We start from the raw sequence: 72,089 nt of genomic DNA on the forward strand, positions 1-72,089 counted from the left end.
TTCTTATAAACATAGGTTTTCATTGGAATTCATTCAATCAGTTAATTATGGAACAAGAGAGCTGTTTCATCTTTGTTTTAAAGAAATATAAAAATGAATTATGAATAGAAAGTAAAATGATTCCACTTTTTTTTTATTTTTATAAATATCTTTATTTAGTTAATAAAATAACTTCTTTACCTAGTTATTTTATTAACTTTTTAATTTAACCAACTAAACCCATTCTTAATTTTTAATTATTTCAATGAGATAAATTTTGGAAAAATTAAGAATTTCAGTATTTTTTCTTATTCTTTTTATTTATTCTTTCAGAAAGAGAGAAGAATTGGTTTGGTGAATCAGAAACAATTTTATAGAAAAATTGAAGTAAAAATTGCAATTTCTTTTCTTATGGAACATACATATCAATATGCATGGGTAATCCCTCTTCTCCCACTTCCAGTTATTATGTCAATGGGATTTGGCCTTATTCTTATTCCGACAGCAACAAAAAATCTTCGTCGCATATGGGCTTTTCCTAGTGTTTTACTCTTAAGTATAGCTATGGTATTCTCAGTTCAATTGTCTATTCAACAAATAAATGGAATTTCGATCTATCAATATCTATGGTCTTGGACCGTTAATAATAATTTTTCTTTAGAATTTGGATACTTGATTGACCCACTTACTTCTATTATGTTAATACTAATTACTGCTGTAGGAATCCTGGTTCTTATTTATAGTGATGGTTATATGTCTCATGATGAAGGATATTTGAGATTTTTTGTTTATATAAGTTTTTTCAATACTTCCATGTTGGGATTGGTTACTAGCTCCAATTTGATACAAATTTTTTTTGGGAACTCGTGGGAATGTGTTCTTATTTATTGATAGGCTTTTGGTTTACACGACCAATCGCAGCGAGTGCTTGTCAAAAAGCTTTTGTAACTAATCGTGTAGGGGATTTTGGTCTATTATTAGGAATTTTAGGTTTTTTTGGATAACATGTAGTTTAGAGTTTAGGGATTTGTTCAAAATAGTTAATAACTGGATTCCTAACAATGGAATTAACTCTTTACTTACTACTTTGTGTGCTTTTTTATTATTCCTTGGTGCAGTTGCGAAATCCGCACAATTCCCTCTTCACGCATGGTTACCCGATGCTATGGAAGGGCCCACTCCTATTTCGGCTCTTATACACACAACAACTATGGTTGCTGCGTGAATTTTTCTTCTAGCTCAACTTCTTCCTCTTTTCATATCTTTACCTTTGATAATGAGTTTTATTTCTTTAGTAGGTACAATAACACTATTCTTAGGAGCTACTTTAGCTCTTGCTTAGAGAGATATTAAAAGAAGATTAGCCTATTCTACAATGTCTTAATTGGGTTATATGATGTTAGCTCTAGGTATAGGTTCTTATCAAGCTGCTTTATTCCATTTGATCACTCATGCTTATTCAAAAGCTTTATTGTTCTTGGGATCCGGATCCATTATTCATTCAATGGAACCTCTTGTTGGATATTCACCAGATAAAAGTCAAAATATGGTTCTTATGGGCAGTTTAAGAAAATACATTCCAATCACAAGAACTACTTTTTTATGGGGTACACTTTCTCTTTGTGGTATTCCACCTCTTGCTTGCTTCTGGTTCGAAGATGAAATCCTTAGTAATAGTTGGTTGTATTCACCCTTTTTTTGGAATAATAGCTTCCTTTACTGCAGGATTAACTGCCTTTTATATGTTTCGGATATATTTACTTACATTTGATGGGTATTTGCGTGTTCATTTTCAAAATTACAGTAGCACTAAAGAGAGTTCCTTGTATTCAATATCCTTATGGGGAAAAAGGATACCCAAAGGAGTGAATAGGGATTTCGTTTTATCAACAACGAAGAGTGGAGTTTCTTTTTTTTCACAAAATATACCAAAAATTCAAGGTAATACAAGAAATAGGATAGGATCCTTTACTACGTCTTTTGGGGCTAAAAAAACTTTTGCCTATCCGCATGAAACGGGAAATACTATGTTATTTCCTCTTCTTATATTACTACTTTTCACTTTGTTCATTGGATTCATAGGAATCTCTTTTGATAATGGAGGAATTGGTAATGGAATAGCAGAGTTAATTAACCATATTATCAAAGTGGTTAACTCCCTCAATAAACTTTACCCAGGAAAGTTCTAATTCTTTTGTAAATTCATATGAATTTATTACTAATGCAATTTCTTCTGTAAGTCTAGCTATCTTTGGTTTATTCATAGCATATATCTTCTATGGATTCTCTTATTCTTTTTTCAGAATTTGGATTTAATAAACTCTTTTTACAAAGGAAATCCTAAAAAAGAATTTTTAGATCAAGTAAAAAAATATATACAGTTGGTCATATAATCATGGTTATATAGATATTTTCTATACTAGGGTCTTTACCCTCGGTATAAGAGGGTTAACCGAACTCACAGAGTTTTTTGATAAGGGTGTTATTGATGGAATTACCAATGGAGTGGGTCTTGCTAGTTTTTGTATAGGAGAGGAAATTAAATATGTAGGGGGAGGTCAAATCTCGTCTTATTTATTCTTTTTATGTTATGTATCTGTGTTTTTATTCTTTTTTCTTTCTTAAGTTAAGGAATTTACAACAAGTCTCTTGCAAAAATAACTATCCTATCCCCTTTCTACAATCTCTCTATATCCTTGTTACATAAGGTAAGTATTGTATAATAGTTTGGTTTTCCGCTATTTTTTCCATTCCTCTGTGTAAATAGCCTAATATGGGTTCACAATCAATAACATCCTCACCATCGGGAGTAACGATCAGTCAAAGAACACCGTGCATTGATGGGTGTTGAGGGCCCATATTGACTATCATGAGATCTTTTCTTGTAAGCGGTAGACTCATATCCTTTCTTCCTTAATTCATTATTCCATGAAAATGGATTATTCCATGAATTCCTCAAAGCGAGGCTCATCAAAATGAAAAATCTAAGACTACTATAAGACTACTAAAAAAATAATAAAACAAGAAAAAAATTTGAACGATTAAATTACTGCTCCCGAATATTCAACTGACCGATTAATTTCTTATAATGTACTCTATTTTTCTTTGCCAAATAAGCCAGCAAACGTCGATGTTTTCCCAAAAGTCTTCGTAGACCTCTTTCCGATGAAAAATCTTTTTTGTGTAATTCCAAATGTGAAGCAAGTCTCCGTATCTTATTGGTGAAACTGAATACTTGAAATTCAACAGAACCCCTGTTTTCTTCTTTTTCTTCTTTAACCATAAATCCAAAAAAATTTCTACCTCCTTTCTTTTTCATGTATTTTTCTGATCAAGAAAAATACAAAATTATGTCAGTTATTTTGAAGTTATTCTAATCTCGTACACACAAATTTGCAATTATTCATCTACTACTGGAATTTGGATTTATTTTATCGATGCAAATTGGATTTGGATAGAAGGGTACATTCTTTCTAATATTTTAGATAGAAGAAATGTTTCTTCTATCTAAAATATTAGAAAGAATTTTGCTGATTTAGTTATTGCTATATGCAATTTATGGAATTGATACACCATTTAATTGATATCATTTAGCAAAATGAAACACAGCATATGCATCCATCTTTTGGCTCGAGAATTTCACGGGATAGAGATATGGTATAAGAAATAGAATATTAAGTAACTCTAAATGAATTTGGATACATCTGTATCCTTAACATACTGAAACGATTGTCATTATTCGTATCAAACCAATAGCGATTCATACAAGCTAAATCTTCTAATCAATGGTGGGCCAATAATGATTTTTTTGCATATGTATTAAGACGCTTGGCCTGGTTTCGAAATTGTCCAGAGTTTTATATGTTGTTTTCATTGAAAAATGATGGGTCTCCTTCCATAAATTTCCAATTACGAGTACGAGAATTGAAAGACATGAAAATTCTCAATTCTCCACGGCGTTTAGTAGATAGAAACAAGAAAATCAGAAGAATCTTTCTCTCTATTCACTATCATTCCGCGTCTTCGACTTCTATTGGTTTCTTTTCTTCCTTAATGCAATAGCTATAGTTTGATATAAGAATCCATTTCTCAAAGTAATGGAAACCATTATCTTATAGGAAATGGTTCGAAAATCGCTATTCCACCTTTTAGGTATCGTGAACAGTGATACCTGTGAAGATCGTGCATTTCAGTCAAATTCAGATCCTCTTTTCGAGTCCATGATATAATATAACCAAATTGGATAGATCTTCCACCTGTTTAGCTAAGAAAGAATAGATACAGATGTGGATAATAGATCGATATGAAGATCATGAGCTGCCCCATAATGAAATCGCCAGTAGTCGCGAATATCTCCTTCTTCCCTAATCCAAGATTGGAGAAAGAAGATCTAAGAGGGACCTATGGAGAATGTAGTCAGAAATCCATAATAGAGTCCGACCACAACGACCGAATTAATTATCCTCATCGAGAAACTTAGACTACTAAATAGAAAAGATTTGATAATCATGGCATGGGTCTCCTTTTTTTTTCTTTCTTTAGAGTTTTCTATATGCACAATTTCTCGATGTTTCGATGAGAATTTCTTGACTTTCCATATATAGAAAGAGATAGACTATAAATGACATCTCTTATGTCAATAAGACCAAAGGGATGGATATTAAATGATAGGAAGTGCTAGGAAGTGAAATAGAATGAAATAGAGCCACTTTGGGCTTCCCTATGAAATGAGGCATGGAACGGAGCCACTACGAAGAAATTATGGGAGTTACGAAAGAAGCTTCAGACTCATATTGTTCATGGGTTGAGAGCGAGAGTTGAACTCTAGGAGGTCGAATCCCCCCTTGTTCCTCAGTAGCTCAGTGGTAGAGCGGTCGGCTGTTAACTGACTGGTCGTAGGTTCAAATCCTACTTGGGGAGATTTTATTCATTCTTTAATGTAAGAATTTTAATGTAAGAATAAAGAATTGAATTAAAGGGCTTGCTTTGACCCTTAGGAGTAGGCAACCCGTTTGCTATCCTTGTTTCTATTTCTATTGCATTCTATCTCATCGTATCACATTCTGTTCTACGATTCCACTTCGACAAAAGGAAAGAGCATACCTAAGTTCAATAGCTTTACGTCCGCTATCCGATCATGATTTTCCTACCCTTAGGGGGAAAGTAAAGGCCCTTCCCCCTTTGGAAGGCTGTGGGCGAGGAGGGATTCGAACCCCCGACACCGTGGTTCGTAGCCACGTGCTCTAATCCTCTGAGCTACAGGCCCGGCTGTCTCCACTGGATCTCTTCCCGGGGGTACCCCTTCATTTCAGGTTAAGAAGATGGGAAAGCACCTTTCTCTCTATAAGAACAGTGCGTTCCGAGGTGTGAAGTGGGAGAGAGGGGATGTGATGATTGAGGTTTTGAATAAGACGACCTTTGCATTTTAGATTTGGATCTTTTTCTTATTTCAAAATAGTGAAAAAGTCAAATAAGAGGTGTTAAGCTTTTTATCATTCTGGCATCGAGCTATTTTGCCGCAGGACCTCCCCTACAGTATCGTCACCGCAGTAGAGTTTAACCACCAAATTCGGGATGGATTGGTGTGGTTCCTCTACGCCTAGGACACCAGAATATCGAACCATGAACGAGGAAAGGCATGAGATAAATATTGGCTAGTAATTGTGAAGCCCCAATTCTTGACTGAAAGGGACACCAAAGGCCTCTTCCCTCCCTCTCTATCTATCCAAGAGATGGAAGGGCAGAGCTTTTTTTGGTTTTTTCATATTTTCATCAAAGAGTTGAACAATGAAGATAGATGGCAAGTGCCTGATCGATTTGATCAGGCCGTGTAGGAACAAGGTTCAAATCATCCGTTCGTTAAGATGCCTCAGCTGCATACATCACTGCACTTCCACTTGACACCTATTTAAACAGCTCGTCTCGCCGCTACCTTATCCTATTTCCATACTTCTGTCGCTCCATCCCCGTATGGGTGGAGAACCCGTCGCTGTCTCGGTTGTGATACCGGAGGCTCTAGGGAAGTCGGAGGAGAGAGCACTCATCTTGGGGTGGGCTTACTACTTATATGCTTTCAGCAGTTATCCTCTCCGCACTTGGCTACCCAGCGTTGTAATATCCCAAATTTTCAATTTGGAATGTTATACATTAGATCATCGTGCATATCATATTTTATTTTGCTTTTGGTTTTGATCCTAGAAAATCCTAAGCAACTCAAGGACCCACGGAGAGAGTTGGGGATTTCGTTATTTACGTATTTGAGTTTTCTCAAATTATGTAAACAGGATCATTTGATTTTATTTATTTTATCATCAATTATTTCTATTACAAAAATATGAGAGAGGGAATAAAATGACTTTCCCAAAATATGGAAATATTGAGGATTTAATAAAAAAATCAAATAAGTTTTATTTCAGAGTTTTTCGGTATTTTATTTGAATTTAGGAAAAATGCGTGTTTTTCAAAGTTGTAGTTTGGGCCCAGATAAATGTTCACTTTATCGGGCTTGATTTTAGGAACCCGACAAAATTTATTTCGCGATTTTTGGAGTCCGTTTAGTATTTCTTTTTATTTTTTCTTCCGAGCGGAATTATATAAAAAAACGGAACCGACTCTGGGCCGTACCCGAGCGGGACTCCGCCCGCGGCGCCTTTATAAGCCGCCACCCCAGAGGCCCGAGAAGCCGCCAGCCCACCCCACCGAAACCCTAACCCCGCCGCCGCCGCCGTCGCCGGAGCGCGCCACCCGAGGTTCACCGCCGCCGCCTCGTATTCCGTGCAGTTTTTTTAGGAAAAAAAAGAGAGAGGAAATTTTTTTCTTTTCTGTTCATCGTCTGTCTTTTTCGTCGGATTTTCCGCGGTTATTTTCTGATCGCGATTTCTGATCCGATTTTCGTTTTAGTATAACTTTTCGGTCGTTTATCGGAATCAGGCGATTCAAGCGCCTGGAGTTTCGTCTCGAAACCCTCTTTCCGAGTAATCAACTTAAACAAGTTTTTGCTACTGTAAAATTTGACTTAGATCCAGATTACTAGACCGAAGTTGATTTCTTTCGCCGTTTGATTTCTTTTGCTTCGTTCGATTTGATTCTTTTTTTGCAAACCAGGGTTCTTAAGTTGAACTTTCTGGTTAGATCTTCTATTTGAGTTTTACCTGTGCATTAGATGAGTACTTATTGTATGCTTGTTTGTTTGTCTGCGATAGAATACCCAAAGTGCGCCGCCTGTTACTTCGAATCTCTAGGTTTCGCGGATCATCAGCAAGGCAAGTAACACTTCGATCATACCTTTTCTACAACCCAGTTTTATTGCATTGGATCAATCCTCACACATTGCATGATTAGGATCTAAGCACCTCCGGTAGCTTCTACAAAGCAGATTGTATGGAAAACACCGGATAAACTGCAAGAACGCAATTCATGTAAGGTGCAAGTAAGATGGAAAGGTGATTCGGTTCAATTACAACTTCAAGTACAGTTTAGTTTTTGCATGTACCATGGACTGTCACCTAGAGGTCGATGTCCAAGCACCTCCGGTACTCTGTCCTGGTGTGTGTGTGTGCTCATGCAGGACCTCCACGTCACCACGTCGACAGTGATCCCCCTCCCTTCCGGCGACACAAACATCGCCTTCATGCTCTCCAAGTACCCCGCTTGGCCCTACATGTTCATAGTTCCACAGCTCTCGGCGGTCCATGGCAGCGAGGGCTGCCGATCTCGTCGAGGCAGTCGAAGCGCCGTAGGCGTTTGAAAGAACATGCGGTGCCCCCATGTTTGGTTTTGGTAATTGATGACAATCTCTATGGACTAATGGTTTCCTTGAGTTATATTTGAAGGTTTTGTCCATAGGCTTTTCTTGGAGTACATGTGTTGGTTTCAAGGAGAGTTTGTGTCGACCAAGGTGCTATTCAAGGAATTATCCAAAGATTGGTCATTTGAGAGTTGAGCTTATTGCAAGCATGTCTTGAAGAAGTAGATTGTGTGATCATTCATGTTTACCTTCAAGACATCATCGAAACGAAGAGAGTTGGAAAGATTCAAGGTTGATCAAGACTAAGTCAAGAGTGAATCAAGTTGATCAACTCACAAAGAGTAGAAGATGTACCGAGAGGGATCAAGTGATCCCATGGTATGGTAAGCATTGTCCATTGCACTTTCTGTACTAACCCATGGTCTATGTGAGAGTCTATGTGGGGTTAGGTATGTGTCCATGGGCTTGCGTCAAGAGGATGATATCATACAACCCATGGGAAGGATGACATCAAGTGGTGATCGTCATCAAGATTGCCGTGGGCAATTTCAAGTGGAGAATCACGAAGAGATCAAGTGCTTGAAGCTTGCCATCCATTGTGGTGTCAATGGACTTGTGAAGATGTGCCGAAGAGTGGCTCACCCATAGTGGAGTATGGGGGAGCAATCATCTAGTCTTCATCGACCCAACGCAATCAAGAAAGGTGGTCCATCTTGAGGAGGACAAGATCATCATCATCTAACTCAAGTGGATCATGTGCAAGGCAAAGGTTTGCCCTTGATAGGTTGTCTATTTTACCGGTCTCATGGTGGTAGTTGGGAGACCGGTTATAGGATCGATAGCCGTACTATCAAGGGGGGCTCTCAAGTGAGTAGCTTGATCGTATCGTTCGTCGAGAGCTCAAACCATTGCATCCTTGCATCATGTTTCTTGGTTCTTGTTTGGTTCTCTTTGTAAGTCTTAGAGCTTATGGTCATCTTGATGACAAGCTTGAGTTCATCGAAAACGGAGTTCGCATGCGTCTTCTATGATGTTTTCTATGTTGTAGGTTTTACCGGTCTTATCCGAGGAAGGGTCCTCACCATTTTCTTATGGGCCTTTTCTAATTTGCTTCTTATTGATATTTCTTTCAATATTGTGTTAGCCCTTGTCGCTAGCTTTCCAACAAACTTGGTTTCATCAAATTCGGAGTCCGGTTGCAAAAGTTATGGCAGTTTTGGTGTTCTGAAAAGGCTGTAGCGGTACTACCGCGAATTGGAGCGGATGTAATTTTTTACTACCGCTCCAGAGCAGTACTACCGCGGCTCGTACAGCGGTAGTACCGCTCTGGACCAAAAACTCATCCCAAGTCTTGCGGTGGTAGGCCCGGATGTATTTTTTTAGTACCGCTCGCAAGCAGTACTACCGCTACCATTTGCGGTAGTACCGTGAGGTCGAGCGGTAGTACCGTGAGGACGAGTGGTAGTACCGCTCCGGCGGTTCTTCTGGCCTTTTGCCTCCTCGCTGTTGTTTTTCAAAGGGGTACTTCCGCCCTAGTGGTAGTACCGCTCCTTGGAGCGGTAGTACCGCTCTGTGCGGGCTGTGAGCATAACGGTTGGATTTTTCCCCACCTATAAAAGGGGGTCTTCTTCCCCAATGAACCTAATCCTTTTAGCTCGTGTTCTTCCCCCATTGTTGACCTTCTTCGAGCTTGCTAACTCTCAGTCCCTCCAATGATTCTTGCTAGTTCTTGAGGGAAAAGAGAGAGGAGATCTAGACCCACGTTTCCACCAATCACTTTCTCCTCTAAGTGAGGGGAACCCCTTGGATCTGGATCTTGGAGTTCTTCGTGTTCTTCTTTCATTCTTCCTCTCATTTTATTCCCTAGCATTAGTTGCTTTGGTGGGATTGGGAGAGAAGGACTTGGGCACTCCGTGTGCCCTTGCCATTGCATTTGGTGCATCGGTTTGAGTTCTCCATGGTGATACGTGGAAGTGAAGTTTGAGAAGCTTATTACTCTTGGGTGTTTGGGCACCCTAGAGCTTGTTCCTCTTGGGTGCCTTGGTGCCCTAGACGGTTGGTGGTGTTCGGAGCTCAATCATTGTGGTGTAAAGCTCCGGGCAAGCGTCGGGGTCTCCAATTAGGTTGTGGAGATTGCCCCGAGCAATTTGACGGGTACCGGTGACCGCCCCCAAGGGTTGCCAAAGTGTACGGGTTCGGTGACCGCCCCAAGGGTTGCCATTTGTACGGGTTCGGTGACGGACCTCAAGGGTCCCTTAGTGGAATCACGGCATCTTGCATTGTGCAAGGGCGTGAGGAGATTACGGTGGCCCTAGTGGCTTCTTGGGGAGCATTGTGCCTCCACACCGCTCCAAACGGAGATTAGCATCCGCAAGGGTGTGAACTTCGGGATACATCATCATCTCCGCGTGCCTCGGTTATCTCTTACCCGAGCTCTTTACTTATGCGCTTTACCTTGTGATAGCCATACTGTTTCTTGTCATATATCTTGCTATCACCTAGTAGTTTATCTTGCTTAGCATAAGTTGTTGGTGCACATAGGTGAGCCTAGTTCTTGTAGGTTTTGTGCCTGACAAATTAACCGCTAGGTTTATTCCGCATTTGTTCAAGCCTAAACCGTAATTATTTTAAAAGCGCCTATTCACCCCCCCTCTAGGCGACATCCACGATCTTTCAATTGGTATCAGAGCCTTGTCTCTTTTTGTTAGGCTTAACCGCCTAGAGAGTAAAGATGTCGACTAGGGGATTAGGATTCTCTCACACTCTTAGTTTCGATGGCACAAATTTTGATGTTTGGGTAATTCGCATGCTTAATCTCTTTAGGGTCATGGACCCAAATTTAGAGCGAATTGTAGATATGGGTTTTTCTCCTCCAAAGGATCCTCAAAGATTATCTTTAGAGGATGAGAAAAACTCTTATCTCAATGCTCAAGCTTCTAATGTGCTTTTCGATGCTTTGAGCAATGTAGTTATATTTCAACTCATGCCGTTCCGGGATGCTCATGAGTTGTGGACAAAGCTTCAAGATAAATATGGCATGTCCAAGTTTTGTGGGGATGATTGTTCTCCCTCCACATCCGGTCGTATAGTCTTCTCAACTTCTTCTACTTCACCTACATGTGGCTTGCCACAAGGTAATGATATGGCGAGTAGTGTTGGTCATTGCAATGATGATAGTATGTTTATTGTGGATGATCCTTCATCACTATCTTATTGCAATGCTCCTTCTTTGGGCTTTAACACTTCGAGCACTCCAAATGTTTCACATGCTTGTGTTGATAGTCCTTGCATATCATGTAGAAATTGCTTGACTAAATCCCATGATGATATATTTACTATGTCTTGTTGCCATGATAAAAATGCATATATGTCCTCGAATTGTTGTGCTAACAATGTAGAGGAAACCCAACACCCCATGGAACAAGATGTGGTCTTGAATGGTGCTTCAATGGATCCTTCATCATCATCTATTGCATTTTTCCTTATGGCCAAGGCTTCAAAGGTATCTCCCACTTTGAATCCCAATATATCTTGTGATGATGGCAAGAGTGATGATGATGTTGATTATGATGAAGAGAATGATAATGTTGCCTCCTTAAAAACTAAGGGGGAAATGATTTTTAAAGCTCTTCACAAAAATAAACTTGCTCGTTCCAACTTCATGGAAATCATGTCTCTTTCCATTGAAGCCAAGAAATACATTGAGGAGTTGGAATCTCATCTAGAGGAGCATGAGGTCACCATTGATAAAATGAAAGCTCATGATCGTGATTACGCAAATGAGATCGCGGAGCTATCTCAAGCTCTTGAACATGAACAAACCACATCCGAATCTCTTGAGGAGACCTTTGCTCTAGAATTATCTAGAATAAAGGAATCTCATGATAGAGCACTCGAGGTGGCCAATGATTTCAAAACTAAAGATGCTAAGCTTGAAGTTGCTCATGCTAGACTCCTTGAGGATTTTGAGCACCTCGTAAATGGCTCAGGGGTCATCAGGGTGATATCATCAAACTCACCGAGTCTCATGCTCAACTTAAAGCTTCATATTCAAAAGAGCTTGCCAAGTTGTATTCTCCTCTTGTTGCTAATGATGATGCTTGTGCTACTAACTCTATCTCTTGTGAAGCATCCATATTAAAGGAGAATGTTGAGCTAAGGGCTCAACTTGAGTTGCTATCTAGCAATTATGGGATGTTGGAAGAAAATCATGTAAACCTCACAAGCTCTCATGATGATCTTCTAATATCCCATAATGTGCTAAAGATAGCTCATGAGGCCATGCTTGCTAAGGTAACATCTAGTGAGCCTTATGTGGATACTAGCACTACTTTTGGTCAAAATGCTATATTGCCTTGTGCTAGTCCTCGCGATTCATCCATGCATAACATTGGTACATCTTGTGATGAATTGCTTTCCTTGCCTTGTTGCTCTAACGATGAAGCTTATACTTCCTCTAGTACTTGTGTTGAGACTAACCATGCAGAGAAAATCAAAGAGCTCAAGGCCCAAGTCACTTCTTTGAAGAAAGACTTGGAAAAAAGTCATGAAGGAAAATTCACACTCAACAATATCTTGAGTGTGCAAAAATCCCCAAATGACAAAGGTGGACTTGGATTCAACTCCAACAAGAAGAAGAAGTCCAGAGTGAACAAAAAGAAGGGCCAAGAACAAGTCAAGAATTCGGCCAAGATTGTTTGCTTCAAGTGCAAAGTAGAAGGGCATCATGTTAGATCTTGCCCATTGAAGAAGAAGGCCATTAGTGACAAGCAACAAGGGAAGCGTCCACAAGTTCGATCTCATGCTCAACCACAAGTTGAAGAAAGTCCTCTTCCCAAGAATCCTCAAGCTAATGCTTCTCAAGTTGAGAAATCAAGTGAGAAGAAAGTGAAGAGTAGATGTTGCTACTTATGTCGTGAGAAAGGTCACCTCGCCTCTTCATGCACTAGTGGTAACTTATCCAACCCAATTATTATTGATGATATCTATTCTCTTGGGAAGGATAAGGTTGGCAATGTGTTTGCCAAAGTTGTTGGTACTCAAAGTGGTGTCAAGAAGAGAACCATTTGGGTAGCCAAGCCTATTGTGACTAACCTCTTAGGACCCAACTTGGTTGGGGACCAACAAGCTCAAACTTGATCAATAGGTGTTGTTGGAGGGCACTGGAGACTTGGCTACTTTATGAAGAATTAAGGGGACTTCATCATTCTAATTGTCTCAAGCCAAGTTATTCAAATTATCAAGTTTCTATCTTATATCCAATGTTTCTCCATGCGGTAACTCGTGCTTAAAGTGTTTACATTGATAGTTACTTACCCCTTTGCATGTTTGGTTTTGTTCCTTGCATGTGTTTGTATATGTTGTGCTTCCAACTTGATTATCTTGTGCAATCAAGTATGTGTGTGTTGGTTTGCACATCATGTACGTGTGTGTCATGCATTGAGCCCTTTGCATCTTGTTCATTTCTTAGTTGGCTCTTGTGAGAGATTAATGGAATATCCCATTATGGGGGAGTGATGTGCTTTGTGCACCTCACGATCCTATATGTGTGTGTGTACATGAGTAATACCATCTAGTATTGATATTTCAAGATTATCTAGTCGCTATGTGGTATGTCTTCTCATGAGAAATTCAAATTCTAAATTGTCCATTAATTATCTCTTGTTGGATCGTTATTTTGCCTCTTGTTTATCTTTAATTGGTATCACATTATGGGGGAGTAATATGCTATGTGTATATTACTAGCCTAGAAAATGTGTACATTTGAGATATTGTCACCTAGAATTGATATTGTAAATTATCTTGTTCCTAGGTGGCATGTTAGCTCTACAAGTTGCAATTTGCTTTTTGTTTGGTGTGAAGATGATGTCGGATATCCTTGTTATCTACCACCGGGAATTATTTCCAAATACTTCTTGTTTTTTGACAATTGGTACTCACTTATGTGTGGTAGAAATTATTGATCATCTTTACATTGGCCTTTGCTTTTATTTGCTTTATCTCTTGCCTAGGATTGTGTCAACTCCCATTGTATTCCATACCACTTGTGGATCTTGTTAATTTCTTGACCTTGTCTAGTGTTTTCTAGATATAGTGAAAGTGGTGATCCCACCTCATGCATTTTGTATTCAAATGCAAATTCTCTATAATGCACTAGTCTTGGGGGAGCTGTCCTATTCTCTATAAAACACTCATCTTGTGATCCTTATCAAGTGTGTGTTTGTGGAAGGCAAGCCGTTTCTTTTTGGTGCTTTGTGCCATCATGAAACTTTGTAGAGGGCTTGGTTTGTTTGGAACCATTCTCTCTTTTGGGAGTTTGACATCTTTCTTTTTGAGTGTATCAATGGATATCTCATTCCTTGATGTATCTTTTATGGATATCCTCCAAGTGATGATTTATTCATTTGGTATCTTTTCTTCGCTTGGTATTTCTTTGTCTTTTGGTCTCGGTTCTTGAAAGTCTTGAGCATGCATATTTACTTCTTGTAGTTTCTTTGGCATGTTTTCTTTCTTTGACCCAATATATAGGGGGAACTCCACCAAGTCTCAAATTGGATGAGATGTGCATGAAATTCATTTTCATATCTATATGCACATATTTATGTGGAGTTTGTCCTATGTGTTGTTGGTTCTCTAACTCTTTGGTCCCAATGAGTTTGGGTACCATTTTGTCTGTGTTATTGTTCTAGGAACAAGTGGAGATGCATTGGATGCTCGGCTCACTCACAAGGAAGGTGTTGTCACCAAGTGCTTATTCGGGTCAAGCTAGGATGATCAACGAACTACTTTGTACCTTCAATTGGTGTCTACTACATCCTTCCAATGTTATCTCGGTAACAAGTATCTTCATATACTTCATGCACACATTTCTTGCATCAACCTTGTGTAGGTGTATCATGGCATGTTATCCATTCTTTCTTGTGATACTTGTTTCCTTTCTCAAAGCATCCCAACAATGATGTCTTGTTGCTAGTTGTGATGTCTTTGATGGGTGTGTGGTAGGAATTCATTTATATACTATAAGTGTTGGGGAACGTAGTAATTTCAAAATTTTCCTACGCACACGCAAGATCATGGTGATGCATAGCAACGAGAGGGGAGAGTGTGATCTACGTACCCTTGTAGATCGACAACGGAAGCGTTTGGTTGATGTAGTCGTACGTCTCCACGGCCCGACCGATCAAGCACCGAAACTACGGCACCTCCGAGTTCTAGCACACGTTCAGCTCGATGACGATCCCCGGACTCCGATCCAGCAAAGTGTCGGGGAAGAGTTCCGTCAGCACGACGGCGTGGTGACGATCTTGATGTACTACTGTCGCAGGGCTTCGCCTAAGCACCGCTACAATATTATCGAGGACTATGGTGGCAGGGGGCGCCGCACACGGCTAAGAATATGATCACGTGGATCAACTTGTGTGTCTATGGGGTGCCCCCTGCCCCCGTATATAAAGAAGTGGAGGAGGGGAGGGCCGGCCCTCTCTATGGCGCGCCTAGGGGAGTCCTACTCCCACCGGGAGTAGGATTCCCCTTTCCTAGTCCAACTAGGAGTCCTTCCATGTAGTAGGAGTAGGAAACAAGGAAGGGGCGCAGCCCCTCCCCCTAGTCCAATTCGGACTAGGCCTTGGGGGGGGGGGGCGCGGCCTGCCCTAGGCAGCCCCTCTCTCTTTCCCGTATGGCCCAATAAGGCCCAATACTTCTCCCGGCGAATTCCCGTAACTCTCCGGTACTCCGAAAAATACTCGAATCACTCGGAACCTTTCCGATGTCCGAATATAGTCGTCCAATATATCGATTTTTACATCTCGACCATTTCGAGACTCCTCGTCATGTCCCTGATCTCATCCGGGACTCCGAACTCCTTCGGTACATCAAAACTCATAAACTCATAATATAACTGTCATCGAAACCTTAAGCGTGCGGACCCTACAGGTTCGAGAACAATGTAGACATGACCGAGACACCTCTCCGGTCAATAACCAGTAGCGGGACCTGGATGCCCATATTGGCTCCTACATATTCTACGAAGATCTTTATCGGTTAGAGCGCATAACAACATACGTTGTTCCCTTTGTCATCGGTATGTTACTTGCCCGAGATTCGATCGTGGGTATCTCAATACCTAGTTCAATCTCGTTACCGGCAAGTCTCTTTACTCGTTCCGTAATACATCATCTCACAACTAACTCATTAGTTGCAATGCTTGCAAGGCTTATGTGATGTGCATTACCGAGAGGGCCCAGAGATACCTCTCCGACAATCGGAGTGACAAATCCTAATCTCGAAATACGCCAACCCAACAAGTACCTTTGGAGACACCTGTAGAGCACCTTTATAATCACCCAGTTACGTTGTGACATTTGGTAGCACACAAAGTGTTCCTTCGGTAACCGGGAGTTGCATAATCTCATAGTCATAGGAACATGTATAAGTCATGAAGAAAGCAATAGCAACATACTAAACGATCGGGTGCTAAGCTAATGGAATGGGTCATGTCAATCAGATCATTCACCTAATGATGTGATCCCGTTAATCAAATAACAACTCTTTGTCCATGGTTAGGAAACATAACCATCTTTGATTAACGAGCTAGTCAAGTAGAGGCATACTAGTGACACTCTGTTTGTCTATGTATTCACACATGTATTATGTTTCCGGTTAATACAATTCTAGCATGAATAATAAACATTTATCATGATATAAGGAAATAAATAATAACTTTATTATTGCCTCTAGGGCATATTTCCTTCAGTCTCCCACTTGCACTAGAGTCAATAATCTAGATCACATCGCCATGTGATTTAACATCAATAGTTCACATCTTTATGTGATTGGTTCACATCTCCATGTGACTAACACCCAAAGGGTTTACTAGATTCAATAATCTAGTTCACATCGCTATGTGATTAAGACCCAAAAAGTGATCATGTTTTGCTTGTGAGAGAAGTTTAGTCAACGGGTCTGCCACATTCAGATCCGCATGTATTTTGCAAATTTCTATGTCAACAATGCTCTGCATGGAGCTAGTCTAGCTAATTGCTCCCACTTTCAATATGTATCCAGATTGAGACTTAGAGTCATCTGGATCAGTGTCAAAACTTGCATCGACGTAACCCTTTACGACGAACCTTTTGTCATCTTCGTAATCGAGAAACATATCCTTATTCTAGTAAGGATAATTTTGACCGCTGTCCATTGATCTACTCCTAGATCACTATTGTACTCCCTCTCTTAACACAGTGTATGGTATACAATAGATCTGGTACACAGCATGGCATACTTTATAGAACCTATGACTGAGGCATAGGGAATGACTTTCATTCTCTTTCTATCTTCTGCCGTGGTCGGGCTTTGAGTCTTACTCAACTTCACACCTTGTAACACAGGCAAGAAACTTTTTCTTTGACTGTTCCATTTTGAACTACTTCAAAATCTTGTCAAGGTATGTACTCATTGAAAAAACTTATCAAGCGTCTTGATCTATCTCTATAGATCTTGATACTCAATATGTAAGCAGCTTCACCGAGGTCTTTCTTTGAAAAACTCCTTTCAAACATTCCTTTATGCTTTGCAGAATAATTCTACATTATCTCCGATCAACAATATGTCTTTCACATATACTTTATCAGAAATGTTGTAGTGCTCCCACTCACTTTCTTGTAAATACAGGCTTCACCGCAAGTCTGTATAAAACTATATGCTTTGATCAACTTATCAAAGCGTATATTCCAACTCCGAGATGTTTGCACCAGTCCATAGATGGATCGCTGGAGCTTGCACATTTTGTTAGCACCTTTAAGATTGACAAAACCTTTTGGTTGTATCATATACAACTCTTCTTTAATAAATCATTAAGGAATGCAGTTTTGTTTATCCATTTGCCGGATTTCATAAAATGCGGCAATTGCTAACATGATTCGGACAGACTTAAGCATAGATACGAGTGAGAAACTCTCATCGTAGTCAACACCTTGAACTTGTCGAAAACCTTTTTGCGACAATTCTAGCTTTGCAGATAGTAACACTACTATCAGCGTCCGTCTTTATCTTGAAGATCCATTTATTTTCTATGGCTTGCCGATCATCGGGCAAATCCATCAAAGTCCATACTTTGTTCTCATACATGGATCATATCTCAGATTTCATGGCCTCAAACCATTTCGCGGAATCTGGGCTCATCATCGCTTCCTCATAGTTCGCAAGTTCGTCATGGTCAAGTAACATGACCTCCAGAATAGGATTACCGTACCACTCTGGTGCGGATCTCACTCTGGTTTACCTACAAGATTCGATAGTAACTTGATCTGAAGTTACATGATCATCATCATTAGCTTCCTCACTAATTGGTGTAGTAGTCACAGGAACAGATTTCTGTGATGAACTACTTTCCAATAAGGGAGCAGGTACAGTTACCTCATCAAGTTCTCTACTTTCCTCCCACTCACTTCTTTCGAGAGAAACTCCTTCTCTAGAAAGGATCCATTCTTAGCAACGAATGTCTTGCCTTCGGATCTGTGATAGAAGGTGTACCCAACTGTCTCCTTTGGGTATCCTATGAAGACATATTTCTCCGATTTGAGTATGAGCTTATCGAGATGAAACTTTTGTTGGGAAACGTAGTAATTTCAAAATTTTCCTACGCACACGCAAGATCATGGTGATGCACAGCAACGAGAGGGGAGAGTGTTGTCTACGTACCAACGCAGACCGACTGCGGAAGCGATCACACAACGTAGAGGAAGTAGTCGTACGTTTTCCCGATCCGACCGATCCAAGCACCGTTACTCCGGCACCTCCGAGTTCTTAGCACACGTACAGCTCAATGACGATCCCCGGGCTCCAATCCAGCAAAGCGTCGGGGAAGAGTTCCGTCAGCACAACGGCGTGGTGACGATCTTGATGTTCTACCGACGCAGGGCTTCGCCTAAGACTGCAACGATATGATCGAGGGGGAATATGGTGGCAGGGGGCACCGCACACGGCTAAGGAACGATCACGGGGATCAATTGTGTCTAGAGGTGCCCCCTGCCCCTGTATATAAAGGAGCAAGGGGGGAGAGGTGCGGCCAGCCTTGGGGCGCGCCAGGAGGAGTCCTACTCCCTCTGGGAGTAGGATTCCCCCCCAATCCTAGTTGGAATAGGAATCCTCAAGGGGGGGAAAGAGAGAGGGGGGGCCGGCCACCTCTCCTAGTCCTAATAGGACTAGGGGAGGGGGGAGGCGTGCGGCCACCTTGGGCTGCCCCTTTCTCCTTTCCACTAAAGCCCACTAAGGCCCATTTAGCTCCCGAGGGGTTCCGGTAACCTCCCGGTACTCCGGTAAAATCCCGATTTCACCCGGAACACTTCCGATATCCAAATATAGGCTTCCAATATATAAATCTTTATGTCTCGACCATTTCGAGACTCCTCGTCATGTCCGTGATCACATCCGGGACTCCGAACGACCTTCGGTACATCAAAATGCATAAATTCATAATAACTGTCATCGTAACGTTAAGCGTGCGGACCCTACGGTTCGAGAACAATGTAGACATGACCGAGACACGTCTCCGGTCAATAACCAATAGCGGGACCTGGATGCCCATATTGGCTCCTACATATTCTACGAAGATCTTTATCGGTCAGACCGCATAACAACATACGTTGTTCCCTTTGTCATCGGTATGTTACTTGCCCGAGATTCGATCGTCGGTATCCAATACCTAGTTCAATCTTGTTACCGGCAAGTCTCTTTACTCGTTCTGTAATACATCATCCCACAACTAACTCAATAGTTGCAATGCTTGCAAGGCTTATGTGATGTGCATTACCGAGAGGGCCCAGAGATACCTCTCCGACAATCGGAGTGACAAATCCTAATCTCGACATACGCCAACCCAACATCTGCCTTTGGAGACACCTGTAATGCTCCTTTATAATCACCCAGTTACGTTGTGATGTTTGGTAGCACCCAAAGTGTTCCTCCGGCAAACGGGAGTTGCATAATCTCATAGTCATAGGAACATGTATAAGTCATGAAGAAAGCAATAGCAACATACTAAACGATCGGGTGCTAAGCTAATGGAATGGGTCATGTCAATCAGATCATTCAACTAATGATGTGATCCCGTTAATCAAATAACAACTCCTTTGTCTATGGTTAGGAAACATAACCATCTTTGATTAACGAGCTAGTCAAGTAGAGGCATACTAGTGACACTCTGTTTGTCTATGTATTCACACATGTATTATGTTTCCGGTTTATACAATTCTAGCATGAATAGTAAACATTTATCATGATATAAGGAAATAAATAATAACTTTATTATTGCCTCTAGGGCATATTTCCTTCAATCTCCCACTTGCACTAGAGTCAATAATCTAGATCACATCACCATGTGATTAACATCGATAGTTCACATCATCATGTGATTAACACCCATAGTTCACATCGCCATGTGACCAACACCCAAAGGGTTTACTAGATTCAGTAATCTAGTTCACATCGCTATGTGATTAACACCCAAAGAGTACTAAGGTGTGATCATGTTTTGCTTGTGAGAGAATATTAGTCAACGGGTCTGTCACATACAGATCCGTAAGTATTTTGCGAATTCTATGTCTACAATGCTCTGCATGGAGCTACTCTAGCTAATTGCTCCCACTTTCAATATGTATCTAGATCGAGACTTAGAGTCATCCAGATCTATGTCAAAACTTGCATCGACGTAACCTTTTACGACGAACCTTTTTGTCATGTCCATAATCGAGAAACATATCCTTATTTCACTAAGGATAATTCTGACCGCTGTCTAGTGATCTACTCCTAGATCACTATCGTACTCCCTTGCTTAATCAGTGCAGGGTATACAATAGATCTGGTATACAGCATGACATACTTTATAGAACCTATGGCCAAGGCATAGGGAATGACTTTCATTCTCTTTCTATCTTCTGCCGAGGTCGGGCTTTGAGTCTTACTCAACTTTACACCTTGTAATACAGGCAAGAACTCTTTCTTTGACTGCTCCATTTTAAACTACTTCAAAATCTTGTCAAGGTATGTACTTATTGAAAAACCTTATCAAGCGTTTTGATCTATCTCTATAGATCTTGGAGCTCAATATGTAAGCAGCTTCACCGAAGTCTTTCTTTGAAAAACTCCTTTCAAACACTCCTTTATGCTTTACAGAATAATTCTACATTATTTCCGATCAACAATATGTCATTCACATATACTTATCAGAAATGCTGTATTGCTCCCACTCACTTTCTTGTAAATACAGGCTTCACCGCAAGTCTGTATAAAACTATATGCTTTGATCAACTCACCAAAGCGTATATTCCAACTCCGAGATGCTTGCACCAGTCCACAGATGGATCGCTGGAGCTTGCACATTTTGTTAGCACCTTTCGGATTGACAAAACCTTCTGGTTGCATCATATACAACTCTTCTTTAATAAATCCATTAAGGAATGCAGTTTTGTTTATCCATTTGCCAGATTTCATAAAATGCGGCAATTACTAACATGATCCGAACAGACTCTAGCATAGATACGAGTGAGAAACTCTCATCGTAGTCAACACTTTGAACTTGTCGAAAACCTTTTGCGACAATTCTAGCTTTGTAGATAGTAACACTACTATCAGCGTCCGTCTTCCTCTTGAAGATCCATTTATTCTCAATTGCTTGCCGATCATCGGGCAAGTCAACCAAAGTCCATACTTTGTTCTCATACATGGATCCCATCTCAGATTTCATGGCTTCAAGCCATTTTGCGGAATCTGGGCTCATCATCGCTTCCTCATAGTTCGTAGGTTCGTCATGTTCAAGTAACATGACCTCCAGAACAGGATTACCGTACCACTCTGGTGCGGATCTCACTCTGGTTTACCTACGAGATTCGGTAGTAACTTGATCTGAAGTTTACATGATCATCATCATTAGCTTCCTCACTAATTGGTGTAGTAGTCACAAGAACAGATTTTTGTGATGAACTACTTTCCAATAAGGGAGAAGGTACAATTACCTTATCAAGTTTTCTACTTTCCTCCTACTCACTTCTTTCAAGAGAAACTCCTTCTCTGGAAAGGATCCATTCTCAGCAACGAATATTTTGCCTTCGGATCTGTGATAAAAGGTGTACCCAACATTTTCTTTAGGGTATCCTATGAAGACGCACTTTTCCGATTTGGGTTTGAGCTTATCAGGATGAAACTTTTTCACATAAGCATCACAACCCCAAACTTTAAGAAACGACAACTTTGGTTTCTTGCCAAACCACAGTTCATAAGGCGTCGTCTCAACGGATTTTGATGGTGCCCTATTTAACGTGAATGCAGTTGTCTCTAATGCATAACCCCAAAACGATAGTGGTAGATCGGTAATATACATCATAGATTGCACTATATCCAATAAAGTATGGTTATGACATTCGGACATACCATTATGCTGTGGTGTTCCAGGTGGCGTGAGTAGTGAAACTATTTCACATTGTTTTTAACTGAAGGCTAAACTCGTAACTCAAATACTCTTCTCTACGATCAGATCGTAGAAACTTTATTTTCTTGTTACGATGATTTTTCACTTCACTCTGAAATTCTTTGAACTTTTCAAATGTTTCAGACTTATGTTTCATCAAATAGATATACTCATATCTGCTCAAATCATCTATGAAGATCAGAAAATAATGATATCTGTCGCGAGCCTCAATATTCATCGGACCACATACATCAGTATGTATGATTTCCAACAAATCTGTTGCTCGCTCCATTGCTCCAAAGAACAGAGTCTTAGTCATCTTGCCCATGAGGCATGGTTCGCAAGCATCAACTGATTCATAATCAAGTGATTCCAAAAAGCCCATCAGCATGGAGTTTCTTCATGCGCTTTACACCAATATGACCTAAACGGCAGTGCTACAAATAAGTTGCACTATCATTATTAACTTTGCATCTTTTGGTTTCAATATTATGATTATGTGTATCACTACGATCGAGATCCAATGAACTATTTTCATTGGGTGTGTAACCATAAAAGGTTTTATTCATGTAAACAGAACAACAATTTATTCTCTTACTTAAATGAATAACCGTATTACAATAAACATGATCAAATCATATTCATGCTCAACGCAAACACCAAATAACACTTATTTAGGTTCAACACTAATCCCGAAATTATAGGGAGTGTGCGATGATGATCATATCAATCTTGGAACCATTTCCAACACACATCGTCACTTCACCCTTAACTAGTCTCTGTTTATTCTGCAACTCCCGTTTCGAGTTACTAATCTTTAGCAACTGAACTAGTATCAAATACTGAGGGTTTGCTATAAACACTAGTAAAGTACACATCAATAACATGTATATCAAATATACTTATGTTCACTTTGCCATCCTTTTTATCCGCCAATCACTTGGGGTAGTTCCGCTTCCAGTGACCAATCCCTTTGCAGTAGAAGCACTTAGTCTCAGGCTTAGGATCAGATTTGGGCTTCTTCACTTGAGCAGCAACTTGCTTGCTGTTCTTCTTGAAGTTCTCCTTCTTCCCTCTGCCCTTTTCTTGAAACTAGTGATCTTGTCAACCATCAACACTTGATGTTTTCTTTGATTTCTACCTTCGTTTGATTTCAGCATCACGAAGAGCTTGGGAGTTGTTTCTGTTATCCCTTGCATATTATAGTTCATCACGAAGTTCTACTAACTTGGTGATGGTGACTAGAGAATTCTGTCAATCACTATCTTATCTGGAAGATTAACTCCCACTTGATTCAAGCGATTCTAGTACCCAGACAATCTGAGCACATGCTCACTAGTTGAGCGATTCTCCTCCATCTTTTAGCTATAGAACTTGTTGGAGACTTCATATCTCTCAACTCGGGTATTTGCTTGAAATATTAACTTCAACTTCTGGAACATCTCATATGGTCCATGATGTTCAAAACATCTTTGAAGTCCCAATTCTAAGCCGTTAAGCATGGTGCACTAAACTATCAAGTAGTCATCATATTGAGCTAGCCAAACGTTCATAACGTCTGCATCTGCTCCTGCAATAGGTCTGTTACCTAGCGGTGCATCAAGGACATAATTCTTCTGTGCAGCAATGAGGATAAACCTCAGATCACAGATCCAATCTGCATCATTGCTACTAACATCTTTCAACACAATTTTCTCTAGGAACATATCAAAATAAACATATGAAAGCAACAACGCGAGCTATTGATCTACAACATAGATATGCTAATACTACCAGGACTAAGTTCATGATAAATTAAAGTTCAAGTAATCATATTACTTAAGAACTCCCACGTAGATAGACATCCCTCTAATCTTCTAAGTGATCACGTGATCCAAATCAACTAAACCATAACCGATCATCACGTGAGATGGAGTAGTTTTCAATGGTGAACATCGTTATGTTGATCATATCTACTATATGATTCACGCTCGACCTTTCGGTCTCTGTGTTCCGAGGCCATATCTGCATATGCTAGGCTCGTCAAGTTTAACCTGAGTATTCTGCGTGTGCAAAAACTGGCTTGCACCCGTTGTAGATGGACGTAGAGCTTATCACACCCGATCATCACGTGGTGTCTGGGCACGACGAACTTTGGCAACGGTGCATACTCAGGGAGAACACTTCTTGATAATTTAGTGAGAGATCATCTTATAATGCTACCGTCAACCAAAGCAAGATAAGATGCATAAAAGGATAAACATCACATGCAATCAATATAAGTGATATGATATGGCCATCATCATCTTGTGCTTGTGATCTCCATCTCCGAAGCACCGTCATGATCACCATCGTCACCGGCGCGACACCTTGATCTCCATCGTAGCATCGTTGTCGTCTCGCCAATCTTATGCTTCCACGTCTATCACTACCGTTTAGTAATAAAGTAAAGCATTACATCGCGATTGCATTGCATACAATAAAGCGACAACCATATGGCTCCTGCCAGTTGCCGATAACTCGGTTACAAAACATGATCATCTCATACAATAAAATTCAGCATCATGCCTTGACCATATCACATCACAACATGCCCTGCAAAAACAAGTTAGACGTCCTCTACTTTGTTGTTGCAAGTTTTACGTGGCTGCTACGGGCTTAAGCAAGAACCAATCTCACCTACGCATCAAAACCACAACGATAGTTTGTCAAATAGACTCCGTTTTAACCTTCTCAAGGACCGGGCGTAGCCACACTCGGTTCAACTAAAGTTGGAGAGACAGTCGCCCGCAAGCCACCTGTGTGCAAAGCACGTCGGGGGAACCGGTCTCGCGTAAGCGTACGCGTAATGTTGGTCCGGGTCGTCTCGTCCAACAATACCGCTGAACCAAAGTATGACATGCTGGTAGGCAGTATGACTTATATCGCCCACAACTCATTTGTGTTCTACTCGTGCAAATAACATCAAACCATAAAACCTAGGCTCGGATGCCACTGTTGGGGAACGTAGTAATTTCAAAATTTTCCTACGCACTCGCAAGATCATGGTGATGCACAGCAACGAGAGGGGAGAGTGTTGTCTACGTACCAACGCAGACCGACTGCGGAAGCGATCACACAACGTAGAGGAAGTAGTCATACATTTTCCCGATCCGACGGATCCAAGCACCGTTACTCCGGCACCTCCGAGTTCTTAGCACACGTACAGCTCGATGACGATCCCCGGGCTCCGATCCAGCAAAGCGTCGGGGAAGAGTTCCGTCAGCACAACGGCGTGGTGACGATCTTGATGTTCTACCGACGCAGGGCTTCGCCTAAGCACTGCAACGATATGATTGAGGTGGAATATGGTGGCAGGGGGCACCGCACACGGCTAAGGAACGATCACGGGGATCAATTGTGTCTAGAGGTGCCCCCTGCCCCTGTATATAAATGAGCAAGGGGGGAGAGGTGCGGCCAGCCTTGGGGCGCGCCAGGAAGAGTCCTACTCCCTCTGGGAGTAGGATTCCCCCCCAATCCTAGTTGGAATAGGAATCCTCAAGGGGGGGAAAGAGAGAGAGGGGGGCCGGCCACCTCTCCTAGTCCTAATTGGACTAGGGGAGGGGGGAGGCGCGCGGCCACCTTGGGCTGCCCCTTTCTCCTTTCCACTAAAGCCCACTAAGGCCCATTTAGCTCCCGGGGGGTTCCGGTAACCTCCCGGTACTCCGGTAAAATCCCGATTTCACCCGGAACACTTCCGATATCCAAATATAGGCTTCCAATATATCAATCTTTATGTCTCGACCATTTCGAGACTCCTTGTCATGTCCGTGATCACATCCGGGACTCCGAACAACCTTCGGTACATCAAAATGCATAAACTCATAATAACTATCATCGTAACGTTAAGCATGCGGACCCTACGGTTCGAGAACAATGTAGACATGACCGAGACACGTCTCCGGTCAATAACCAATAGCGGGACCTTGATGCCCATATTGGCTCCTACATATTCTACGAAGATCTTTATCGGTCAGACCGCATAACAACATACGTTGTTCCCTTTGTCATCGGTATGTTACTTGCCCGAGATTCGATCGTCGGTATCCAATACCTAGTTCAATCTTGTTACCGGCAAGTCTCTTTACTCGTTCTGTAATACATCATCCCACAACTAACTCAATAGTTGCAATGCTTGCAAGGCTTATGTGATGTGCATTACCGAGAGGGCCCAGAGATACCTCTCCGACAATCGGAGTGACAAATCCTAATCTCGACATACGCCAACCCAACATCTGCCTTTGGAGACACCTGTAATGCTCCTTTATAATCACCCAGTTACGTTGTATTATGTAATGCTCCTAATCTCGACATAACCATCTTTGATTAACGAGCTAGTCAAGTAGAGGCATACTAGTGACACTCTGTTTGTCTATGTATTCACACATGTATTATGTTTCCGGTTAATACAATTCTAGCATGAATAGTAAACATTTATCATGATATAAGGAAATAAACGATAACTTTATTATTGCCTCTAGGGCATATTTCCTTCAATAAGACCATATCTAGCCATGTGATATGCTTCCAAGCAAATATCTTATTAGTATATGCATGACTTCCTTTTTGATATCTTGTTCCTTCGTGTTGTAACTATTTCGGGTGTACATCCTTCTTTGTAGATATATATCATCATGATTTTGTCTACCTAGAATCTTATACACTTGAGAGAAGTTGCATATCTAGATGATATCCTTTCTTTCACGTCCACCTTGTCTTTCTTATGTTATTTCTTTGGTGGCTTCGTGAAAGCTTTTGCCTTGAGTGCGTGTCTTCTATCGTTGCATCTTGATGCGCTCTTGTGTGGTGAAGATTATTTTCCTCATGCTTATCTTTACGAGGTTTTTGCCATCTTAATTGGCATCCCTCGTCTTGACGCGCCTTTCATCTTCTATCTTCACCGCGGGTTGTCACAAGCATAGGTTCTCTATATGCTTATTAGTAAGCTTGTGAACCCATTTGCTTGTTGTGTGTGGGAATGATAGGCCTTGCACTGTGTTGCCTCAATCTTTCAAGACATCATTGATGCTTAATGCTCACCGTACATTAGTCTTCTCAAGTGCATTGCCTTGACTCACACACATCATTTTGGTTGAGCCCACTCTTAAGTTGCCTCTCTTACTTGTTGCTCAACCATGTGTTTGTTGCAAGTACTAGGCTTAGTTTCCTATATGCTCTCTTGCACTTGTTGTAAGTTTCTATTGATTTTGGGGGAGCTATGATCCTATTTTGTGCACTTTGTATCCAAATACAAAAATTCTTATGTGTGCACAAATCATGGGGAGCTTCTCTAGTTTCTTTAGAACACTCCTTTGCTCTTATCATAATATCCTTTATTCATGTAGCTCGTAGGATCTTTGGCCTAGTTGGTTCAATTGGTATCCTTTGATAGCTTGCTTCAATTGGTATCTTTTGATTGCTTGATTGCTCGTTTCTCTCTTTGTTATGTCCTTGTGGCATATCATTCCTTTAGCAATCTTGGTGCCTCAATATAGTTGGTCTTCCTCCAAGTATTACCGTTGGATATGTGTATTGCATTCCACTCTCTTGTTGAGAAATACACAATTTATAGAGGAACACAATTTATATTGGCCTTCTATGCTTTTCGCCCATTTTGGCAATCGATGCCAATGGGGGAGAAGTTTCAGAGAGTTTTGTGGAGAAGTCTTCAGAGTTTTCTCCTTGCTTTGGTTTTGTTCCTAAGCATTTGCATCTCATACACATGCATTATTGGTTGTTGCATTGCTTGGTGATGCATAATTCCTTGTATAAACTCTCATGAAAGTGATTGTCATCAATTACCAAAATGGGGGAGATTGAAAGAACATGCGGTGCCCCCATGTTTGGTTTTGGTAATTGATGACAATCTCTATGAACTAATGGTTTCCTTGAGTTATATTTGAAGGTTTTGTCCATAGGCTTTTCTTGGAGTACATGTGTTGGTTTCAAGGAGAGTTTGTGTCGACCAAGGTGCTATTCAAGGAATTATCCAAAGATTGGTCATTTGAGAGTTGAGCTTATTGCAAGCATGTCTTGAAGAAGTAGATTGTGTGATCATTCATGTTTACCTTCAAGACATCATCCAAACGAAGAGAGTTGGAAAGATTCAAGGTTGATCAAGACTAAGTCAAGAGTGAATCAAGTTGATCAACTCACAAAGAGTAGAAGATGTACCAAGAGGGATCAAGTGATCCCATGGTATGGTAAGCATTGTCCATTGCACTTTCTATACTAACCCATGGTCTATGTGAGAGTCTATGTGGGGTTAGGTACGTGTCCATGGGCTTGCGTCAAGAGGATGATATCATACAACCTATGGGAAGGATGACATCAAGTGGTGATCGTCATCAAGATTGCCGTGTGCAATTTCAAGTGGAGATTCATGAAGAGATCAAGTGCTTGAAGCTTGCCATCCATTATGGTGTCAATGGACTTGTGAAGATGTGCCGAAGAGTGGCTCACCCATAGTGGAGTATGGGGGAGCACTCATCTAGTCTTCATCGGCCCAACGCAATCAAGAAAGGTGGTCCATCTTGAGGAGGACAAGATCGTCATCATCTAACTCAAGTGGATCATGTGCAAGGCAAAGGTTTACCCTTGATAGGTTTTCTATTTTACCGGTCTCATGGTGGTAGTTGGGAGACCGGGTTATGGGATCGATAGCCGTACTATCAAGGGGGGATCTCAAGTGAGTAGCTTGATCGTATCGTTCGTCGAGAGCTCAAACCATTGCATCCTTGCATCATGTTTCTTGGTTCTTGTTTGGTTCTCTTTGTGAGTCTTAAAGCTTATGGTCATCTTGATGACAAGCTTGAGTTCATCGAAAACGGAGTTCGCATGCGTCTTCTATGATGTTTTCGGTGTTGTAGGTTTTACCAGTCTTATCCGAGGAAGGGTCCTCACCATTTTCTTATGGGCCTTTTCTAATTTGCTTCTTATTGATATTTCTTTCAAGATTGTGTTAGCGCTTGTCGCTAGCTTTCCAACAAACTTGGTTTCATCGAATTCGGAGTCCGTTTGCAAAAGTTGTGGCAGTTTTGGTGTTCTGAAAAGGCTGCAGCGGTACTACCGCGATTTGGAGCAGATGTAATTTTTTACTACCGCTCCAGAGTAGTACAACCGCGGCTCCTACAGCGGTAGTACCGCTCCGGACCAAAAACTCGTCCCAAGTCTTGCGGTGGTAGGCCCGGATGTATTTTTTTAGTACCGCTCGCAAGCAGTAGTACCGCTACCATTTGCGATAGTACCGTGAGGTCGAGCGGTAGTACCGTGAGGACGAGCGGTAGTACCGCTCCGGCGGTTCTTCTGGCCTTTTGCCTCCTCGCTGTTGTTTTTCAAAGGGGTACTTCCGCCCTAGCGGTAGTACTTACTACCGCTCTGTGCGGGCTGTGAGCATAACGGTTGGATTTTTCCCCACCTATAAAAGGGGGTCTTCTTCCCCAATGAACCTAATCCTTTTAGCTTGTGTTCTTCCCCCATTGTTGACCTTCTTCGAGCTTGCTAACTCTCAATCCCTCCAATGATTCTTGCTAGTTCTTGAGGAAAAAGAGAGAGGAGATCTAGATCCACGTTTCCACCAATCACTTTCTCCTCTAAGTGAGGGGAACCCCTTGGATCTAGATCTTGGAGTTCTTCGTGTTCTTCTTTCGTTCTTCCTCTCATTTTCTTCCCTAGCATTAGTTGCTTTGGTGGCATTGGGAGAGAAGGACTTGGGCACTCCGTGTGCCCTTGCCATTGCATTTGGTGCATCAGTTTGAGTTCTCCACGGTGATACGTGGAAGTGAAGTTTGAGAAGCTTATTACTCTTGGGTATTTGGGCACCCTAGAGCTTGTTCCTCTTTGGTGCCTTGGTGCCCTAGACGGTTGGTGGTGTTCGTAGCTCAATCATTGTGGTGTAAAGCTCCGGGCAAGCGTCGGGGTCTCCAATTAGGTTGTGGAGATCGCCCCGAGCAGTTTGACGGGTACCGGTGACTGCCCCCAAGGGTTGCCAAAGTGTACGGGTTCGGTGACCGCCCTCAAGGGTTGCCATTTGTACGGGTTCGGTGACCGCCCTCAAGGGTCCCTTAGTGGAATCACGGCATCTTGCATTGTGCGAGGGCGTGAGGAGATTACGGTGGCCCTAGTGGCTTCTTAGGGAGCATTGTGCCTCCACACCGCTCCAAACCGAGATTAGCATCCGCAAGGGTGTGAACTTCGGGATACATCATCGTCTCCGCGTGCCTCGGTTATCTCTTACCCGAGCTCTTTACTTATGCGCTTTACCTTGTGATAGCCATACTGTTTCTTGTCATATATCTTGCTATCACCTAGTAGTTTATCTTGCTTAGCATAAGTTGTTGGTGCACATAGGTGAGCCTAGTTCTTGTAGGTTTTGTGCTTGACAAATTAACCGCTAGGTTTATTCCGCATTTGTTCAAGCCTAAACCGTAATTATTTTAAAAGCGCCTATTCACCCCCCCCTCTAGGCGACATCCACGATCTTTCGGCGTTGAGCATTACTTTGAGTGCGAAGTTCTCCTGGGCGAGGCCAAATTTATGCAGCGGCACCATCACCTCCTTCCACCATGCCACATTGCTGGACCTAGTATGTGCCGCAACATGTGTGACTTCACGGTCGGCAACATTCCCAGCTGCTTCAGTGGCTCAAACGCGGCCTCGGCCTCTGCATCCGTCCACAGTTCCATGGTGGTCAGACTCAGCATCTCATCAGAGCACCTGGAATTCGAATAATTCATACATAATGTACCTCCGTGGGGACAGGCTCTCTCATAAGCATCCACCAAGATCCTGCATGAAGCTCGGTGCAACCCATGTGCTGCATTAGGGCAAAGTTCTCGATAGCGGCTTGTGGAAACCCTGTGTGGCTGCGAACATATGTTTGCAATCACTTTTGACGGAATTCAAACCTAAAGCAACATGGACAAATTCCATTTGAATTATACATAGATCGTTCATGGTTGATGGATGGATCACCTACCTGTAAGCCTCCATGAGGGCATTGTAGGCGTAAACGTCTGGCTCGGGCCGTCCTGCTGCCTCTCCTCGATGATTGTGTAAAACTCGATGATTAGTCAAATAATTTTTGCTATCAAAATTCATGGTTTGCTATATAATTAGTCAAATAATGTGTACTCCCTCCATCCCATATCAATTGTCGCTCAAATAGATGTTCTAGACGTATTTGAGTGCTAAATACATCAATTAATATGAGAGAGAGTAGTTCATATTACATAAAATAGACATAGTTAGATTTGTGTTCAAGCAAGTTTCCATATGATTATGATTTGTAACCATCGACGAATTTTTTCAAGAGATGTCTTTAGACAATCAAATTACACCTTATATTATGGATCTGGGTGGGTTGGGGGGGGGGGATCAAACTAAGTGCCCCGTTCATGGTACATGCGTTGCACATTTCATAACCACCAAAAAAAATTCAGCTCTATGGCGCACAGTCATCATATTTTAGCAAATATTGATATACTGGCGAAAGCATGATCCATAGATATTAACTTAATACTAAATGAGTGAATTATACTGAAAAGTTTAAGTCAAAAATCTGATTAACAGTTAAATCATATCCAAATAAATGCCAGCTCTATAAAAAATTCACATAAATTAACAAATCAATAGAAAATTCAACATTATTATCTTATTAACAGTTTAGCTTTATTTGTTACCTTGTTAATCAAAATACACAGTGGCACTGATAAGATAATTTTTGTAAGGAAAATTTTGATCGATCGAGTGATCTAGGGAATATAGCCATCTCCAAGAAATTCTTCGACCTTGATGCTCCTTTGAGTTTCTAAATCGCGTAGTTGTAGATCAATTTGTTAACTCCATAGGACTGAACAAAAGGCATACTTCATCTGGGAAATAAAAAATCAACTGTAATGAAGAACAACAATTGTAGTGGAAAAGCAATGGTAAAGAAAAAGGAAAGCTTGTAGCTCCCAGTTGATTGCAGCGTCTGTACCGAACAAATTAGAATGCAATAACACAACACGTTAATTGGAAGAACTTGTAGGAGTTCATAGTATCTGCACATCACCCAACAGGTCTGGTATCCACAATTTTCTATATATATACTCCCTCTGTTTCTAACCAGTGAGAACAAAAATAGCCAAATTCTGGGATCCCATAAAGAAGCAAATAAAGAACACTTTTCTCGTCTCTATATGATTGGATACACATGACTGAAATGGTACATTATATCATACCATGCTAAACAATATTTCTCCTTTATCCTTTTCATAGTTCAATCTTCAAAGAAATAGCCAATCAAAAGGTATTGAAAATGTCAAAAACGTTGGTTCAGCAAAATTTGTGAGAATATATGATAGTAACAATCAAAATAAAAAGATACCTTTAGAAATAGCAAAATTATCTGGTTGACCCCCCTTGAAATACAACTTATGTATGTTGTAAACTACAAAGCTTATAGGGAAATTCGGCATCCCTAATTGACTCGCATAGCATGTCTCTCACAGTTGTGTACACATCATACTGTAGAAGATACCTTTAGAAGTATAGATACATGTCTCCCATTATATAGAAAAATGATGTCCAACCAATATATCTTGGTATGTGAAGTAGTGCACTAACCCAATCGATGAACAAAGAATAACATGAATATGAATATAAATAGGAGGCTGTCTGACGTGAACATACCATCAATTCGCTCCCGGGTGCACAAGCCATCCCTCCACATGGCCTCCACGAGCATGCCTTGACAGTTGTTTACTTGCTTCTTGTGCCTTTTGTATATCTGAATTCACATAGACAGATTAGGCTTGGGTCGTAGTGATATTAGCATACTGTCGATTTTGTCCTGGACGCACAAGGCATAGCTCCACGCACCACATGGCATGCTCGTTGCCTTGACGGCTGTTTGCTTGCTTTGTGTGCCGTACATATATTTCAGTTCAGATTAGACATGCCTTGATAGTTCATTGTAGGGGCCAGTTCTTTTGGGCGATTCTACCAGAATCGCCCCCTTCCCCAGCTTCTCCCAGAATCACCACTCCATATGTTTTTTACAATCCTAACTAATTAGACCTTAACTAGATAGGATTGTAAAAAAAATTATAAAGTGACGATTCTGGGAGAAGCTGGGGAGGGGGGCGATTCTGGGAGAATCGCCGAAAAGACCTCCTATCAATGTTTTGCTCGTGCTCTTTGCAGTATCCCCTGATCAGGCGAAAGTTACATATTAGTGCAAACAAAGATGACAGAAAAAGTGATCAATACAACATTTGTTGCTCCCTAGCCTCTCCATCATGCTACCCGCAGATAGAGCCGCTGCCAGTTTTCCATCTGCTTCCCCTCTCTACCATGCCACCACACTGCATGCAGAGAACTACCACATATACAAGAATGAGAGAACTATATTCGGAGAAAAAACATGTGTTGCATCATCACGCAACAAGAACGCACACACAGAGCATGCACGCACGCAGCTCCCTGGCTTGCCCAACTGATGCACGCCCTGGCATCTGCTACCCTAGGCTCCGCCCCCAAATATATTGTCCTAGGGAGAAGGGTGCAGGAAGATAGAGATAGAGAAAGAGTGGGAGGAGGAAAGGGCCTACCTTGGTCGTCGTCGTCACTACCATCAAACGGAAACGAAATGGGGGAGGCGGGCGGTTCATGGGGCACCGCGGCTCTGGCGAGTTCGGATGCGGACAGTGGAGCGCAGACCGCCGGCGGCGGTCAAGTCGCAGAGACGAGATGGCGGATCTTGTGCGAACGGCAGTGGCGCTCCTCGCTTGCCGCAGCACCGCCACATCCTTGAGGCGCTGTCGACCCACGAATCGGGGGCCACGCCCTTGAGGCGCGCCTCGCCGGTCGCTACGCCCTGCCCTGGGGTTACGCTATCTCCTCAGCGCCGTCATCCGAATTTTGGGGGCCTCAACCAGGGCATGCCCGTTAAGGTCGGCGGAGGCGGCAGATGGTGCGGAGGGGCCGCAGCGGAGGAGGTAGCGCGTTCGCGTTGCTCGTCGTCGCCGCCGCGACATACTCTGCCTCGTCCCCACCATGGTGGTAGCACGTCCGCGGTGCTCCAAGGTCTGGAGAGCAGGCGGCTGCAGCTGCGGAAGCATGAGGATGGTCCGGGCCGGAGCGGAGGAGCGGTGGTAGGAGAGGAGGTGGGGAGGGCATGAAGGACGAAGGTAAAGAATTCTATGAGACCAGGTCTCACGTGAGACCCATTCTGATAGATGACACGTGGCATTCACAAATCACAAAGCATCTAATCTCTCTCCCCCCTGATTTTAAGTGGGGGTGGGAGATGCTTTGTGATTTGTGAAAAATGCCACGTGTCATCCATCAGGACGGGTCTCATCTGCTAATCGTGAGACCTGGTCTCATATAATTTTTTTCCAAGGACGAAGGAAAGGGGTGGGATGCGGGCGGCGGCGGCGGAGAAGGGGAGACGAGCTAGGATCGAGTTGTGCGTGAGAGAGGTTCTCGCTCGAGGGCACCGTGCGTGCATGCAAGTCGTGGCCAATTTTTTTCCGCTGGTTTTCTTTTCGTTGGTTAATTTTCGTAGATTTTATTTACTTGGCTTGTCTTGGGTGCGATCGGAGGTTAGGTCCTGGAGTGCGTGGGGGCGGGTGAGGGCCTTGGTACGAGGTTTTTTCGGTTCGTGGCGGTTCAGTGTGAGGTGGGAGGAGGTACAAAAAAACCCATGAAAGATGTGACAAAAAAAATCTGAAAACGAGACTACCAACTGTTTTATTAGAAGTAGAGATATACAGCGCATATATAGCTGTGACACCGGTAAAAAAAACAGATGGACACCGGCTAAAGCTACTCAAGCGCGGCCCATCTAGTGGCCCCTTCGGCCAGCGCCCAGCGACACAGTGACGCGTGCGAGCGAGGCATGAATGCAGCCAAGTACCAAGCCACCACGCCCCTACAATACTGTACTGGAGTAGTATAGATCACTAGATAATTTTAAAAAAAGAGGTAGTACAACGTTTCATGCATCAACCTCCCTATTATGCGTGTCTCTATAATTTGGGTTTTTCCTTCTTAATTCTTGCTTCCTCCGTAACTCAATCAATATACTTGATTAGTTTATTTTTTCTATAAATAATTTAGCTCTATATGATCATGATATTTGTTTTCATAGTTTGGATTTTTCTGTAATTTGATGTCCACCTTTCCTAATCGACTACTCTCTCCGTCACATAATATAAGAGCGTTTTTAACACTAGTGTAATGTCAAAAACACTTTTATATTATGGGACAGAGGGAGTAGTATTTCAAGTATAACACTTCACTACCCGCAAAAAAAAAGTATACCACTTCATTACGTGGAGTATTTCAATTTTAGTGCCATGCCCTTATGCCTTTTTGCAAAAAAGAAAGATTATTTTTTTAGTATACGTTACATTTACATATAACATTGGTTGACCGTCAAAAGACCAAAAGTATGTGATATACACATGGACACCGGGACATTTTTGTCTTGGATCCGCCCCTGGGTCCACCCATCAGACACCCTATACGGAAGATCCAAGAACAATACCTCCTCTTTTTCGGTGGGGTGCAGCTAGATGACAACCTCACACTGGCCGATTACGGCATCGGGCACGAATGCATACTCGACCTCCAGAAGAAGATGCAAATCTACGTGACAGAGACGTTGTTTGGCAGGACTATCGCCCTCGAGGTTGAAAGCCTAGACACCATCAACAACGTGGAAACCAAGATTGAGTAAGCAGCGCCTCATATTCGCTGGCAAGCAGCTGCAGGACGAAACCGCACCTTGGCCGACCATAACATCTCGAAGGAGTCCACCCTCCTTCTCGTCCTCCAGCCGTGTACTCCAAGAGTTACGATAATGCATATCTATGTGAAGGCGCTAGATGGGGAGACGACCCACACCCTTGATGGGGTCGGGAGCTTGGACACTATTGACAGTCTCAAGATGAAGATTTACGAGAAGGATGGCACTCGCCCGAGACAACAACGCATCATCTTTGCTGGAAAGCATCTGGAGAATGGGCGCACCCTGGCTGACTACAACGTTCAGAGGGAGGCTACTCTTCATTTGGTGATGTGCCTCTGTGGTTGCTGAGATGCACGGCCTGCTGTTCAACAACCAGTTTTACTTTTGACTTCCAGTAGTGGTGCTTGTGCTTTCATCGTTCTAATACCTTAGTATTGCTTCACTTTTGTTCCTTCTTTCCGTAGTTGTGTGTTATTAATAAAACTGACATTTAGTATTGTAGTAGTTCTTGATATCTATCAAGAAAAAAAAACTACTATTAAGAGTCTTTGGGTCTCTCTTGGTTCGTTCCTCAAGAAAGAGCTCTTTTACTGTACCGGGTAATGAATACGGGCCCTTCATTCTGGAAGATCCAACGGCCCAAAGAGATATATATCTATTTTTCAGTTGCCAAGACAGGAAGTACAACACTGTAGAAAAACTATTATTGAATACTCAAATAGTTATATTCTTCTGATTGATTGTCTTTAGTAAAAAAAAACTTCTAATTTGGAACATATATCTTCATATTTTGCTACGAGAGATATTGACAAGACTTGGCTCCAACTCTGATTTCCAGTCCAATTTGGAACAAGATTGTGATAGATAATCCTCTATCTAGAAAACATGCAGTGACGGTGTTAGGATTCATGTTACTTCCACTCAATTTTGACTGTGGGAGCATAGATGCAAACATGGATAAACAAAGGAACTTCTCAATCAGACCCATGGGCTCTTAATAGTTGGTTTTTTTTCTTGCTTTGATAGATAAAAAGAACTACTCGAGGCACAGATAGTTTTACTGATATAGGAGTATTATAGCACACAACTGCTGGAAATGAACAAGAGTGGAGCGATACTGGAATAATGGTAAGGCACAGCCCTACTGGAAGTTAGAATGCACCAATATAAAACTGGTGGCTGTTATGGCAAGCCTTGCATCTCAGCAACCACATTGGCAGAGCACCAAATCAAGGGTAGACTCCGTCTTAATGCCGTGGTCCGCCATGGTGTTGTTACCATGCAGGTTCTTCCCGTTAAAGAGGAGGTACTGCTGTATCGGGCGAGTGCCATCCTTCTCGTAGATCTTCACCTTGATACTATCCGTAGTGTCTGAGCTTGGAACCCCAGGGTGAGGGTCTTCCCACCCTGCTTGGTGAGGAAGATGCGCATCATAGCACCTACTCGCGGACTAAGCGGCTGGAGGACTAGAAGGAGGGTGGAGTCCTTCGAGATGTAGTGGTCAGCCAAGGTGAGGTCGTCGTCGTTTAGACGATTATTGGCGAAGATGAGGCACTGCTGGCCCTTGGGAAAACCATCCATGTACTCGATCTTGGCCTTGAGGCTGCCGACAGTGTCAAGGCTATCGACCTCGAGGGGCATGGTCCTGCCAGCCGGTATCTATGTCACAAATATCTGCATCTTCTCTTGGAGGTCAATCTCGTAGATTCATGTTCGATTTCATAGTCGGCTAGCGTGCGGTTGTCCTCTAGTTGTGCCCCGTCAAAGACGAGGTGGTATTGCTCCTGTATCTTTGCCTTGACGCTATACAAGGTGTCTGATGCATGGACCCTGAGGCGGATCGCCCTGCCGATCGGGTTCTTGACATAGATATGCATCCTGAATGAAAGGCAAACCACGACCAATTAATTTTTAGACACTTTTTCTATTTGAAGCGCTGTGCGGAACAACGATAATAAATAATCAACCATTCTAAGAAGAGCTTTTTTATGGTACTCTATACTGCTGCGGAAAAGGGAGCAGTATATACCTAATCTCACCGTTCAATTCTTGAGGGTATTTTAGACCTCTAATTTTTCACATTAAAAGAAAACCAAACTCTTATTAGTTTGTATCTGGAATCTGTCATGGCTATCGACTGTCGAGAGAAAACGCCGCCGACTCAATCCAGACGCGCCGTCTCCCATATTGCACGCCCCGGCCATCTAACTCCCCCTCACCGCCGCAGTGCTAGTTCACTCCATCCATATCTAGCTGTCTGCATGCTCCTCTTGTAGCCTCACAAATCCGTAACCTTCCAACAGGCCTCGAACGTCCGCCGCCTTGTTACGGATTAGAAGTTCAGTTATCCATATTTGGCTGCATCGTAGAAACTGAGTGATGACAAAAACTTTCTTCCAAGGGGCTAGCTGCCGCTGCTAGGAAATAACAAACCCATCACTGAAATTGCCAACAGCCTGAACCAAGTAGTGCAGCTTAAAACCTGAATTTGCATTGGACCCAACTCTCTACAAAGGTGAACACTAAATTATCCGTCAGCGCCTGTCACCTGTGGGATGAGGGTACCTCACATCCGGCCTGCCGAATAAGAGAAGCTGCGCCATTCTGCCCTCACATCCGGTGTAGGCACGAGACGTCGGGTGCCGACTGCCGAGACCTGCGCCATGCCGCCGAGCGCCTGATCCACGAGCACAGGCTGGCTGAGGAAGGGACGAGAGATCGGCTCGCCGAGGGAGAATGCGTGGGGCGCCTCAATCTGATGAGCTGAAACTTAAAAATCTTCCCGAGTTGCCCTCAAATCACATATACCGCTTACGTTGATCGAGTAGTGCAGTCTTTATACTGCTAAACCAATTCCAACAGTATATATCTCTTTGGGTCGTTGGATCTTCCAGAATGGAGGGCCCGTATTCATTACCCGGTACCGTAAAAGAGCTCTCAAGAAACTGATCAAGAAATGCGGGTTTTATGTAGCTTCACCAAGAACAATCTCCTTTTTCTCCTTTCCACGTACACAGTGCGATCAATTTACGTGGTTAATTATACATCTTTTTTATCTGTGCCATCTTAATATCGATAATCATAACACAATAATTGCATGTTCTTTTGGATACACTAGTAGAAAACGGACCATTAGTACCGGTTTGTAAGGGCCTTTAGTGCCGGTTATGGAACCGGCACTAAAGGCCCCCCCCCTTTAGTACCGGTTCGGCACGAACCGGCGCTAAAGTGCCACCACGTGGCGTGAGCTCGCGCCCTGGTACGGGGGGCCTTTAGTACCGGTTGGTGTGGTACTAAAGGTTTTTGTTTTGAATTTTTTTTTTGAAAATTTTGGAATTTTTTTTGTTTTTTTTTATTTTTAATTTTTCTGAATTATTTGATGATTTAGTCTCTAATCACCTCTCTTAACTGCTCAAGTGTGGATCACTCATTCCAAATCATCTAACTTCCCGACCGGTCACCCATCCCTCTCACTACTCCAGCCCGAGCACGCTTAACTTTCAGGTTCTATTCTCCTTCGTTTCCGAGTCTGCACTTGTTGTTTTCCTAACAATAGTAAGATGTCAATCCTATTAACCTTCAGGAATTTTGCTTGAGCATGAAGTGACACATTTCACTGTTTGAGTTTGAAACTATTGTTTTAGAAAACAATAATTATTTAGTAACACTAATATTTCTTGAATAATTAGTTTGACCATTGTTTGACCACAGTTTGACCACAGTTTGACCACAGTTTGACCAGATTTGACCAAAATTGAAATAACTAAAATAATTATTTACTAACACTAATATTCTAGAATAATTAGTTTGACCATTGTTTGACCACAGTTTGCCCACTGTTTGAATATTTTTCAATTTTTTCCACTCTAGATCTTAAAAGCCCCGTAACTTTTTTTCTATTAGGTTTTTGAGGATTTTGCAAATGTTTAACGGGGTGCAGGAATAGATTTTTGTGATGAACTACTTTCCAATAAGGGAGCAGGTACAGTTACCTCATCAAGTTCTCTACTTTCCTCCCACTCACTTCTTTTGAGAGAAACTCCTTCTCTAGAAAGGATCCATTCTTAGCAACGAATGTCTTGCCTTCAGATCTGTGATAGAAGGTGTACCCAACTGTCTCCTTTGGGTATCCTATGAAGACATATTTCTCCGATTTGAGTTTGAGCTTATCGAGATGAAACTTTTGTTGGGGAACGTAGTAATTTCAAAATTTTCCTACGCACACGCAAGATCATGGTGATGCACAACAACGAGAGGGGAGAGTGTTGTCTATGTACCAACGCAGACCGACTGCGGAAGCGATCACACAACGTAGAGGAAGTAGTCGTACGTTTTCCCGATCCGACCGATCCAAGCACCGTTACTCCGGCACCTCCGAGTTCTTAGCACACGTACAGCTCGATGACGATCCCCGGGCTCCAATCCAGCAAAGCCTCGGGGAAGATTTCCGCCAGCACAACGGCGTGGTGACGATCTTGATGTTCTACCGACGCAGGGCTTCGCCTAAGCACTGCAACGATATGATCGAGGTGGAATATGGTGGCAGGGGGCACCGCACACGGCTAAGGAACGATCACGGGGATCAATTGTGTCTAGAGGTGCCCCCTGCCCCTGTATATAAAGGAGCAAGGGGGGAGAGGTGCGGCCAGCCTTGGGGCGCGCCAGGAGGAGTCCTACTCCCTCTGGGAGTAGGATTCCCCCCCAATCCTAGTAGGAATAGGAATCCTCAAGGGGGGGAAAGAGAGAGAGGGGGGCCGGCCACCTCTCCTAGTCCTAATAGGACTAGGGGAGGGGGGAGGCGCGCGGCCACCTTGGGCTGCCCCTTTCTCCTTTCCACTAAAGCCCACTAAGGCCCATTTAGCTCCCGGGGGGTTCCGGTAACCTCCCGGTACTCCGATAAAATCCCGATTTCACCCGGAACACTTCCGATATCCAAATATTGGCTTCCAATATATCAATCTTTATGTCTCGACCATTTCTAGACTCCTCGTGATGTCCGTGATCACATCCGGGACTCCGAACAACCTTCGGTACATCAAAATGCATAAACTCATAATAACTGTCATCGTAACGTTAAGCGTGCGGACCCTACGGTTCGAGAACAATGTAGACATGACCGAGACACGTCTCCGGTCAATAACCAATAGCGGGACCTGGATGCCCATATTAGCTCCTACATATTCTACGAAGATCTTTATCGGTCAGACCGCATAACAACATACGTTGTTCCCTTTGTCATCGGTATGTTACTTGCCCGAGATTCGATCGTCGGTATCCAATACCTAGTTCAATCTCGTTACCGGCAAGTCTCTTTACTCGTTCTGTAATACATCATCCCGCAAAGTTGCAATGCTTGCAAGGCTTATGTGATGTGCATTACCGAGAGGGCCCAGAGATACCTCTCCGACAATCGGAGTGACAAATCCTAATCTCGAAATACGCCAACCTAACATCTACCTTTGGAGACACCTGTAATGGTCCTTTATAATCACCCAGTTACGTTGTGACGTTTGGTAGCACCCAAAGTGTTCCTCCGGCAAACGGGAGTTGCATAATCTCATAGTCATAGGAACATGTATAAGTCATGAAGAAAGCAATAGCAACATACTAAACGATCGGGTGCTAAGCTAATGGAATGGGTCATGTCAATCAGATCATTCAACTAATGATGTGATCCCGTTAATCAAATAACAATCCTTTGTCTATGGTTAGGAAACATAACCATCTTTGATTAACGAGCTAGTCAAGTAGAGGCATACTAGTGATACTCTGTTTGTCTATGTATTCACACATGTATTATGTTTCCGGTTAATACAATTCTAGCATGAATAGTAAACATTTATCATGATATAAGGAAATAAATAATAACTTTATTATTGCCTCTAGGGCATATTTCCTTCAGTCTCCCACTTGCACTAGAGTCAATAATCTAGATCACATCACCATGTGATTAACATCGATAGTTCACATCATCATGTGATTAACACCCATAGTTCACATCGCCATGTGACCAACACCCAAAGGGTTTACTAGATTCAGTAATCTAGTTCACATCGCTATGTGATTAACACCCAAAGAGTACTAAGGTGTGATCATGTTTTGCTTGTGAGAGAATATTAGTCAACGGGTCTGTCACATACAGATCCGTAAGTATTTTGCGAATTCTATGTCTACAATGCTCTGCATGGAGCTACTCTAGCTAATTGCTCCCACTTTCAATATGTATCTAGATCGAGACTTAGAGTCATCCAGATCTGTGTCAAAACTTGCATCGACGTAACCTTTTACGACGAACCTTTTTGTCATGTCCATAATCGAGAAACATATCCTTATCTCACAAAGGATAATTCTGACCACTGTCCAGTGATCTACTCCTAGATCACTATCGTACTCCCTTGCTTAATCAGTGCAGGGTATACAATAGATCTGGTATACAACATGACATACTTTATAGAACCTATGGCCAAGGCATAGGGAATGACTTTCATTCTCTTTCTATCTTCTGCCGAGGTCAGGCTTTGAGTCTTACTCAACTTTACACCTTGTAATACAGGCAAGAACTCTTTCTTTGACTGCTCCATTTTGAACTACTTCAAAATCTTGTCAAGGTATGTACTTATTGAAAAACCTTATCAAGCATTTTGATCTATCTCTATAGATCTTGGAGCTCAATATGTAAGCAGCTTCACCGAAGTCTTTCTTTGAAAAACTCCTTTCAAACACTCCTTTATCCTTTACAGAATAATTATACATTATATCCGATCAACAATATGTCATTCACATATACTTATCAGAAATGCTGTATTGCTCCCACTCACTTTCTTGTAAATACAGGCTTCACCGCAAGTCTGTATAAAACTATATGCTTTGATCAACTCATCAAAGCGTATATTCCAACTCCGAGATGCTTGCACCAGTCCACAGATGGATCGCTGGAGCTTGCACATTTTGTTAGCACCTTTCGGATTGACAAAACCTTCTGGTTGCATCATATACAACTCTTCTTTAACAAATCCATTAAGGAATGCAATTTTGTTTATCCATTTGCCAGATTTCATAAAATGCGGCAATTACTAACATGATTCGGACAGACTCTAGCATAGATACGAGTGAGAAACTCTCATCGTAGTCAACACTTTGAACTTGTCGAAAACCTTTTGCGACAATTCTAGCTTTGTAGATAGTAACACTACTATCAGCGTCCGTCTTCCTCTTGAAGATCCATTTATTCTCAATTGCTTGCCGATCATCGGGCAAGTCAACCAAAGTCCATACTTTGTTCTCATACATGGATCCCATCTCAGATTTCATGGCTTCAAGCCATTTTGCGGAATCTGGGCTCATCATCGCTTCCTCATAGTTCGTAGGTTCGTCATGTTCAAGTAACATGACCTCCAGAACAGGATTACTGTACCACTCTGGTGCGGATCTCACTCTGGTTTACCTACGAGATTCGGTAGTAACTTGATCTGAAGTTTACATGATCATCATCATTAGCTTCCTCACTAATTGGTGTAGTAGTCACAAGAACAGATTTTTGTGATGAACTACTTTCCAATAAGGGAGAAGGTACAATTACCTTATCAAGTTTTCTACTTTCCTCCTACTCACTTCTTTCAAGAGAAACTCCTTCTCTGGAAAGGATCCATTCTCAGCAACGAATATTTTGCCTTCGGATCTGTGATAAAAGGTGTACCCAACATTTTCTTTAGGGTATCCTATGAAGACGCACTTTTCCGATTTGGGTTTGAGCTTATCAGGATGAAACTTTTTCACATAAGCATCACAACCCCAAACTTTAAGAAACGACAACTTTGGTTTCTTGCCAAACCACAGTTCATAAGGCGTCGTCTCAACGGATTTTGATGGTGCCCTATTTAACGTGAATGCAGTTGTCTCTAATGCATAACCCCAAAACGATAGTGGTAGATCGGTAATATACATCATAGATTGCACTATATCCAATAAAGTATGGTTATGACATTCGGACATACCATTATGCTGCGGTGTTCCAGGTGGCGTGAGTAGTGAAACTATTTCACATTGTTTTTAACTGAAGGCCAAACTCGTAACTCAAATACTCTTCTCTACGATCAGATTGTAGAAACTTTATTTTCTTGTTACGATGATTTTTCACTTCACTCTGAAATTATTTGAACTTTTCAAATGTTTCAGACTTATGTTTCATCAAATAGATATACTCATATCTGCTCAAATCATCTATGAAGATCAGAAAATAATGATATCTGTCGCGAGCCTCAATATTCATCGGACCACATACATTAGTATGTATGATTTCCAACAAATCTGTTGCTCGCTCCATTGCTCCAAAGAACAGAGTCTTAGTCATCTTGCCCATGAGGCATGGTTCGCAAGCATCAACTGATTCATAATCAAGTGATTCCAAAAAGCCCATCAGCATGGAGTTTCTTCATGCGCTTTACACCAATATGACCTAAACGGCAGTGCTACAAATAAGTTGCACTATCATTATTAACTTTGCATCTTTTGGTTTCAATATTATGATTATGTGTATCACTACGATCGAGATCCAATGAACTATTTTCATTGGGTGTGTAACCATAAAAGGTTTTATTCATGTAAACAGAACAACAATTTATTCTCTTACTTAAATGAATAACCGTATTACAATAAACATGATCAAATCATATTCATGCTCAACGCAAACACCAAATAACACTTATTTAGGTTCAACACTAATCCCGAAATTATAGGGAGTGTGCGATGATGATCATATCAATCTTGGAACCATTTCCAACACACATCGTCACTTCACCCTTAACTAGTCTCTGTTTATTCTGCAACTCCCGTTTCGAGTTACTAATCTTTAGCAACTGAACTAGTATCAAATACTGAGGGTCTGCTATAAACACTAGTAAAGTACACACCAATAACATGTATATCAAATATACTTATGTTCACTTTGCCATCCTTCTTATCCGCCAATCACTTGGGGTAGTTCCGCTTCCAGTGACCAATCCCTTTGCAGTAGAAGCACTTAGTCTCAGGCTTAGGATCAGATTTGGGCTTCTTCACTTGAGCAGCAACTTGCTTGGTGTTCTTCTTGAAGTTCTCCTTCTTCCCTCTGCCCTTTTCTTGAAACTAGTGATCTTGTCAACCATCAACACTTGATGTTTTCTTTGATTTCTACATTCGTTTGATTTCAGCATCACGAAGAGCTTGGGAGTTGTTTCTGTTATCCCTTGCATATTATAGTTCATCACGAAGTTCTACTAACTTGGTGATGGTGACTAGAGAATTTTGTCAATCACTATCTTATCTGGAAGATTAACTCCCACTTGATTCAAGCGATTGTAGTACCCAGACAATCTGAGCACATGCTCACTAGTTGAGCGATTCTCCTCCATCTTTTAGCTATAGAACTTGTTGGAGACTTCATATCTCTCAACTCGGGTATTTGCTTGAAATATTAACTTCAACTTCTGGAACATCTCATATGGTCCATGATGTTCAAAACGTCTTTGAAGTCTCGATTCTAAGCCGTTAAGCATGGTTCACTAAACTATCAAGTAGTCATCATATTGAGCTAGCCAAACGTTCATAACGTCTGCATCTGCTCCTGCAATAGGTCTGTTACCTAGCAGTGCATCGAGGACATAATTCTTCTGTGCAGCAATGAGGATAAACCTCAGATCACGGATCCAATCCGCATCATTGCTACTAACATCTTTCAACACAATTTTCTCTAGGAACATATCAAAATAAACATATGAAAGCAACAACGCGAGCTATTGATCTACAACATAGATATGCTAATACTACCAGGACTAAGTTCATGATAAATTAAAGTTCAATTAATCATATTACTTAAGAACTCCCACTTAGATAGACATCCCTCTAATCTTCTAAGTGATCACGTGATCCAAATCAACTAAACCATAACCGATCATCACGTGAGATGGAGTAGTTTTCAATGGTGAACATCGTTATGTTGATCATATCTACTATATGATTCACGCTCGACCTTTCGGTCTCTGTGTTCCGAGGCCATATCTGCATATGCTAGGCTCGTCAAGTTTAACCTGAGTATTCTGCGTGTGCAAAGACTGGCTTGCACCCGTTGTAGATGGACGTAGAGCTTATCGCACCCGATCATCACGTGGTGTCTGGGCACGACGAACTTTGGCAACGGTGCATACTTAGGGAGAACACTTCTTGATAATTTAGTGAGAGATCATCTTATAATGCTACCGTCAATCAAAGCAAGATAAGATGCATAAAAGGATAAACATCACATGCAATCAATATAAGTGATATGATATGGCCATCATCATCTTGTGCTTTTGATCTCCATCTCCAAAGCACCGTCATGATCACCATCGTCACCGGCGCGACACCTTGATCTCCATCGTAGCATCGTTGTCGTCTCGCCAATCTTATGCTTCCACGTCTGTCACTACCGTTTAGTAATAAAGTAAAGCATTACATCGCGATTGCATTGCATACAATAAAGCTACAACCATATGGCTCCTGCCAGTTGCCGATAACTCGGTTACAAAACATGATCATCTCATACAATAAAATTCAGCATCATGCCTTGACCATATCACATCACAACATGCCCTGCAAAAACAAGTTAGACGTCCTCTACTTTGTTGTTGCAAGTTTTACGTGGCTGCTACGGGCTTAAGCAAGAACCAATCTCACCTACGCATCAAAACCACAACGATAGTTTGTCAATTAGACTCCGTTTTAACCTTCTCAAGGACCGAGCGTAGCCACACTCGGTTCAACTAAAGTTGGAGAGACAGTCGCCCGCAAGCCACCTGTGTGCAAAGCACGTCGGGGGAACCGGTCTCGCGTAAGCGTACGCGTAATGTTGGTCCGGGTCGTCTCGTCCAACAATACCACTGAACCAAAGTATAACTCACTTGTGTTCTACTCGTGCAAATAACATCAAACCATAAAACCTAGGCTCGGATGCCACTGTTGGGGAACGTAGTAATTTCAAAATTTTCCTACGCACACGCAAGATCATGGTGATGCACAGCAACGAGAGGGGAGAGTGTTGCCTACGTACCAACACAGACCGACTGCGGAAGCGATCACACAACGTAGAGGAAGTAGTCGTACGTTTTCCCGATCCGACCGATCCAAGCACCGTTACTCCGGCACCTCCGAGTTCTTAGCACACGTATAGCTCGATGACGATCCCCGGGCTCCGATCCAGCAAAGCGTCGGGGAAGAGTTCCGTCAGCACAACGGCGTGGTGACGATCTTGATGTTCTACCGACGCAGGGCTTCGCCTAAGCACTGCAACGATATGATCGAGGTGGAATATGGTGGCAGGGGGCAGGGGGCACCGCACACGGCTAAGGAACGATCACGGGGATCAATTGTGTCTAGAGGTGCCCCCTGCCCCTGTATATAAAGGAGCAAGGGGGGAGAGGTGCGGCCAGCCTTGGGGCGCGCCAGGAGGAGTCCTACTCCCTCTGGGAGTAGGATTCCCCCCCAATCCTAGTTGGAATAGGAATCCTCAAGGGGGGGAAAGAGAGAGAGGGGGGCCGGCCACCTCTCCTAGTCCTAATAGGACTAGGGGAGGGGGGAGGCGCGCGGCCACCTTGGGCTGCCCCTTTCTCCTTTCCACTAAAGCCCACTAAGGCCCATTTAGCTCCCGGGGGGTTCCGGTAACCTCTCGGTACTCCGGTAAAATCCCGATTTCACCCGGAACACTTCCGATATCCAAATATAGGCTTCCAATATATCAATCTTTATGTCTCGACCATTTCGAGACTCCTCGTCATGTCCGTGATCACATCCGGGACTCCAAACAACCTTCGGTACATCAAAATGCATAAACTCATAATAACTGTCATCGTAACGTTAAGCGTGCGGACCCTACGGTTCGAGAACAATGTAGACATGACCGAGACACGTCTCCGGTCAATAACCAATAGCGGGACCTGGATGCCCATATTGGCTCCTACATATTCTACGAAGATCTTTATCGGTTAGACCGCATAACAACATACGTTGTTCCCTTTGTCATCGGTATGTTACTTGCCCGAGATTCGATAGTCGGTATCCAATACCTAGTTCAATCTCGTTACCGGCAAGTCTCTTTACTCGTTCTGTAATACATCATCCCGCAACTAACTCATTAGTTGCAATGCTTGCAAGGCTTATGTGATGTGCATTACCGAGAGGGCCCAGAGATACCTCTCCGACAATCGGAGTGACAAATCCTAATCTCGAAATACGCCAACCCAACATCTACCTTTGGAGACACCTGTAATGCTCCTTTATAATCACCCAGTTATGTTGTGACGTTTGGTAGCACCCAAAGTGTTCCTCCGGCAAACGGGAGTTGCATAATCTCATAGTCATAGGAACATGTATAAGTCATGAAGAAAGCAATAGCAACATACTAAATGATCGGGTGCTAAGCTAATGGAATGGGTCATGTCAATCAGATCATTCAACTAATGATGTGATCCCGTTAATCAAATAACAACTCCTTTGTCTATGGTTAGGAAACATAACCATCTTTGATTAACGAACTAGTCAAGTAGAGGCATACTAGTGACACTCTGTTTGTCTATGTATTCACACATGTATTATGTTTCCGGTTAATACAATTCTAGCATGAATAATAAACATTTATCATGATATAAGGAAATAAATAATAAATTTATTATTGCCTCTAGGGCATATTTCCTTCAACTTTTTCACATAAGCATCGCAACTCCAAACTTTAAGAAACGACAGCTTAGGTTTCTTGCCAAACCACAGTTCACACGGTGTCGTCTCAACGGATTTAGATGGTGCCCTATTTAACGTGAATGCAGCTGTCTCTAATGCATAACCCCAAAACGATAGTGGTAGATCGGTAAGAGACATCATAGATCGCACTATATCTAATAAAGTACGATTATGACGTTCGGACACACCATTACACTATGGTGTTCCAGGTGGCGTGAGTAGTGAAACTATTTCACATTGTTTTAATTGAAGGCCAAACTCATAACTCAAATATTTTACCTCTGCGATCATATCGTAGAAACTTTTATTTTCTTGTCACGATGATTTTCCACTTCACTCTGAAATTCTTTGAACTTTTCAAATGTTTCAGACTTATGTTTCATCAAGTAGATATACCCATATCTGCTCAAATCATCTGTGAAGATTAGAAAATAATGATACCTGCCACGAGCCTATTCATCGGACCACATACATCAGTATGTATGATTTCCAACAAACCTGTCGCTCGCTCCATTGTTTCGGAGAACGGAGTCTTAGTCATCTTTGCCCATGAGGCATGGTTCGTAAGCATCAACTGATTCATAATCAAGTGATTCCAAAATCCCATCAGCATGGAGTTTCTTCATGCGCTTTACACCAATATGACCTAAACGGTAGTGCCACAAATAAGTTGCACTATCATTATTAACTTTGCTTCTTTTGGCTTCAATATCATGAATATGTGTATTACTACGATCGAGATCCAACGAACCATTTTCATTAGGTGTGTAACCATATAAGGTTTTATTCATGTAAACAGAACAACAATTTATTCTCTTACTTAAATGAATAACCATATTGCAATAAACATGATCAAATCATATTTATGCTCAACGCAAACACCAAATAACACTTATTTAGGTTCAACACTAATCCCGAAAGTATAGGGAGTGTGCGATGATGATCATGTCAATCTTGGAACCACTTCCAACACACATCATCACTTCACCCTTAACTAGTCTCTGTTTATTCTGCAACTCCCGTTCGAGTTACTAATCTTAGCAACTGAACTAGTATCAAATACTGAGGGGTTGCTATAAACACTAGTAAAGTACACATCAATAACATGTATATCAAATATACTTATGTTCACTTTGCCATCCTTCTTATCCGCCAATCACTCGGGGTAGTTCCGCTTCCAGTGACCAGTCCCTTTGCAGTAGAAGCACTTAGTCTCAGGCTTAGGATCAGACTTGGGCTTCTTCACTTGAGAAGCAACTTGCTTGATGTTCTTTTTGAAGTTCCCCTTCTTCCCTCTGCCCTTTTCTTGAAACTAGTGGTCTTGTCTACCATCAACACTTGATGTTTTTCTCGGTTTCTACCTTCATCAATTTCCGCATTACGAAGAGCTTGGGAATCGTTTCCGTTATCCCTTGCATATCATAGTTCATCACGAAGTTCTACTAACTTGGTGATGGTGACTAGAGAATTCTGTCAATCACTATCTTATCTGGAAGATTAACTCCCACTTGATTCAAGCGATTGTAGTACTCAGACAATCTGGGCACATGCTCACTAGTTGAGCGATTCTCCTCCATCTTTTAGCTATAGAACTTGTTGGAGACTTCATATCTCTCAACTCGGGTATTTGCTTGAAATATTAACTTCAACTCCTGAAACATCTCATATGGTCCATGACGTTCAAAACGTCTTTGAAGTCCCGATTCTAAGCTGTTAAGCATGGTGCACTAAACTATCAAGTAGTCATCATATTGAGCTAACCAAACGTTCATAACGTCTGCATCTGCTCCTGCAATAGGCCCGTCACCTAGCGGTGCATCAAGGACATAATTCTTCTGTGCAGCAATGAGGATAAACCTCAGATCACGGATCCAATCCGTATCATTGCTACTAACATCTTTCAACACAATTTTCTCTAGGAACATATCAAAATAAACACAGGGAAGCAACAACGCGAGCTATTGATCTACAACATGATTTGCAAAATACTACCAGGACTAAGTTCATGATAAATTTAAGTTCAATTAATCATATTACTTAAGAACTCCCACTTAGATAGACATCCCCCTAATCCTCTAAGTGATTACGTGATCCAAATCAACTAAACCATGTCCGATCATCACGTGAGATGGAGTAGTTTCATTGGTGAACATCACTATGTTGATCATATCTACTATATGATTCACATTCGACCTTTCGGTCTCCGTGTTCCGAGGCCATATCTGTATATGCTTGGCTCGTCAAGTATAACCTGAGTATTCCGCGTGTGCAACTGTTTTGCACCAGTTGTATTTGAACATAGAGCCTATCACACCCGATCATCACGTGGTGTCTCAGCACGAAGAACTTTCGCAACGGTGCATACTCAGGGAGAACACTTCTTGATAATTAGTGAGAGATCATCTTATAATGCTACCGTCAATCAAAGCAAGATAAGATGCATAAAAGATAAACATCACATGCAATCAATATAAGTGATATGATATGGCCATCATCTTGTGCTTGTGATCTCCATCTCTGAAGCACCGTCATGATCACCATCATCACGGGCGTGACACCATGATCTCCATCGTAGCATCGTTGTCGTCTCGCCAATCTTATGCTTCCACGACTATCGCTACCGCTTAGTGATAAAGTAAAGCATTACAACGCGATTGCATTGCATACAATAAAGCGACAACCATATGGCTCCTACCAGTTGCCGATAACTCGGTTACAAAACATGATCATCTCATACAATAAAATTTAGCATCATGTCTTGACCATATCACATCACAACATGCCCTGCAAAAACAAGTTAGACGTCCTCTACTTTGTTGTTGCAAGTTTTACGTGGCTGCTACGGGCTTAAGCAAGAACCAATCTTACCTACGCATCAAAACCACAACGATAGTTTGTCAAGTTGGTGCTGTTTTAACCTTCGCAAGGACCGGGCGTAGCCACACTCGGTTCAACTAAAGTTGGAGAAACTGTCACCTGCAAGCCACCTATGTGCAAAGCACGTCGGGAGAACCGGTCTCGCGTAAGCGTACGCGTAATGTTGGTCCGGGCCGCTTCGTCCAACAATACCACCGAACCAAAGTATGACATGCTGGTAAGCAGTATGACTTATATCGCCCACAACTCACTTGTGTTCTACTCGTGCATATAACATCAACACATAAAACCTAGGCTCAGATGCCACTGTTGGGGAACGTAGTAATTTCAAAATTTTCCTACGCACACGCAAGATCATGGTGATGCATAGCAACGAGAGGGGAGAGTGTGATCTACGTACCCTTGTAGATCGACAACAGAAGCGTTTGGTTGATGTAGTCGTACGTCTCCACGGCCCGACCGATCAAGCACCTAAACTACGGCACCTCCGAGTTCTAGCACACGTTCAGCTCGATGACGATCCCCGGACTCCGATCCAGCAAAGTGTCGGGGAAGAGTTCCGTCAGCACGACGGCGTGGTGAGGATCTTGATGTACTACTGTCGCAGGGCTTCGCCTAAGCACCGCTACAATATTATCGAGGACTATGGTGGCAGGGGGCGCCGCACACGGCTAAGAATATGATCACGTGGATCAACTTGTGTGTCTATGGGGTGCCCCCTGCACCCGTATATAAAGAAGTGGAGGAGGGGAGGGTCGGCCCTCTCTATGGCGCGCCTAGGGGAGTCCTACTCCCACCGGGAGTAGGATTCCCCTTTCCTAGTCCAACTAGGAGTCCTTCCATGTAGTAGCAGTAGGAAACAAGGAAGGGGCGCCGCCCCTCCCCCTAGTCCAATTCGGACTAGGCCTTGGGGGGCGCGCGGCCTGCCCTAGGCAGCCCCTCTCTCTTTCCCGTATGGCCCAATAAGGCCCAATACTTCTCCTGGCGAATTCCCGTAACTCTCCGGTACTCCGAAAAATACTTGAATCACTCGGAACCTTTCCGATGTCCGAATATAGTCGTCCAATATATCGATTTTTACGTCTCGACCATTTCGAGACTCCTCGTCATGTCCCCGATCTCATCCGGGACTCCGAACTCCTTCGGTACATCAAAACTCATAACATAACTGTCATCGAAACCTTAAGCGTGCGGACCCTACGGGTTCGAGAACAATGTAGACATGACCGAGACACGTCTCCGGTCAATAACCAATAGCGGGACCTGGATGCCCATATTGGCTCCTACATATTCTACGAAGATCTTTATCGGTCAGACCGCATAACAACATACGTTGTTCCCTTTGTCATCGGTATGTTACTTGCCCGAGATTCGATCGTCGGTATCTCAATACCAAGTTCAATCTCGTTACCGGCAAGTCTCTTTACTCGTTCCGTAATACATCATCTCACAACTAACTCATTAGTTGCAATGCTTGCAAGGCTTATGTGATGTGCATTACCGAGAGGGCCCAGAGATACCTCTCCGACAATCGGAGTGACAAATCCTAATCTCGAAATACGCCAACCCAACATGTACCTTTGGAGACACCTGTAGAGCACCTTTATAATCACCCAGTTACGTTGTGACGTTTGGTAGCACACAAAGTGTTCCTCCGGTAAACGGGTGTTGCATAATCTCATAGTCATAGGAACATGTATAAGTCATGAAGAAAGTAATAGCAACATACTAAACGATCGGGTGCTAAGCTAATGGAATGGGTCATGTCAATCAGATCATTCACCTAATGATGTGATCCCGTTAATCAAATAACAACTCTTTGTCCATGGTTAGGAAACATAACCATCTTTGATTAACGAGCTAGTCAAGTAGAAGCATACTAGTGACACTCTGTTTGTCTATGTATTCACACATGTATTATGTTTCCGGTTAATACAATTCTAGCATGAATAATAGACATTTATCATGATATAAGGAAATAAACGATAACTTTATTATTGCCTCTAGGGCATATTTCCTTCAATAAGACCATATCTAGCCATGTGATATGCTTCCAAGCAAATATCTTATTAGTATATGCATGACTTCCTTTTTGATATCTTGTTCCTTCGTGTTGTAACTATTTCGGGTGTACATCCTTCTTTGTAGATATATATCATCATGATTTTGTCTACCTAGAATCTTATACACTTGAGAGAAGTTGCATATCTAGATGATATCCTTTCTTTCACGTCCACCTTGTCTTTCTTATGTTATTTCTTTGGTGGCTTCGTGAAAGCTTTTGCCTTGAGTGCGTGTCTTCTATCGTTGCATCTTGATGCGCTCTTGTGTGGTGAAGATTATTTTCCTCATGCTTATCTTTACGAGGTTTTTGCCATCTTAATTGGCATCCCTCGTCTTGACGCGCCTTTCATCTTCTATCTTCACCGCGGGTTGTCACAAGCATAGGTTCTCTATATGCTTATTAGTAAGCTTGTGAACCCATTTGCTTGTTGTGTGTGGGAATGATAGGCCTTGCACTGTGTTGCCTCAATCTTTCAAGACTTCATTGATGCTTAATGCTCACCGTACATTAGTCTTCTCAAGTGCATTGCCTTGACTCACACACATCATTTTGGTTGAGCCCACTCTTAAGTTGCCTCTCTTACTTGTTGCTCAACCATGTGTTTGTTGTAAGTACTAGGCTTAGTTTCCTATATGCTCTCTTGCACTTGTTGTAAGTTTCTATTGATTTTGGGGGAGCTATGATCCTATTTTGTGCACTTTGTATCCAAATACAAAAATTCTTATGTGTGCACAAATCATGGGGAGCTTCTCTAGTTTCTTTAGAACACTCCTTTGCTCTTATCATAATATCCTTTATTCATGTAGCTCGTAGGATCTTTGGCCTAGTTGGTTCAATTGGTATCTTTTGATAGCTTGCTTCAATTGGTATCTTTTGATTGCTTGATTGCTCGTTTCTCTCTTTGTTATGTCCTTGTGGCATATCATTCCTTTAGCAATCTTGGTGCCTCAATATAGTTGGTCTTCCTCCAAGTATTACCGTTGGATATGTGTATTGCATTCCACTCTCTTGTTGAGAAATACACAATTTATGGAGGAACACAATTTATATTGGCCTTCTATGCTTTTCGCCCATTTTGGCAATCGATGCCAATGGGGGAGAAGTTTCAGAGAGTTTTGTGGAGAAGTCTTCAGAGTTTTCTCCTTGCTTTGGTTTTGTTCCTAAGCATTTGCATCTCATACACATGCATTATTGGTTGTTGCATTGCTTGGTGATGCATAATTCCTTGTATAAACTCTCATGAAAGTGATTGTCATCAATTACCAAAATGGGGGAGATTGAAAGAACATGCGGTGCCCCCATGTTTGGTTTTGGTAATTGATGACAATCTCTATGGACTAATGGTTTCCTTGAGTTATATTTGAAGGTTTTGTCCATAGGCTTTTCTTGGAGTACATGTGTTGGTTTCAAGGAGAGTTTGTGTCGACCAAGGTGCTATTCAAGGAATTATCCAAAGATTGGTCATTTGAGAGTTGAGCTTATTGCAAGCATGTCTTGAAGAAGTAGATTGTGTGATCATTCATGTTTACCTTCAAGACATCATCCAAACGAAGAGAGTTGGAAAGATTCAAGGTTGATCAAGACTAAGTCAAGAGTGAATCAAGTTGATCAACTCACAAAGAGTAGAAGATGTACCAAGAGGGATCAAGTGATCCCATGGTATGGTAAGCATTGTCCATTGCACTTTCTGTACTAACCCATGGTCTATGTGAGAGTCTATGTGGGGTTAGGTACGTGTCCATGGGCTTGCGTCAAGAGGATGATATCATACAACCCATGGGAAGCATGACATCAAGTGGTGATCGTCATCAAGATTGCCGTGTGCAATTTCAAGTGGAGATTCACGAAGGGATCAAGTGCTTGAAGCTTGCCATCCATTGTGGTGTCAATGGACTTGTGAAGATGTGCCGAAGAGTGGCTCACCCATAGTGGAGTATGGGGGAGCACTCATCTAGTCTTCATCGGCCCAACGCAATCAAGAAAGGTGGTCCATCTTGAGAAGGACAAGATCGTCATCATCTAACTCAAGTGGATCATGTGCAAGGCAAAGGTTTACCCTTGATAGGTTTTCTATTTTACCGGTCTCATGGTGGTAGTTGGGAGACCGGGTTATGGGATCGATAGCCGTACTATCAAGGGGGGCTCTCAAGTGAGTAGCTTAATCGTATCGTTCGTCGAGAGCTCAAACCATTGCATCCTTGCATCATGTTTCTTGGTTCTTGTTTGGTTCTCTTTGTGAGTCTTAAAGCTTATGGTCATCTTGATGACAAGCTTGAGTTCATCGAAAACGGAGTTCGCATGCGTCTTCTATGATGTTTTCGGTGTTGTAGGTTTTACCGGTCTTATCCGAGGAAGGGTCCTCACCATTTTCTTATGGGCCTTTTCTAATTTGCTTCTTATTGATATTTCTTTCAATATTGTGTTAGCCCTTGTCGCTAGCTTTCCAACAAACTTGGTTTCATTGAATTCGGAGTCCGTTTGCAAAAGTTGTGGCAGTTTTGGTGTTCTGAAAAGGCTGCAGCGGTACTACCGCGATTTGGAGCAGATGTAATTTTTTACTACCGCTCCAGAGTAGTACTACCGCGGCTCCTACAGCGGTAGTACCGCTCCGGACCAAAAACTCGTCCCAAGTCTTGCGGTGGTAGGCCCGGATGTATTTTTTTAGTACCGCTCGCAAGCAGTAGTACCGCTACCATTTGCGATAGTACCGTGAGGTCGAGCGGTAGTACCGTGAGGACGAGCGGTAGTACCGCTCCGGCGGTTCTTCTGGCCTTTTGCCTCCTCGCTGTTGTTTTTCAAAGGGGTACTTCCGCCCTAGCGGTAGTACCGCTCCTTGGAGCGGTAGTACCGCTCTGTGCGGGCTGTGAGCATAACGGTTGGATTTTTCCCCACCTATAAAAGGGGGTCTTCTTCCCCAATGAACCTAATCCTTTTAGCTTGTGTTCTTCCCCCATTGTTGACCTTCTTCGAGCTTGCTAACTCTCAATCCCTCCAATGATTCTTGCTAGTTCTTGAGGGAAAAGAGAGAGGAGATCTAGATCCACGTTTCCACCAATCACTTTCTCCTCTAAGTGAGGGGAACCCCTTGGATCTAGATCTTGGAGTTCTTCGTGTTCTTCTTTCGTTCTTCCTCTCATTTTCTTCCCTAGCATTAGTTGCTTTGGTGGCATTGGGAGAGAAGGACTTGGGCACTCCGTGTGCCCTTGCCATTGCATTTGGTGCATCGGTTTGAGTTCTCCACGGTGATACGTGGAAGTGAAGTTTGAGAAGCTTATTACTCTTGGGTATTTGGGCACCCTAGAGCTTGTTCCTCTTTGGTGCCTTGGTGCCCTAGACGGTTGGTGGTGTTCGTAGCTCAATCATTGTGGTGTAAAGCTCCGGGCAAGCGTCGGGGTCTCCAATTAGGTTGTGGAGATCGCCCCGAGCAATTTGACGGGTACCGGTGACCGCCCCCAAGGGTTGCCAAAGTGTACGGGTTCGGTGACCGCCCCCAAGGGTTGCCATTTGTACGGGTTCGGTGACCGCCCTCAAGGGTTCCTTAGTGGAATCACGGCATCTTGCATTGTGCGAGGGCGTGAGGAGATTACGGTGGCCCTAGTGGCTTCTTAGGGAGCATTGTGCCTCCACACCGCTCCAAACCGAGATTAGCATCTGCAAGGGTGTGAACTTCGGGATACATCATCGTCTCCGCGTGCCTCGGTTATCTCTTACCCGAGCTCTTTACTTATGCGCTTTACCTTGTGATAGCCATACTGTTTCTTGTCATATATCTTGCTATCACCTAGTAGTTTATCTTGCTTAGCATAAGTTGTTGGTGCACATAGGTGAGCCTAGTTCTTGTAGGTTTTGTGCTTGACAAATTAACCGCTAGGTTTATTCCGCATTTGTTCAAGCCTAAACCGTAATTATTTTAAAAGCGCCTATTCACCCCCCCCCCTCTAGGCGACATCCACGATCTTTCAGCGTTGAGCATTACTTTGAGTGCGAAGGTCTCCTGGGCGAGGCCAAATTTATGCAGCGGCACCATCACCTCCTTCCACCATGCCAGATTGCTGGACCTAGTATGTGCCGCAACATGTGTGACTTCACGGTCGGCAACATTCCCAGCTGCTTCAGTGGCTCAAACGCGGCCTCGGCCTCTGCATCCGTCCACAGTTCCATGGTGGTCAGACTCAGCATCTCATCAGAGCACCTGGAATTCGAATAATTCATACATAATGTACCTCCGTGGGGACAGGCTCTCTCATAAGCATCCACCAAGATCCTGCATGAAGCTCGGTGCAACCCATGTGCTGCATTAGGGCAAAGTTCTCGATAGCGGCTTGTGGAAACCCTGTGTGGCTGCGAACATATGTTTGCAATCACTTTTGACGGAATTCAAACCTAAAGCAACATGGACAAATTCCATTTGAATTATACATAGATCGTTCATGGTTGATGGATGGATCACCTACCTGTAAGCCTCCATGAGGGCATTGTAGGCGTAAACGTCTGGCTCGGGCCGTCCTGCTGCCTCTCCTCGATGATTGTGTAAAACTCGATGATTAGTCAAATAATTTTTGCTATCAAAATTCATGGTTTGCTATATAATTAGTCAAATAATGTGTACTCCCTCCATCCCATATCAATTGTCGCTCAAATAGATGTTCTAGACGTATTTGAGTGCTAAATACATCAATTAATATGAGAGAGAGTAGTTCATATTACATAAAATAGACATAGTTAGATTTGTGTTCAAGCAAGTTTCCATATGATTATGATTTGTAACCATCGACGAATTTTTTCAAGAGATGTCTTTAGACAATCAAATTACACCTTATATTATGGATCTGGGTGGGTTGGGGGGGGGGGGGGGATCAAACTAAGTGCCCCGTTCATGGTACATGCGTTGCACATTTCATAACCACCAAAAAAAATTCAGCTCTATGGCACACAGTCATCATATTTTAGCAAATATTGATATACTGGCGAAAGCATGATCCATAGATATTAACTTAATACTAAATGAGTGAATTATACTGAAAAGTTTAAGTCAAAAATCTGATTAACAGTTAAATCATATCCAAATAAATGCCAGCTCTATAAAAAATTCACATAAATTAACAAATCAATAGAAAATTCAACATTATTATCTTATTAACAGTTTAGCTTTATTTGTTACCTTGTTAATCAAAATACACAGTGGCACTGATAAGATAATTTTTGTAAGGGAAATTTTGATCGATCGAGTGATCTAGGGAATATAGCCATCTCCAAGAAATTCTTCGACCTTGATGCTCCTTTGAGTTTCTAAATCGCGTAGTTGTAGATCAATTTGTTAACTCCATAGGACTGAACAAAAGGCATACTTCATCTGGGAAATAAAAAATCAACTGTAATGAAGAACAACAATTGTAGTGGAAAAGCAATGGTAAAGAAAAAGGAAAGCTTGTAGCTCCCAGTTGATTGCAGCGTCTGTACCGAACAAATTAGAATGCAATAACACAACACGTTAATTGGAAGAACTTGTAGGAGTTCATAGTATCTGCACATCACCCAACAGGTCTGGTATCCACAATTTTCTATATATATACTCCCTCTGTTTCTAACCAGTGAGAACAAAAATAGCCAAATTCTGGGATCCCATAAAGAAGCAAATAAAGAACACTTTTCTCGTCTCTATATGATTGGATACACATGACTGAAATGGTACATTATATCATACCATGCTAAACAATATTTCTCCTTTATCCTTTTCATAGTTCAATCTTCAAAGAAATAGCCAATCAAAAGGTATTGAAAATGTCAAAAACGTTGGTTCAGCAAAATTTGTGAGAATATATGATAGTAACAATCAAAATAAAAAGATACCTTTAGAAATAGCAAAATTATCTGGTTGACCCCCCTTGAAATACAACTTATGTATGTTGTAAACTACAAAGCTTATAGGGAAATTCGGCATCCCTAATTGACTCGCATAGCATGTCTCTCACAGTTGTGTACACATCATACTGTAGAGGATACCTTTAGAAGTATAGATACATGTCTCCCATTATATAGAAAAATGATGTCCAACCAATATATCTTGGTATGTGAAGTAGTGCACTAACCCAATCGATGAACAAAGAATAACATGAATATGAATATAAATAGGAGGCTGTCTGACGTGAACATACCATCAATTCGCTCCCGGGTGCACAAGCCATCCCTCCACATGGCCTCCACGAGCATGCCTTGACAGTTGTTTACTTGCTTCTTGTGCCTTTTGTATATCTGAATTCACATAGACAGATTAGGCTTGGGTCGTAGTGATATTAGCATACTGTCGATTTTGTCCTGGACGCACAAGGCATAGCTCCACGCACCACATGGCATGCTCGTTGCCTTGACGGCTGTTTGCTTGCTTTGTGTGCCGTACATATATTTCAGTTCAGATTAGACATGCCTTGATAGTTCATTGTAGGGGCCAGTTCTTTTGGGCGATTCTACCAGAATCGCCCCCTTCCCCAGCTTCTCCCAGAATCACCACTCCATATGTTTTTTACAATCCTAACTAATTAGACCTTAACTAGATAGGATTGTAAAAAAAATTATAAAGTGACGATTCTGGGAGAAGCTGGGGAGGGGGGCGATTCTGGGAGAATCGCCGAAAAGACCTCCTATCAATGTTTTGCTCGTGCTCTTTGCAGTATCCCCTGATCAGGCGAAAGTTACATATTAGTGCAAACAAAGATGACAGAAAAAGTGATCAATACAACATTTGTTGCTCCCTAGCCTCTCCATCATGCTACCCGCAGATAGAGCCGCTGCCAGTTTTCCATCTGCTTCCCCTCTCTACCATGCCACCACACTGCATGCAGAGAACTACCACATATACAAGAATGAGAGAACTATATTCGGAGAAAAAACATGTGTTGCATCATCACGCAACAAGAACGCACACACAGAGCATGCACGCACGCAGCTCCCTGGCTTGCCCAACTGATGCACGCCCTGGCATCTGCTACCCTAGGCTCCGCCCCCAAATATATTGTCCTAGGGAGAAGGGTGCAGGAAGATAGAGATAGAGAAAGAGTGGGAGGAGGAAAGGGCCTACCTTGGTCGTCGTCGTCACTACCATCAAACGGAAACGAAATGGGGGAGGCGGGCGGTTCATGGGGCACCGCGGCTCTGGCGAGTTCGGATGCGGACAGTGGAGCGCAGACCGCCGGCGGCGGTCAAGTCGCAGAGACGAGATGGCGGATCTTGTGCGAACGGCAGTGGCGCTCCTCGCTTGCCGCAGCACCGCCACATCCTTGAGGCGCTGTCGACCCACGAATCGGGGGCCACGCCCTTGAGGCGCGCCTCGCCGGTCGCTACGCCCTGCCCTGGGGTTACGCTATCTCCTCAGCGCCGTCATCCGAATTTTGGGGGCCTCAACCAGGGCATGCCCGTTAAGGTCGGCGGAGGCGGCAGATGGTGCGGAGGGGCCGCAGCGGAGGAGGTAGCGCGTTCGCGTTGCTCGTCGTCGCCGCCGCGACATACTCTGCCTCGTCCCCACCATGGTGGTAGCACGTCCGCGGTGCTCCAAGGTCTGGAGAGCAGGCGGCTGCAGCTGCGGAAGCATGAGGATGGTCCGGGCCGGAGCGGAGGAGCGGTGGTAGGAGAGGAGGTGGGGAGGGCATGAAGGACGAAGGTAAAGAATTCTATGAGACCAGGTCTCACGTGAGACCCATTCTGATAGATGACACGTGGCATTCACAAATCACAAAGCATCTAATCTCTCTCCCCCCTGATTTTAAGTGGGGGTGGGAGATGCTTTGTGATTTGTGAAAAATGCCACGTGTCATCCATCAGGACGGGTCTCATCTGCTAATCGTGAGACCTGGTCTCATATAATTTTTTTCCAAGGACGAAGGAAAGGGGTGGGATGCGGGCGGCGGCGGCGGAGAAGGGGAGACGAGCTAGGATCGAGTTGTGCGTGAGAGAGGTTCTCGCTCGAGGGCACCGTGCGTGCATGCAAGTCGTGGCCAATTTTTTTCCGCTGGTTTTCTTTTCGTTGGTTAATTTTCGTAGATTTTATTTACTTGGCTTGTCTTGGGTGCGATCGGAGGTTAGGTCCTGGAGTGCGTGGGGGCGGGTGAGGGCCTTGGTACGAGGTTTTTTCGGTTCGTGGCGGTTCAGTGTGAGGTGGGAGGAGGTACAAAAAAACCCATGAAAGATGTGACAAAAAAAATCTGAAAACGAGACTACCAACTGTTTTATTAGAAGTAGAGATATACAGCGCATATATAGCTGTGACACCGGTAAAAAAAACAGATGGACACCGGCTAAAGCTACTCAAGCGCGGCCCATCTAGTGGCCCCTTCGGCCAGCGCCCAGCGACACAGTGACGCGTGCGAGCGAGGCATGAATGCAGCCAAGTACCAAGCCACCACGCCCCTACAATACTGTACTGGAGTAGTATAGATCACTAGATAATTTTAAAAAAAGAGGTAGTACAACGTTTCATGCATCAACCTCCCTATTATGCGTGTCTCTATAATTTGGGTTTTTCCTTCTTAATTCTTGCTTCCTCCGTAACTCAATCAATATACTTGATTAGTTTATTTTTTCTATAAATAATTTAGCTCTATATGATCATGATATTTGTTTTCATAGTTTGGATTTTTTTGTAATTTGATGTCCACCTTTCCTAATCGACTACTCTCTCCGTCACATAATATAAGAGCGTTTTTAACACTAGTGTAATGTCAAAAACACTTTTATATTATGGGACAGAGGGAGTAGTATTTCAAGTATAACACTTCACTACCCGCAAAAAAAAAAGTATACCACTTCATTACGTGGAGTATTTCAATTTTAGTGCCATGCCCTTATGCCTTTTTGCAAAAAAGAAAGATTATTTTTTTAGTATACGTTACATTTACATATAACATTGGTTGACCTTCAAAAGACCAAAAGTATGTGATATACACATGGACACCGGGACATTTTTGTCTTGGATCCGCCCCTGGGTCCACCCATCAGACACCCTATACGGAAGATCCAAGAACAATACCTCCTCTTTTTCGGTGGGGTGCAGCTAGATGACAACCTCACACTGGCCGATTACGGCATCGGGCACGAATGCATACTCGACCTCCAGAAGAAGATGCAAATCTACGTGACAGAGACGTTGTTTGGCAGGACTATCGCCCTCGAGGTTGAAAGCCTAGACACCATCGACAACGTGGAAACCAAGATTGAGTAAGCAGCGCCTCATATTCGCTGGCAAGCAGCTGCAGGACGAAACCGCACCTTGGCCGACCATAACATCTCGAAGGAGTCCACCCTCCTTCTCGTCCTCCAGCCGTGTACTCCAAGAGTTACGATAATGCATATCTATGTGAAGGCGCTAGATGGGGAGACGACCCACACCCTTGATGGGGTCGGGAGCTTGGACACTATTGACAGTCTCAAGATGAAGATTTACGAGAAGGATGGCACTCGCCCGAGACAACAACGCATCATCTTTGCTGGAAAGCATCTGGAGAATGGGCGCACCCTGGCTGACTACAACATTCAGAGGGAGGCTACTCTTCATTTGGTGATGTGCCTCTGTGGTTGCTGAGATGCACGGCCTGCTGTTCAACAACCAGTTTTACTTTTGACTTCCAGTAGTGGTGCTTGTGCTTTCATCGTTCTAATACCTTAGTATTGCTTCACTTTTGTTCCTTCTTTCCGTAGTTGTGTGTTATTAATAAAACTGACATTTAGTATTGTAGTAGTTCTTGATATCTATCAAGAAAAAAAAACTACTATTAAGAGTCTTTGGGTCTCTCTTGGTTCGTTCCTCAAGAAAGAGCTCTTTTACGGTACCGGGTAATGAATACGGGCCCTCCATTCTCGAAGATCCAACGGCCCAAAGAGATATATATCTATTTTTCAGTTGCCAAGACAGGAAGTACAACACTGTAGAAAAACTATTATTGAATACTCAAATAGTTATATTCTTCTGATTGATTGTCTTTAGTAAAAAAAAACTTCTAATTTGGAACATATATCTTCATATTTTGCTACGAGAGATATTGACAAGACTTGGCTCCAACTCTGATTTCCAGTCCAATTTGGAACAAGATTGTGATAGATAATCCTCTATCTAGAAAACATGCAGTGACGGTGTTAGGATTCATGTTACTTCCACTCAATTTTGACTGTGGGAGCATAGATGCAAACATGGATAAACAAAGGAACTTCTCAATCAGACCCATGGGCTCTTAATAGTTGGTTTTTTTTCTTGCTTTGATAGATAAAAAGAACTACTCGAGGCACAGATAGTTTTACTGATATAGGAGTATTATAGCACACAACTGCTGGAAATGAACAAGAGTGGAGCGATACTGGAATAATGGTAAGGCACAGCCCTACTGGAAGTTAGAGTGCACCAATATAAAACTGGTGGCTGTTATGGCAAGCCTTGCATCTTAGCAACCACATTGGCAGAGCATCAAATCAAGGGTAGACTCCGTCTTAATGCCGTGGTCCGCCATGGTGCTGTTACCATGCAGGTTCTTCCCGTTAAAGAGGAGGTACTGCTGTATCGGGCGAGTGCCATCCTTCTCGTAGATCTTCACCTTGATACTATCCGTAGTGTCTGAGCTTGGAACCCCAGGGTGAGGGTCTTCCCACCCTGCTTGGTGACGAAGATGCGCATCATAGCACCTACTCGCGGACTAAGCGGCTGGAGGACTAGAAGGAGGGTGGAGTCCTTCGAGATGTAGTGGTCAGCCAAGGTGAGGTCGTCGTCGTTTAGACGATTATTGGCGAAGATGAGGCATTGCTGGCCCTTGGGAAAACCATCCATGTACTCGATCTTGGCCTTGAGGCTGTCGACAGTGTCAAGGCTATCAACCTCGAGGGGCATGGTCCTGCCAGCCGGCATCTCTGTCACAAATATCTGCATCTTCTCTTGGAGGTCAATCTCGTAGATTCATGTTCGATTTCATAGTCGGCTAGCGTGCGGTTGTCCTCTAGTTGTGCCCCGTCAAAGACGAGGTGGTATTGCTCCTGTATCTTTGCCTTGACGCTATACAAGGTGTCTGATGCATGGACCCTGAGGCGGATCGCCCTGCCGATCGGGTTCTTGACATAGATATGCATCCTGAATGAAAGGCAAACCACGACCAATTAATTTTTAGACACTTTTTCTATTTGAAGCGCTGTGCGGAACAATGATAATAAATAATCAACCATTCCAAGAAGAGCTTTTTTATGGTACCCTATACTGCTACGGAAAAGGGAGCAGTATATACCTAATCTCACCGTTCAATTCTTGAGGGTATTTTAGACCTCTAATTTTTCACATTAAAAGAAAACCAAACTCTTATTAGTTTGTATCTGGAATCTGTCATGGCTATCGACTGTCGAGAGAAAACGCCGCCGACTCAATCCAGACGTGCCGTCTCCCATATTGCACGCCCCGGCCATCTAACTCCCCCTCATCGCCGCCGTGCTAGTTCACTCCATCCATATCTAGCTGTCTGCATGCTCCTCTTGTAGCCTCACAAATCCGTAACCTTCCAACAGGCCTCGAACGTCCGCCGCCTTGTTACGGATTAGAAGTTCAGTTATCCATATTTGGCTGCATCGTAGAAACTGAGTGATGACAAAAACTTTCTTCCAAGGGGCTAGCTGCTGCTGCTAGGAAATAACAAACCCATCACTGAAATTGCCAACAGCCTGAACCAAGTAGTGCAGCTTAAAACCTGAATTTGCATTGGACCCAACTCTCTACAAAGGTGAACACTAAATTATCCGTCAGCGCCTGTCACCTGTGAGATGAGGGTACCTCACATCCGGCCTGCCGAATGAGAGAAGCTGCGCCATTCTGCCCTCACATCCTGTGTAGGCAGGAGACGTCGGGTGCCGACTGCCGAGACCTGCGCCATGCCGCCGAGCGCCTAATCCACGAGCACAGGCTGGCCGAGGAAGGGACGAGAGATCGGCTCGCCGAGGGAGAATGTGTGGGGCACCTCAATCTGACGAGGTGAAACTTAAAAATCTTCCCGAGTTGCCCTCAAATCACATATACCGCTTACGTTGATCAAGCAGTGCAGTCTTTATATTGCTAAACCAATTCCAACAGTATATATCTCTCTGGGCCGTTGGATCTTCCAGAATGGAGGGCCCGTATTCATTACCCGGTACCGTAAAAGAGCTCTCAAGAAACTGATTAAGAAATGCGGGTTTTATGTAGCTTCACCAAGAACAGTCTCCTTTTTCTCCTTTCCACGTACACAGTGCGATCAATTTACGTGGTTAATTATACATCTTTTTTATCTGTGCCATCTTAATATCGATAATCATAACACAATAATTGCATGTTCTTTTGGATAGAAGATATTATCACATCGTGTGAACCACACATTGGTCACATAAAGCTGGAATTGGCATTGTAAATCATAGTTGGAATCAAGTCTGATCAATATCTCTGTAACAAAATATGAAGAATCATATAGGACGCGTTTAGTTGCTTGCATCGAAATTCCCCCCCTGGAATCTATGGCCCGACTCAAACTAGCTGAGTAAAAACATATTCTGGACCATGCTCTGCAGCATGTTTCGTGGCCTGCATATGATTAATCCTACATTAGCGTTCCCCCTCCATCTTCCCCTATTTGGAGGGTGAGTTGACCCTCTCCCAATTCAATCCACAATACCGCCACTTCAGTGCACCAACATAAATGACCGTTACCAGCACAGAACGCCGCCGGAGAACTGCACCACCAGAGAGTTGCCGTTGTCGTTGGCCCCCCGCCTGATCACCACCGTCGGACACCCACCGGAGAGCTGCCACCACCACTGAAGCACCATTGCATGCACCATAATTGACCGATTGACAAATGGGTCATATGTGTCAGGTTGGTTATTGTGGATCTGTTGGAGCGGCCAACCCTCACAGTCACAACGTCCGTCTTCTGTATAATAAAATGGCTATACACATCTTCCATGCAAATGCAAGGGTAATGAAACTTTCATTAAATAAAATGTTTTTTAAGGGACGGGGTAATAAAGCGTCTATTTTCTAAAAGAAAAGTACCTGGCATCTTTCTGAAGATTCAGGAACATTTTTAAAATTCACGACCTTCATAAAATATATTAACTTCTATAAATTCACGAATATTTTTCAAAGTTCATGAATATTTCTAAAATCATGATTTTTCACAAATAACATATTTGAAATCTAGCAAAAAGCTGATAGTAAAGTTTGTATAACCATGTTTCTTGAGCTAGCAATTGCACAATGCTTTGCTCCGGCGCCCGAGAAGCGGCGAGAGAATACAAGGTTAGAGCAAGTACAATAGGATGACATAAGCAGGCTAATAAGGAATAGAATAATATATCTTTGCTTAGTTGGAGAAGAGAGAAAAGAAGCGGGCTCTTGGTTAGTAGTCGGCTACAACACGAGACCCAAAACGCTTTATGAGGATGTTAGGTGGCCCAAGTATTGATAAACTAGTACATATTTAGAACTTACTATTGTACATGCCGGCTAAGAGGTTGGCTGTAGATGACATGACAACTTCTTATAGCCGATCGTTGGCTGTATTATTAACCATGCTCTTAGTCAGTCCATGTAGGCCGGTCACATGAAGCATGTACTCAGAGTGAGTTTTGGGGTCTCCTGAAGGAGTGGAATCTAGTTACCGTGGTGTCCAGCAAACGCGTACCCATGCATCATAATTTAGCCTGTCCAACATGGGCTTTGATGATTATCTTTCCAGTTTCCTCTGTGTTTTTCCTGGTTTTTTGTTTTACTACTTACCCGCTTTTCCTTCTCTGCGTTTCGCTTTTATGTTGGTCTCTATCTTTTTTCGTTCATGGAAATTTTGTAATTCATGAATATTTTTTAAGTGCGCGAACATTTGTAGAAATTCTGGAACATTTATTAAAATTGTGAAGAAAATTTCAAATTTGTTAGCATACTTTAAACTTCAAAATAATTCCATAGGAACAAAGAAACAGCTATCGGTTCCCCGTAAAAAACGAAAGGAAGGAAAAAAACTATATAAAATCACTAATGGGCCGGCTCACACTGTGGGTGCATCTACAGAATGGGCCTCGGAAGTGGAAGGTCTGCTCCCGATCCTCAGCCTATAAATGAGAACGCCATGTACCGATCTATCGCCCAAACCCTAACCGCACTTCCTCCACATTTCCGATCTCCCTCCGCCACGCAGGAAGCAGCGAGAGTCGACTTCAAGGTACCCCGGGAGCTCTTTTCTGTTGCCTATATCACTAGGGTGTGGAGCTCTTTTCTCTTGCATATATCACTAGTCACTGGAGTGTGTCGTACTGTCATGGTGAATTTGTGACGATGTGGGGTTATATATTTACATTGGACTGGGATTTATAGATAGGCAAGGATTTTGATACTTCAAGGTGCGTTGCTCATCTCATCATGTAGTAGTACATATATATGATCCCTTAGTTCTAAGGAGTAGTATTCTTCATCGTTTATTCCTTCGGATGAAACCCTTTAAAGACAGGAATAATTCTTCTTATACTGAAAATGGAACATGCGGAAGTTAGATAATTTATTTTTGTAAAAATTATCATTTTAAATGTAAATAATGAATAATAGTATGATAAATAGAGCTAGTCCAGATCATTATATGTTTGAATTGGTCAACCTCTGTGACTAGAAGGATTTTTTATGTTGCTTCTAAGACGTTACCTGTTGGAAGTGTAAATAAAAGCTGGTCGATCCATCTGCTGCATGCTCTCCTTTTCTGATAAATAAACATGGCATACATTGTAGCAATTCCGAAGATTGCGCTAACTTAGCTTATGTAACGTGTTAGTCTTCTTGGCTGATTTGGCATTCGCCGTTCTGTTATTCCAGTAGAAAAAGTATTAGTTTTCTTTGCGGGGTAAATAAGTGTCAGTTAACTCACAGCTTATCTCTTCAGTGTATGCACACACCTAAGTGAACCATGATATTCTTATTAGTGCTTGTTGGAATTGTAGACGATTTTCTATTATCGTTGCACAACGCTTCAAATAGAAAACCGTCTAAACACTAAGTGATGTACAAAAAAAGCTTGTTGGAATTGTTGACGAGTTTTTTTTATTGTTCTGCACAACGCTTCAAATAGAAAAGTGTCTAAAAACTAATTGGTTTTGTTTTGTTTGCCTTTCATTCAGGATGCACATCTATGTCAAGAATCCGACCGGCAGGACGATCCGCCTCAGGGTCCATAAATCAGACACCTTGTATAGCGTCAAGGCGAAGATACAAGAGCAATACCGCCTCGTTTTTGACGGGACCCAACTAGAGGACAGTTGCACGCTAGCCGACTATGAAATCGAGCATGGATCCACGATCGACCTCCAAGAGAAGATGCAGATATTCGTGACGGAGATGCCGGCTGCTAGGACCATGGCCCTTGAGGTCGACAGCCACGACACCATTGACAGCGTCAAGGCCAAGATCGAGTACATGAAAGGCTTCCCCAAGGGCCAGCAGTGCCTCATCTTCGCCAACAAACGGCTGGAGGACGACAACCTCACCTTGGCTGAGTACAACGTCTGGAAGGACTCCACCCTCCTTCTCGTCCTCCAGCCATGTAGTCCGCGAGAAGGTATGGGTATGATGCGCATCTTCGTGAGTAAAAATGGGAAGACCCTGACCCTTGATGGGGTTGCAAGCTCGGACTGTCGATAGTATCAAGGTGAAGATCTACAAGAAGGATGGCACTAGCCCAATACAACAGAACCTCTTGTTCGACGGGGAGAGGCTGCGGGGCGACCGCACCATGGCGGACTACGGCATAACCGGGGAGGATACCCTTTATTTGCTGCCCTGCCAATGTGGTTGCTGAGATGCAAGGCCTACCATTCCAACCACTCGTTTTATTTTGGTGCAGTCTAACTTCCAGTAGGGCTCCACTCTTGTTCATTTTCCAGCAGTTGTGTGTTATCAGTAAAACTATCTATGCCGAGTAGTTCTTTTTATCTATCAAGCAAAAAGAAAAGAAAAACCTACTATTAAGAGCCCTTGGATTGAGAAGTTTCAGCGTTTATCCAATTTTCATCTATATGCCCCCAACTCAAAATTAAGTTGAAGTAACAAAGAATCCTAACACCCTGATTGCATGTTTTCTATATAGGAGATTTATTATCACATCTTGTTTCAAATTGAATTATATATCGGAGTTGGAGTTAAGTCTTGTAAATATCTCTAATAACACAATAATATGAAGTTTTTTTATTTGTCTAGACACGTCTTAGTGTTAGACATCCGTATCTAGAAAAATTTAGTATGAGTAATATGGATCAGAGGAAGTAACTACTTCGGGTATTTAATACTAGTTTTGTACGGTATTGTACTTCCTGTTTACTTATAATCCAAATGTGGATGCACGTATAACTGTCTTGGCAGACTGAAACATGGGTTTTGTTAGTACTCCACTATATTGGAAAGAAACAGAATATAGTCGCCCGCCCGCCCACTATACGTTGACCGTGAGTTGCTCTCATATAGTCGCCCGCCCGCCCGCTGCTGCTGTATCATTCAAACGCCTTAAATTTAATTCAGTCTAATCAAATCACAGTTTGCTTTGTTTGATCATTAACTTACATGTGGGTTCCACATGCAAGTTTTTTAAAAAGCAATTGGGTCCCTATAAGTTTTCTAAAAAAGCAATCAGGTCCCTATGAGTTTTCTGAAAAAGAAATCGGGTCCCCGCGGTAGCAAGGAGCTCGATCCCGCTCGGCAGGGTAGCGCTGCCTCCTCCGGCAGGCGATCCGCGCCCGTAGTGGTGGAATCCACGCCGTGCACCACCTGAGGCCAGCGAGCTGCCCCGCAGCGGCCGGATCCACGCCGGGCATCGCCTGCGGCCGTCGCCACACCATGACTCCCCTGCCGGCACGCCGTGCTTCGCCTGCAGCCACGCCATGACTCACGACTCGCCTGCCGCCACACCGTGCCTCACCTGCGGCCGCAACCATCACCTGCCGCGAGCTCCTCAAGCTCGACGCGGACGGCCTGCACCGTTGCTGGAGTGCGCACCTCCTGTCGCCCCGGATGAGGCCAGCCTCGTCGCCACCAGGAGCTCCGGCGAGCACCTACCACGACCGTCGGGACGCTGGGGAGGAGAGGGAGGGTCGTCGGAGGAGAGGGAGGGTCGTCGCTGGCTTGGGATGGGGGGAGGGTCACCGGCTTGGGAGGGAGGAGGGTCGTCGGTTCAGGAGGGGAGAGGGCCGGCACGGGAGGCACAAAGGAGGTGTCGGAGTAAATAGCCACAGGTAGCCTAGCCGGCTTCCCCCGGCCCTTCTGAAAAAATTATGAGCCCGTCCGGCTCTCGAGAACCCAAGACACGGGGCCGCCTTCCCCTAGCCGGCTGTCACCTAGGCCGGCTTTCGGAAGGAGGCCCGACTTTAGCCCTTATGAAGAAAGCCATGGGAGGGCCGACTTCACGAAGCCGGCCGCGAGAAGGCCGACTTCAAGAAGCCGGCTCCCATAAAGAGGTCAAGACCGTACCCTCGAAGTTTGCATCTACCTAGCGGCGACGAGGCGGGGCGTGGCTACAGTGAGACCTGCCACCCCCGAATCCCGGAGCATGACCGGCACAGTGCGCCGTACGGGTGACCGTGACCCGCCCGGCGCAACACTGTTGCCATGCCGATCCTGACGCCATCCACGACGGACTACCAGCGCGATCCACGGGCGGTGGGTCCCTTCGGGCAGAGAGACACTCGAAGGCGGCCACACCTCCCCCAGTCGGCCAAAGAGAAAGCCGGCTCCCCGCAGCCGGCTTGCCATCTTCCTCGAAGGAGACACCCCATTAAGGAGACAAGACGAGGTGATGCTACAGTAATCGCCCGCCAGGCGGTGGTACTGTAGCCACGCCTACCACGACAAAGCCCATGTCATCAAGATAGAGCAACAGTAACCAGCCACCGACCAGGCCCTGACTAGTGGGGCCGGCCTGTCGACCAAGGAGCCGGCAGCTGGCGGGACCCACCAGTCGGCGGGCCCCAGCGGCCGGCGCAGAAGCCGGCGAGCACAGTCACAGACGGCTGGGCCCCGCGCCCAGTCGGATTATCATTGTACCCCCGAGGGGTAGGCCTATATAAACCCCCCGGTGCACCCATGCAAAGTGTTCGACCCCCAAGCTAGTTTTAGACACCATACGAGGAAAAGAAGCAAGCTAGCCGTGCCCTTCTTCCTCCTCCCACCCGAACAGCTCAAGGAGCATTGTGTAGCTACTTGTCCATTGAGTGATCATGCGGAGACCCCGCAGAGCAGCAGTAGGGGTGTTATCTCCACGGAGAGCCCCGAAGCTGGGTAAGATCCGCCGGCGTGCATGTCTTCGCCTCATCCCGTTTCCAGGCACCGGCGATGTCTTACTGGCTCCCACAATGATAAGCCACCCGTTGGCATATGTCGCACCTACCACCCGACAGGAGGGAAGAGAAGAGATAAAGAGGAAGAAGAAAGAGAAGGGGAAGA

General features: G+C 43.2%; 3 pseudogenes; 2 read left to right on the top strand and 1 right to left on the bottom strand.

The window, feature by feature from the left end:
- Positions 1-34,365: 34,365 nt before the first annotated feature.
- On the top strand, positions 34,366-36,294 carry LOC147982066 (polyubiquitin 11-like; annotated as a pseudogene).
- Positions 36,295-37,147: 853 nt separating this feature from the next.
- LOC147982067 (polyubiquitin 11-like) lies at positions 37,148-37,823 on the bottom strand (annotated as a pseudogene).
- Positions 37,824-62,729: 24,906 nt separating this feature from the next.
- Positions 62,730-69,456, top strand: LOC147982068 (polyubiquitin-like; annotated as a pseudogene).
- The last annotated feature ends 2,633 nt before the right edge of the window (positions 69,457-72,089 follow it).

Source organism: Triticum urartu, chromosome 3A, assembly GCF_056163025.1.
Source record: "Triticum urartu cultivar PI428250 chromosome 3A, HENAU_Tu73, whole genome shotgun sequence".
In the NCBI taxonomy this organism is placed as follows: Eukaryota; Viridiplantae; Streptophyta; class Magnoliopsida; order Poales; family Poaceae; genus Triticum; species Triticum urartu.